The sequence below is a fragment of the Panthera tigris genome, chromosome B4 (assembly GCF_018350195.1).
Source record: "Panthera tigris isolate Pti1 chromosome B4, P.tigris_Pti1_mat1.1, whole genome shotgun sequence".
Classification (NCBI taxonomy): Eukaryota; Metazoa; Chordata; class Mammalia; order Carnivora; family Felidae; genus Panthera; species Panthera tigris.
This window is the reverse complement of record NC_056666.1, coordinates 75,918,580-75,989,449: the sequence shown is the minus strand read 5'-3', so window position 1 is coordinate 75,989,449 and position 70,870 is coordinate 75,918,580. Positions and strand designations below refer to the sequence as shown.

At 50.5% G+C, this 70,870-nt stretch overlaps 1 protein-coding gene across 2 annotated transcripts; it reads left to right on the top strand.

The window, feature by feature from the left end:
* Positions 1-35,461: 35,461 nt before the first annotated feature.
* On the top strand, positions 35,462-66,041 carry FAIM2 (Fas apoptotic inhibitory molecule 2). 2 transcript variants are annotated; one of them, XM_007072992.3, is made up of 12 exons: positions 35,462-35,568; positions 39,141-39,336; positions 42,017-42,117; positions 42,554-42,618; positions 43,045-43,098; positions 48,868-48,918; positions 49,260-49,299; positions 49,809-49,846; positions 50,328-50,415; positions 50,693-50,788; positions 52,482-52,535; positions 65,789-66,041. In XM_007072992.3, the coding sequence occupies exons 1-12, from the start codon at positions 35,554-35,556 to the stop codon at positions 65,936-65,938; spliced, it is 948 nt and encodes a 315-aa protein (XP_007073054.1). In that variant the 5' UTR covers positions 35,462-35,553; the 3' UTR covers positions 65,939-66,041. The 2 variants fall into 2 exon arrangements, with proteins under 2 accessions (XP_007073054.1, XP_007073055.1); XM_007072993.3 differs by lacking the exons at positions 35,462-35,568; positions 39,141-39,336 and adding an exon at positions 40,235-40,338.
* Positions 66,042-70,870: the final 4,829 nt, after the last annotated feature.

Here is a 70,870-nt window from a genome sequence, read left to right as displayed (position 1 = left end):
TTGGGGGTGTACAAAGTGGAGTGGAGCCCCAGAGCCTGAGCTCTGGGAAGCTGGGACCGGAGGAGGAGGCAGTCCCTGAAGGAGGTGGCAAGTCCTGTTCCTGAAAAGAACACTGGAATTCTCTCCCCAGGCTGGCGGAGACGGCCTGGAGCCGCAGAAGGCGATTATCACAGTGCTCCAGGGATTCGAGTTCTATCAGCCCCTTCCAACTAGTCCTCTGGAGCAACATGAGCCCTGGGCCCCTGAGGACCAGCTGTGGGCACAGACTGGGGGTGGGGGTTGAGGCCACCCTGAGGAGGAGGTCCTCACTTCACAACCCTGCAGTCAATTCCAGTGGGAGCTGGGCAACCCCCAGTCCTTTGGCTCATGAGAGCTGGAAAGAAAGTTAGTGGTCGCTTGTCTAGTCGATAGTTCCCGGGCTCAGGGCGGCACGAAGGCTGGGATGGGGGTTCTCAGGCTACTCACTACAATTCATCAGGTGCGCCAGGCTTTGAAGATTTCCCTGACGTGAAGGAAGCTGCAGTCAAGTAACTCAGCCTTAAAGAGCCTCTGCTTTTTCCTGGAATTCTATCGACCTGGGGTGGCACCGCTCGCTATCTGGTACAGATCTGAGTTTGCTCCATACATTGCCCATTAACAGAAAACAAGGAAACAAATTAATCATTACTCACATGCGGTGTGCTCAGTCAGCAACATTTTCCAAAGGTGAAGTCCGTGGCACCAGTCGGGGGTAGGAATAAATAACAGAGGGTGTCTTTGGTGGTGAAAAGATACATATTATTACTCACTCCAGCCCTGCAGAGGATGCAGCTGAGGTCCAGAGAGGGAAAGAGATTTTCCAAGGTTGCACAGCAAGTAATTATCAAATTTGAATGCAAGTTTCTGAGTCCTAGACCAGAGCACTTTGCACCAGACCACCTGCCCTCTCCATCCTCCCAGAGACCACAGAGACTACCCCCCCGCCAATACACATGATTTACTCCATTTTACATTTGTGGGCCCCTATTCCTTATGAGAGTCAGTCTTTCTAACACCTTCTTCAGAGTCTTTGACTAATCTATTTGTTCAAGCATGGTGCCCATAGTCAGCTATATTGTGTCGCATATGTAGAAGTGGCTAAAGCAGTAAATCTTTAAAGTTCTCACCACAAGAAACAAATTGGTAAGTTGGTATGGTGATGGATAGTAAGTAGACTTACTGCGATCATTTCACAGTGTATACGACTCTTGAAGCGTTATGCCGTACGCCTGAAACTAATATAATGTTGGATCGCAATTATACCTCAATAAAAAAAAAAAAGAGTGCCAAGAAAATCCATACTATGGATGGACCTTGAGGGTAATATGCTTAGTAAAAATAAGTCAGAAAAAGACAAATACTGTATGATTTCACTTATATGTGCAATCTAAGAAACAAAACAAAATTCATAGATGCAGGAAATAGATTGGCTGCTGTGGGGAGGGGGTTGGGGGTTGGGTGAAGTGGTTAAAGGGGGTCAAGAGGTACCAACTTCCAGTTATAAAATAGATAAGTCATGGGGCATCATGTACAGCATGGTGACTACAGTCAATACTATTGTATTATATGTACTTGAAAGTTGCTAAGAGAGTAAATCTTAAAAGTTCTCATTATGAGACAAAAACACCTGTCAGTTGGTATGGTGATAGATGGTAACTAGATTGGTGATCATTTCAGTATATATATATATATATATATATATGTACATATATGTATATCTATATATCTATATATCTCAAGTCATTATGTTGTACACCTGGGACTAATATAATGTTATATGTCAATTATCTCAATTAAAAAAAAGAGTAAGTGCCAAGAGAGTTTATACTATACGACTCCATCTATATAAAGTACAAAATCAGACAAAATTGATCTAGGCTGTTATAAGCCAGGACAGTGGTTATCCTTGGGGTAGGCGGTGCCAGGGAGGGAATAAGAGGAGTTCTGTGGTGCTGGTCACGTTCAGCGTCTTGATCCTGGTTCCGGTTACACAGGTGTGTTCAGTTGGTGAAAATGCATCAGGCCGTATACTAATGACCTGTGCGTCTTAATATATGTTTGTAATATGCCAATTAAAAACTTTAAAAGGAGTGTGATCAATAAATACCTGTCATTGATTGGATGGAAGAAAGCACATTGGGACTGTTTCTAACCAAAGCTTGAAAAATTGGACAAAGCCACACCACCCCACCCCCATCAGCTGTCCACGGTGCTATGGAGGCTCTCCCTGCCCCCACAGCTTGGCCAGTCAGCCAATGGCCCCAGCAGGGGCAGATGGAAAAGTCCGCATCTTGCAACACCCAAGCTTCATCAGGACCGGTTTCCTCTGGCCCAGTTCATGCCAGGCCTCCTGGGATTAGTGCCAAAATCTGCAGTGAGTAAGGACCCTAAGGAGAATGTCCAACTGGTGACAGAGAGAGCGCCTGCCTTGATGGGAAGGAAGGCAGGGGATGGCAGACATTGAAAGCCCTCTTGAGGAAAGGACAGCTGGAATCCAGAGCCTGGTAGGAATTTGAGCTGTGTGCTGACTCAGGTGGACATAATAACATCTTTCAGACAATTTCTGACTTGCCCAGTTCTTGGGAGAAGGATGCATTTGAGCGCAAGAGTGTGTATGGGCGCCTGTGTGTGCCTGCCAACATGCCTTTGCTCTCTAGCTGTTCAATCTGCCTGGAACACCTTGCCTACTCTGCCCGAAACCCTCCAGTCCTTGTCTCTACCTGACAACATCCTAGGCAGGCTTCCAGGCTCAGTTCAAAGGTCTGATGTGGTCTGACACCTCCCTGCCTCCCAGCCAGAATTACTCCTGCCCTCCTGCTCTGGGCCCACTCGTGAGCCAGCACTCAGGCCCCTGACTCAGATGAGTAGTGTGTGTGCCTCCTCCACTCCTGAACTGTGTGCTCCCCAAGGGCAGGGACTCAAACCTCAGCTCTCCAAAGAACCATTTGAGGGACAAGCATATGCATATAGCTCTGGGAGCACACATTAGAATTGATCCGGGCTAATCCCTCTAAACAAAGAAAATCATTAGCGGATTAATTAAGAGCCCTGTTTGGAGGGCTAATACAAAGGCTAATAATCTTTTAGTTTAAGCAAGTTCTGATGCTTTGATAAGACCTGTCATTGTTACAGTATTGATTGAAGCCAGGCCCTGTCTGTGGAATGCCTGAGTATGCAATTCGCACATAATTCCTCGGGTAATTTGGGCACATTTTTCTCTTATTGACAAGCATTATAATGACTGTAATAAACTATGGAAACCTCATGTGACATGACTACACTCGTCAATAGAGGTGTAACCGTGAATTTAATGAATACATTTCCTAAGTCCTTCTTCGTAAAGGATGTTTGCCCAGGTTCTGATCAGAGTATGAACTATATATATGACTCAACAGCATTCATTTATTTATTCACTCATTCATTTATGCACACAGCATATACTCAACCCCACCATAGTCCTAGACTCCAAGCCAGGGGCCATGGGACATATTCTCAAGTAAATAAGACACCATCCTTACCCTCAATGAGCTTGTCTTTCAGTGAGATTGGTGATCCCAACAAGCTCCCGAGAGCACAAGATGCTATAAGAGAAGCGCTCTACTAACGAAATGTCCAGAAGAAGGCAGATCCTGAAAGGAGAGTCTGGGAAAAGTTTTTGGGTTGGAACGACTTAAATATGTTTTAAGGATTTTTTTAATAGTAATTTTTTTTCTTTCTATAGAAGTAATTCATGCTTCACAATGGCCAAAACAATCCTGAAAAAGAAGAACAAAGTGGGAGGAGTCACACTTCCTGACTTAAACTTACTACAAAGCTGCAGTACTCCATATCAAGTATCAAGAGTGTGTAGATAGATGCAACAGATCAACAGAATAGACTTGACAGTCGAGAAATAAACCCATTTACTTGAGGGTAAGTGATTTTCAGCAAAGATGTGAGGACAATTCAGTGAGGAAATCATAATCTTTTCAACAAATGACGTCAGGACAACTGGTTATCTAACACACAAAAGAACGAATTTGGACCCCTGGACTAAAATTAAATCAAAATGATCAAAAACCTAATGTAAAAGACTATAAAAGTGTCAGAAGAAAATATATGAGTTAACCTCTTTGAACTTGGAGTGGGTAGTTTCTTAGATACGACGCCTAAAGCACAAGCAATAAATTAAAAAAAAAATCGGGTGTCATCAAAATTTAAAACTTTTGTACTTCAAAGAATACCATCAAGAAAATGAAAAAAATAACTGATGGAATGGAAGACGGTATTTGAAATCATACCTGATTAGGAATCCAGGATTCAAAATATGTAAAGGACATTTACCACTCAAAAATGAAAAGACAAATAACCCAATTTAAAAATGAGCAGCCATTTGCAATGACACGGATGGAGCTAGAGTGTATTATGCTCAGTGAAATAAGTCAGTCAGAGCAAGACAAATACCATATGATTCCACCGTATGTGGAATTTAAGAAACAAAACAGGTGAACATATAGGAAGCGGGGAGAGAAGAGAGGGAAGCAAACCACAAGAGACTCTTAATGATAGAGAACCAACTATGGGTTGATGGAGGGGAGTGGGTGGGGTTGGGCTAGATGGGGGATGGGCACTAAGGAGGGCACTTGCTGTGATGAGCACTGGGTGTTGTACGTATGTGATGAATCACTGAATTCTACTCCCGAAACCAGTATTGCGCTGTATGTTACAACTAAAATTTAAATTTACAAAAGGAAAAAATGAGCAAAGGATTTGAATAAATATTTCTCTAAAAATGTCTATATAGACAGAGAAGAAAAATAAGTATTTCTCTATAAATACATAGAAAAGGGCTGGTAAGCACTTGAAAAGATGCTCAACATCATTAGTCATTAGGAAAATGCCAATAGAAACTACAATGGGATACCACTTCGCACCCACTAGGATGGCTATAATAATAATAATAGTAATAAAAACAGACAAGTGTTAGCAATGCGTGAAGAAATTAGAACCTCCATAAATTGCTTGTGGAAATTTAAAATGGTGCAGCCACTGTAGAAGACAGTGTGGTGGTTCCTCAAAAGTGAAATATAGAATTACCATATGGTCCAGCAATTCCACTGCTATTCCACTGTGTACCCCAAAGAATGGAACATGGGGACTTGAACAGATCATTGTATGCCAGCATTCACAGCAGCATGATACACAATAGCCAAGGTGGAAACAATCCAATGTCCATCAACAGCTGCATGAATAAACACAGTCATATACCCATACAATGAAATATTAGTCAGCCTTAAAAAGGAAGGAAATTCTGACACATGCAACCCGCATGGATGAACCTTTGCGCTATTATGCGAAGTGAAATAAGCCAGCCACGAAAGGCCACCTATGTCATGATTCCATTTATATGAAACATCCCGAGGAGGCAAATCCACAGAGGTAGTAAGTAGGTTAGTGGTCGGCGGGGACCAGGGAGAGGGAGAAGAGGGGGGACTGCTAAAGGGTACAGGGATTCTTTCTGCGGTGATGAAAGTGTTCTGGAATTAGATGGTGGTGATGGTGGTACAATCTTGTGAGTATACTAAAAACCACTCAACGGTACAGTTTAATTTTTTAACGTTTATTTATTATTGAGAGACAGAGGGAGATAGAGCATGAGCAGGGGAGGGGCAGAGAGAGGGAGACACAGAATCCGAAGCAGGCTCCAGGCTCCGAGCTGTTCAGCACAGAGCCCGACGCGGGGCTCGAAATCACAAACCGCGAGATCATGACCTGAGCTGAAGTCGGACGCTTAACTGATTGAGCAACCCAGGTGTCCCAACTGTATACTTTAAAAGGGCGAATTTTATGTTATGTGAATTGTACGTCAATAGAAAAAGGCAGTGGCAGTTCACAACCCTCCTGCAGCTTCCCGGGTGAAACCTGAAATTGGCCCCCATACCTGGAAGCAGGCCACTCCAGGCTGGGAGGTGACAGGATTTTTTTTTTTTTAATGTTCATTTATTTGTTTTGAGAGAGAGAGACAGCAGGGGAGGGACAGACAGAGAGGGAGACTGAATCTCCATGCTGTCAGCTCAGACCCCAACGTGGGGCTCAACTGCGAGATCATGACCCAAACAGAAATTCAGAGTGGGACACTTAACGGACTGAGCCACCCAGGTGCCCCAGGAGGTGGCAGCTTTATTTATTTATTTTTTCTTATTTTTTTGAGAGAGAGAGAGCGCGAGTGAGGGGCAGAGAGAGAGAGAGAATCCCAAGAGGGGCAGAGGGATAGAGGGGGAGAGAGAGAGAAGCAGGGCTCACTAGAAGTGGGGCTCATGTTTTATCCAAAGGGGGCAAGTGTTCACCCAAAGCAGGGCTGGAGCTCACCAGATGTGGGACTCGAACTTACAAACCACGAGATCACGACCTGAGCTGAAGTCAGATGTTTAATGACTGAGCCACCAGGCGCTCAGGAGGTGGTGGTTTTGATACGTAAAGGGAGCTTACATAAAAGGCTTGTCTTGGGTGGCAGCAAGAGAAATGGATCCTCGCACGGTCCACCAAACCTTAAAAGTTTATAAAGAGGCCCTAACTGGGTTCATTCACGTGTACCATGCAGGTGTTTTCAATACCACATCACCATCTCAAGGCTATGTCCTTGGAGTGGCCGCTGGGAGTGGGAAAGGCAAGTACAACCCACATTCCCAGCACAGGGGAAGGGGTAAGGAGCCTCTGATTGCCTGGGTCCAGTTCATGGGTCAGTCGGTGGTCACATCTTTTTGATGACCTTTCCCAACATGCTTATCATAGCAAATTTGGAAACCAATATTTTTCAAAAGAAGAAAAAGCCCTTCCCACATTCTCACCTGGAGGATGTCACGGGCCGGAGGACCATACCAGCAAAGAAATCGGGAAAGGATGGGGTGAGCGCAGCCAGGGTCAGGAGCGGTTGGCACAGACCTTTGGAGGGCTTGAGTGCCAGCTTAGGCCACATGTAGGACAAGGAGGAGCCAGGAAGAGTTCTCTCCAGACTATAGAATTACCATATAGGCTGGCCCTGGCTAGGAGGTCATGCAAGAATCTGGGCAAGAAGTAGGCTCTAATAATGGTCAGCATCCCACTGAATACTGAAAACATGTTCTTACCGTAAGTCAGCAAATGTTCACAATGTGTATGCACAGTAAACATTGAATGGAGAAGGCAGCATTATTTACAATAGAGAGAAAACGGAAACCACGCCAGTGTCCAACAATAGGATCTCTGCAGTTGTAGGAGAGAATGTCACATGGAAAGATATTCAAGGTACACTAAGTGAAAAAAGTAGTCGCAATAAGGACCTGATTTTGAAAAAAAAAAAAAAAAAAAAAAAAAAAAGGTGATTTATAACCCCCATCTTTGTATGTGAGTGGAGACAGGCTAAAATGTAACTGATAGTTTTCCGCTCTGTGGAGTTAGTTTGACTTTCTTTGTCTTGTGTTTTGTGTTAAAAAAAATGTTTTTCTGTGATGAACGTGTATTAATTAAAATAATAAAGATAAACATTAATTTGGATTTAATAGTAGAGAAAAAATCCTATTTTGCCAATTTTCTGGTTATTCATGGGAGAATCCAGTGAAACCAGATATCACAGGTCAGCTAACAATTTGAAAGCAATTTGCTTTTTACTTTCTGCCACAGGGCAGAGCCAGGGGTTCAAAGGACCAAGGCCAAGAACGTGATTCTCAGTATTTGGGAGCCAAAGAAACTAGGCAGGTCCATACTGCCAGTGGGCAAAAGATATAACACTTTTAGCTAAGAAAGAAAATGGGGCATCTGGGTGGCTCAGTCGGTTAAGCCTCCAACTCTTGATTTTGGCTCAGGTCATGATCTCACAGTTCATGAGTTCGTGCCCCACATCAAGCTCCACCCTGACAGGGTGGGGCCTGGGGCCTGCTTGGGATTCTCTCTCTCCCTTTCTCTCTGCCTCTCTCTCTCTCTCAAAATAAATAAATAAACTTAATTTGTTTCTTTAAAAAGAAAGAACATTCATCTATTCCTTTATTCATTCATTCATTCATTCATTCATTCATTCACCTGTTTGGTGAGCACCTGCTATGTGTCAGGCACGGAGCTCAGTTCTAGAGTTCGCTTTTGTACTTGAGAAACTGTGCCTGCCTTTGCCAAGCTAGGAATTGATTTATAATAAATCTGTCTGCCCCATATTGAAATTGCCTACCTAGTAGAGTAGATAGAGTGATTTCTATGTGTCATGTGCCAAGTGCTCTATGTAGTGAACCCATCTGCCCCTCTCCACAACCATACAAGGTAATTGCTAGTATTATTACTCCCTTTTATAGACGACAAAACGGAGGTCTTGAGAAGTTAGCAGCTTACCCAGGTTTCTAGGTTTGGAGACGGTGGGCCTTCCACCTACTAACCTGCCTCACTCCAAAATACACGTCAAGGTAGCCTTTGTCACCAGCCACAAGACATGTGCCCACTTTGACAATGTTTCCTGAGTTCCCGCTCTGGGCCAGGCACTGCCTGGGTCCTGGGGACACAGTAGGGACTAAGGCATGACCTGCCCTCAAGCAATGCACAGAACTAGGTGGGAAGCACGGATGGGTATTATCCTCCTTCTGCAAAAGTAGAAAACAGAAACTCTGAGAGGTTGAGAGGCATTTCTGAATTTTACACAAGGCAAAGCACATAAAAACACGTCCATTTTCTTGCTTCTCCTCAGGTTCCTGTTTCTGGCTTTGTGTATATTCATGAATCAGTGCAATATCCATGAAACTTGCCTGTAGCAGTTGGGGAATGTTTAGTAAGACTAATTCTTTTTTTTTTTTTTAAGTTTATTTTATTTATTTATTTTGAGAGAGGGAGAGAGAGAGAGCAAATGGGGGAGGGGTAGACGGAGAGAGGGGAGGAGAGAGAGTCCCAATGCAGGGCTTGAACTCATGAACCATAAAATCATGACCCCAGCCCAAACCAAGAGTCAGACGCTCGACTGAGCCACCCAGGTGCCCCTGTTAGACTAATTCTTTTTTTTTTTTTTTTAACGTTTATTTATTTTTGAGACAGAGAGAGACAGAGCATGAATGGGGGAGGGTCAGAGAGAGAGGGAGACACAGAATCCGAAACAGGCTCCAGGCTCTGAGCTGTCAGCACAGAGCCTGACGCGGGGCTCGAACTCACGGACCGCGAGATCATGACCTGAGCCGAAGTCAGCCGCTTAACCGACTGAGCCACCCAGGCGCCCCCTGTAAGACTAATTCTTAAAACTCTTACATTTGTATATTTACAGGTCTAGGCATAGCACATGGGGGAGCATGATACCAATTCTTTACATTGTTCAGAGTGTGGTCCAAGGATTTCTAGGGATTCCTGAGCCCTTCCAGACGGTCTGTGAAATCAAAACCATTTTCGCAATAATACTAAAATATTATTTGCCCTTTTTTGTGAATTCTCTCATGTGTACAGTGTTTCCCAGAGGCTGCTTGGTATGATATGTCATCCTGCTCTGATGGCTGATGGAATGTGCGTTTGTGTGTTGTGTTTTAAAAGTTATCAGTTTTAAGGGGCACCTGGGTGACTCCGTCGGTTGAGTGTCCGAACTTTGGCTCAGGTCATGATCTCACGGCTCGTGAGTTTGAGCCCCGTGTCAGGCTCGGATTCTGTGTCTCCCTCTCTCTCTGCCCCTCCCCCACTCATACTCTCTGTCTCCCTCTCTCAAAACTAAACAAAAGTGAAAAACAAAATTTGTTTAAGTTACCAGTTTTAGTGTATAATGATAAATACTGATAGTTATAATTTACACAAACAAAAGTTTTTGGAGTCCTCAATAATTCTTTAAGAGTCTAAAAAAGTTCTGACATGAAAATGCTTATGAACTGCTATCCTATAGATCCAGATATTACTTTTGGAAATATTTACCATAGAAGACATAGCAGTGAATGTAATGAAATAAAAACATTTTGTAATTTTTTATGACAGTGATAACGTGGCATATGACATCCCATTCTTTTGTTTGTACATGATACATCTAATCTGTGGTTTAGTTCTGAATCCAGGTATTGCTTTGAGAATTATACTGGTCATTTCCAGCCTCAGCAGAGTGAAGTGTCTCCAAATCGAACTCAATAAAAAACTAAGAGCTATAATGACTCGGTGAAGGCTGTCTAATTTGGCCTGACTGCCAGTAGAACACAAATTCTGTGAAAATCTTGAGTATAACCATATAATTGGTGATTTTCCTATGACAAAGGCAAGAAAAATAAATTTTATTGAACAAACATGTCATTACTTATGAATTCTGAATAATTATGTATGCAATTTATTACTCCCCCAAACACTGCCAGTCCACCAACGGCACTCCCAGATGAGCACAATAATAACTAAATTTAGTTTTTCAATGTTTTGTCAATTTTCAGCTGCATAATAACCATAGCTTTATACATTTAAAAATTGTGTCGTCATGAAAGTATAGCATCAAGGTAGGCTGATAGAACATGTTTTATTTAACACTTTAACGCTTGATTGGTTAACTTTTCAATATTCAGACACATGGCCGGAGACCTGGCCTGGGTTCTGCAAAAGTTAAGAGCGAGCCTCGTACTACACACTGGGTCATCATTTCTCATAGAAGTTGGCAAGAGTTTCCAGAATGTTCAGATCCCCCACATCGGCCACTTTTCACTAAAGCTGGTAGTTCTGGTAACAAAGAAGAGAAGAAGGTGTGGAATCCACACCTCGTCTTGCTTCATGGTGCTCACTACATTTTCCATGGCCCCGGAATTGCCGGAGCAATGTGACAAGTCACCATCCATAGGCAGGGAGCCTCTTGGAGCGTGCGGTATAAGGCAAATGCTTCATATATGCAAAGACCAGGACAGGGAGAGCACCTGGGACCCTCCTCCTGTCCCCCAGCACTCTCACATGGGCTGTGAGGATGAAGTCCAGAGTGAGGATGAAGGGCAAACATCTCCCTTGAGCAGGATCATCCTTACGTGGGGCTAGGTCTCAGGCTGTGACTGCCTAGGGGAGCTCCAGGCCCGAGGTTCCCTGTGGCTTGCCAGGTGTGGCTACCCAAGCCTGCCCGGACGCGGTTTCTCAACATGGGTTGCCCGTCAGTCCAGGAAATCTGGGTCAGAAGGCCTTGCCCAGGCCCTAGCTGTCTTTTTACACATCTCCACAGAGGTTGCTCAGGGAAAGAGTCAGGTGGGGAGCCAGGGGGACAGGGTGTTGGTCAGGGGGGCGGGGCACCCAATGGGAAACCAGCTCAGTGTCTGGCATTGTAAGAAATGGCATGACAGAGGAAGTCCTGTCCCCTTCACCTCATCTGCATGGTCCAGCTTGACCTCCTTGCGATGTCTCACATTTTTGCCTCCCAGCCCAGAAGGAAGGGTAGGAAGTGGCAGAAAAGCGACTCTGTCAACCTCTGCTGTCCTCTCTGCTCAACATATCAGTTGAGTGTCACAAGGACAGAGAAAGCCATGACCTTGGTCCTCCTCTTCCTCCACCTCCTCCTCCTCATCACCAGTTACCACTACTGGGTGCTACACAAGGTTCAAAAGGTGATGCCATTTCCTACCCCTGAGGCATCTCAGAGCCAGGAGACTAGGAGGTCAGACATGCCAGCCTCCACCCAGGGTGAAACTCGAAAAGATTTGGAAGCTGATTGGCCCAAGCAGAAGGGCTGAGGCAGAAGGGTGGAGATAAAGGCAGAGTTGGGTTGTGAGGCAGACTGACTGTTCTGGGTCCCAGCCTGGAGAGGCCTGAGTGATGCAGGCCCTAGGGTGTGGCAGGGAGAGGTCAGAGGCTGAGGCCATGCCCATTGCTAATTCAGTCCTCATGGGCATCTGCTACCTGCCAGACTTTGTTCCGTGCAAAAGTGGTCTCTTTCCTCACAGCCCTCATGTTCCTTTCAATTAAGAAATACATTTATCGAGCACCTACCATATACCTGGCTCAGAGTGGGCCATCAGGGTCTCAAAGATAAATACAGTTCTAAAGAGCTTACAATAGAGTGTCAGAATCACCTGGGCACAGGGATGCCTGGATGGCTCAGTTGGTTAAGCGTCTGACTTCGGCTCGGGTCATGATCTCGAAGTTTGTGAGTTCGAGCCCTGCATCTGGCTCTGTGCTGACCGCTCAGAGGCTGGAGCCTGCTGGGGTTAAGAAGTCAGATGTCAACCACCCTAGTTATGTTGTTGCTGTAATGGGCCATAAAATATGGCGCTGAGCTTCCCAGTAGCCAAGGCAAAGGGAAACAGAAAGGCTCATAAATTTACCATTATCTCATAAAATAAAACATATCAGGTTTCCAGGAGAGATCATTTTTTTCCTGGTAGTAAATAATAAACATAATTTGCTGTGTGGGTCCTTCCTTCCATCAGTAGTATAGATTACCAAAGTAGATAATGCCTTCAGGGGTAGTTTTTCCAGGACAAAACAATGTAGTGATTTTTATATGGTCCTTTCTTCTGCCAAACATCAACGATGTCAAGAGTGTAACATTAAACTGGAACTGGGCCGAAGACATTTTTGCATATGGTCAGCTATGCTAACATGGTTCAATTGTACAGCTTTCTGCTGCCATGAACTGATACAAAGATAGAGCTCAGACTATGTAGAGGAACGGTTACGGACTAGGACCCTTCCCCACCCCATCAGAGCTTGAGTACTGACAAATGTTGCCAAGCAGAGCAAAAGTGGCATCTAAATTCTCGCTTGACTTTGTATTTCTTCACTTATGAGTGATACCAAGCATCCTTCAAAATGTTTATTGGCTTTATTTATATTAAGTAAGTATACCTATATTCTTACTGATTTTGATACACCTTTTTCTGTAAACTGCTTGTCTATATTGTTTGACTCTCTTTTTGTTTTTTCCTGAAGAAAGCATTTAATGATGAACCAAATATAGAGTCCATATTCTTTATACTTTTAGGAAAGTTGAACTGGTTAGGCCCACTTAAAAAAAGAGCAACAAAAGAATTAGTAAAAACATAAAACTTAATGTGAGTATGTATACTTGTGAATTCATTCAACAAACATATCTGATCATGTATAATCTTCTTCCAAACCATTGCTCACATGATGGGTAAACTCAAGGCAAATAAAAGATCACTTCCCAAGCCCCACATAGAAGAAAATACTCAGGCTCATCTTTCTCTCTATGTAATTTGAGAAAATATTATGGATGTTGTGCATTATGCAATGGCTGTGTTTATTTTTTACTGGCTTCTAGGAACCTGTAGTAGGGAAATTTGCTTTGACTATCTATCATCTTTTTATTTATTTTAATATAATTTACTGTCACATTGGCTTAGAAACAACACCCAATGCTCATCCCAACAAGTGTCCTCCTCAATGCTCATCACCCATTTTCCCTCTCCTCCACCGCCCCCCCCCCATCCACCCTCAGTGTGTTCTCTGTATTTAAGAGTCTCTTGTGGTTTGCCTCCCTTCCTCTCTGTTTGTAACTATTTTTCGCCCTTCCCTTCCTCCATGGTCTTCTGTTAAGTTTCTCAAGATCCACATATGAGTGAAAACATATGATATCTGTCCTTCTCTGACTGACTTATTTCACTCAGCATAATACCTTCTAGTTCCATCCACGTTGCTGCAAATGGCATGATTTCATTCTTTCTCCTTGCCAAGCAGTACTCCATGGTATATACAAACCACATCTTCTTTGTCCACTCATCAATTGATGGACATTTAGGATTTTTCCATAATTTGGCTATCATTTTAATTAATGAATTAATTAATTAATTTATTTATTTTAAATATAATTTATTGTCAAATTGGTTTCCATACAACGCCCAGTAATTTGGCTATTGTTGAAAGCGCTGCTATAAACACTGGGGTACAAGTGCCCCTATGCATCAGCACTCCTGTATCCCTTGGGTAAATTCCTAACAGTGCTATTGCTGGGTCATAGGGTAGATCTATTTTTAATTTTTTGAGGAACCTCCACACTGTTTTCCAGAGGAGCTGCACCAGTTTGCATTTCCACCAACAGTGCAAGAGGATTCCCGTTTCTCCACATCCTCGCCAGCGTCTACAGTCTCCTGATTTGTTCATTTCAGCCACTCTGATGGGTTTGATGTGGTATCTCAGTGTGGCTTTGATTTGTACTTCCCTAATGATGATGAGTGATGTTGAGCATCTTTTCATGCGTCTGTTGGCCATCTGGATGTCTTCTTTAGAAAAGTGTCTATTCACTTTTCCAAAGTCGTCTGCCCATTTCTTCACTGAATTATTTTGTTTTTTGGGTGTTGAGTTTGGTAAGTTCTTTATAGATTTTGGATACTAACCCTCTATCTGATATGTCACTTGCAAATATCTTTTCCCATTCCGTCGGTTGCCTTTTAGTTTTGTTGATTGTTTCCTTTGCAGGGCAGAAGTTTTTTATCTTGATGAGGTCCTAATAGTTATTTTTGCTTTTAATTCCTTTGCCCTTGGAGATGTTTGACTATCTTTTTAAACTGCTTTCGGGATCTCATCTATAAAGTGGAGATAATAATAGCACCTATCTCATAGAGTTACTCCCTTTGAGAGATTTAAATGAAATAATCTATGTACTTAAATGATAGTAAATGATCGGGTATTAGCTATGATGATGATTAGAACAAATGATGATTTGTTCATTCATCAGAGTTTCCTTGTAAATGAAGGAAATATCCCTTTGTTATATGTTTTCTCGGTTATTGGAAAAGTATTTTTTTATGGTGGATTTCCAAATAAAAGATTTATTTATTTATTTATTTATTTTTAAGCGTATTTATTTATTTTGAGACAGAAACAGCATGAGCAGGGGAGGGGCAGAGAGAGAGGTAGAGAGAGAATCCCAAGCAGGCTCCACTCTGTCAGTGGAGAGCCTGATGTGGGGCTAGAACCCACGAACTTTGAGATCATGACCTGAGCTGAAACCAAGAATCGGACGCTTAACCGACTGAGCCACCCAGGCACCCCTAGAAGGTTTATTTATGTATTTATTTATTTATGAGAGAGAGCGCTCATAAGTAGGGGAGGGGCAGAGAGAGAGAGAGAGAGAGAGAGAGAGAGAGAATCTTAAGCAGGCTCTATGCTCAGTGCAGAGACTGACATGGAGCCCAATCCCACGACCCTGGGATCATGACCTGAGCTGAAATCAAGAGTTGGACACTCAACTAACTGAGCCACCCAGGTGCCCCTCTAATATAGAAGTTGTTTTTTTTTTAATTATTATGTGGTCAAATATATCAAATTTTCCTTTGTGACTCCTGGGTATTCCATCTTGATTAGAAAAGCCTTCCCACTCCCAAATTATAAATCGATCCACCCACACTTTCTTGTGGAACATCTATGGTTTTATTTATTGCACTTAAATCTTTGATCCAAGTAGAACTTGTGTGGGCTCCATCTTTATTATCCAGCCCCCACCCCCGACAATAATCCAGGTATCCCAACACTGTTTCTTGAACATTCTCTTTTCCCCATTGATTTCAGTGGAAATGCTTACACCTTTCAGTAGCATTCCCAGCCCTTTCCCTAACCTAAAGTTCCTTTTGGTCCTAATATGGCAGGATGGATGCCACTGGAAGAGACAGGCATGGATACGAGCAGCGGAGAGCACTGGACCAGGAGGTAGACAGCTTGGGTTCTCAGTCTCCGTACCGTTAGCTTGATGAGGAATCCTAACAATTCATTTCTGCCTTCTGGGCTTCCGTTCCTCTCACTATAGAATGAGGAGGTAAGACTAGATGGTTCCTAAAGTCTCCCAGCTACAATACTGTTTGGTTCCAGGGATTACAGAGAAAGTGTGTGCATGAGAGAGTGAGTGAGAGCTGGAGATGGAGGTATCCGCGGTGTGAGTCAGCCTCTTCAGTGCCAACCCTGCCCCCTCTCACCATCCATGCCCCCATCTCCTCTGCCCAAGGCCCAAAAGCCTGGGAACCAACTGTTTGCCATTGCTAGAGATACTAGCATGGAAGGCAAGGCCCAAGAGAAGCTGCCGATCGGGGGTCAGTGGGCAGATGGCACCAGCCCCCGAGAAGGCCAGCCGTGGGTGAGCACCACTGGAGTGTGCCCATCTCTAAGGCCCTGAATCCATCCCAAGAGAGGAAGGCCTGTAGAGAACTGGAAAACCCTCCTCTGAAGGTTAGAAGTGACCATGCACGAGCATGCACACACGTCATTCCACAATGCACACGCACAAAGGAGGGCAAAATTATTTAGCCTTTGAGGTGAGGCAGACCTGGGTTCAAATCCCTGCTCCACTACTTAAACTCTGTGAACTTGGGCAAGGTACTTAGCTTTTAGGGTGTCCTAGAGTATGAACTTCACAAGATTTATTTTTCAGTGTTTATTTATTTTTGAGAGACAGAGCGCAAGCTGGGGAAGGGCAGAGAGAGAAAGAGACAGAGGATCTGAAGTGGGCTCTGTGCTGACAGCAGACAGCCTGATGTGGGGCTTGAACTCACAAACTGTGAGATCATGATCTGAGCAGAAGTGGGACACTTCTGTGGATTGAGCCACAGAATTTCACAAGATTTTTGTGACAACTCAATGAATTCTAACACAGTGCCTGGGACACAGTGGGAGGCCACTTTGGGATACTCCATGCCTACTCCTGCTCCTTCCCTCACCATCCTGGACGCTCAAGTCTTTTGAACAGGCCATAGCATGGTGCAATGAAGAGAGAGCTGGGCTTTGTGAGCTCACATCCCTAGAGCACCAGCATGGCGCCTGGCCCTCAGTGAGCACACAATAAGTGTATTAATGTTACCATTCATTACATCCTCGGTGAGCCAGGGAGCTCACCCAGGGCAGCATCCAGGTAGGCGACAGAAGGACGGGACACCCAGACCTGGGGGGAAGAGAGACTGCCTGGGAACCCCAAGCAGGCCTGAGTCTGAGGGATTCACTGACAGATAATGGCATAAGGCCATCATGCAGCAACCATCCCCAGTGGGAGTCTTGACACACATCCTCACATTTGATTCAGTTCTAGACAGCCTCTGCAGAGCTGATTCCTAGCCCCACATCCCGGTCATCCCCCGCCAGCCAATAAACTGTCATCAATAAGGTTTCCAGATAAAAACCAGGATGCACGGTTACACTCGAATTTCAGATAAACAAGTAATATTTTTTAAATATATTTAAAAATTTTTTTTTAATATTTTTATTTATTTTTGAGACAGAGAGAGACAGAGCATGAGCAGGGGAGGGGCAGAGAGAGAGGGAGACACAGAATCTGAAGCAGGCTCCAGGCTCCGAGCTGTCAGCACAGAGCCCGACGCAGGGCTCGAACTCATGGACTGTGAGATCACGACCTGAGCTGAAGTTAGTTGCTCAACCGACTGAGCCACCCAGGCATCCCTACAAATAATATTTTTGTATAAATACGTCCTGAAGCATGGCAGAATATGCCACTCCAAAAGATGCCACTTTGACATGAAGATTATTTTGAGCTAAAGGCACTTGAAAAACAGCAGATGTAAGAAGAGCAGCCTCATCTGCCTTTTCTTCCTGGAAACAGGAGGCAATAACTCCTGTGTGACAGATGCCCTCCCTGTACCAGGGAAAAAAAGAAACATTCTCTAAACGTGAGCCAAAGCCAAGAGACTTCTGTGCAAACAGACCTCGCTAAAATAAGTTAGTTAACTTAGCTTACTTAGTCCTTAGCTTCCGATATTTTGGTTTGGTCACTTTTCCACATTTGCTTCTCTTTGTTCAACCCAGTACGAGAGCATGTGGTTTCACCATTTCTTCAGGTCTTCATTCCCTTATGAGGGTTCCTGTGTCTTGTAAAACTTAACATAAATGTGTGTGCTTTTCTCCCGCTCATCTGTCTTATGTCAGTTTCATTCTCAGGCCCAGCCAAACAATCCTACGAGGCAAGAGGTAAAATTCTGCCTCCCCTGCAGTCCCAAATATTGTGTGGGACATGCGTAGACTAAAGAAAAAAAGTTGTTCATCTGATATTCAAATTTAACTGGGTGACCTGGATTTTTATTTGCTAAAGTTGGCTGCCCTAGCCATTGATCGGCCACTGCAATGATGTCCATTGTGGCCATTACAACTTAATATTTGTAGAACATTTTAGTGACCATTGCATCAGCTGTGTGCTGCCCTTTGCAGTCAAAGTCATATCCAATAGCTGGTATGATCTTCCTTTCATCAGATATCACCTGGTGGCGCACTGGACACCACAGTAGGGGGACGTGCAGGTGCTGCTGAGGGGAGGGCCAGAGGCTAAGGACAGGAGAGTGAACTTGGAAGTGGGCGGAGGCTGGCTCTGGGTGCCCTCATTCAACAATATTATTATAACTTCCATTTACATGCAAGGAAACTGAAGTGCATGCATTTAAAAATATGGATATGGATAGAGCTCAGGGTGCTTGGGTGGCTCAGTCAGTTAAGTGTCTGACTTCGGCTCGTGTCATGATCTCATGGTCTGTGAGTTCGAGCCCCGCGGCGGACTCTGCGCTGACCGCCAGTCAGCGCAGAGTCTACTTTGGATCCTCCGTCTCCCTCTCTCTCTGCCCCACCCCTGCTCACGCTCTCTCTCTCTCTCAAAAACGAGTAAGTATTTAAAAACTAAATAAATGATATAAAAATTTGGATAGAACTCCGTGCTTTCCAAGCCCTGGGAGGAGAAGTTAACAGATTTGCACGGCTGTTCAGATAACGGCTAACTGAACTCTGCAACCTTGGGGGTCGCCCATCTTTCCTCCCTCTCACAATGCCAGCCACTGGATTCCGCTGTATGTGAATTGGGAGTTTTCTGTGTGTTTGTCTCCCTTACCCAGCGTCACCCCTCCCACCCACCCCAGGCTGGGCCCCCAGAGGGCCCGGACAGTCTTATTCACCTGGAGATTCTCAGTCTGGAGCTAGGAGTTGGTGCTCAGTAAATGTGTATTCCCAGGAAAGGTTACTCACAGGGGTCCTTTCTGTCCTGGATGCTAACTCTGCAACCTTGGGGGTCGCCCATCTTTCCTCCCTCTCACAATGCCAGCCACTGGATTCCGCTGTATGTGAATTGGGAGTTTTCTGTGTGTTTGTCTCCCTTACCCAGCGTCACCCCTCCCACCCACCCCAGGCTGGGCCCCCAGAGGGCCCGGACAGTCTTATTCACCTGGAGATTCTCAGTCTGGAGCTAGGAGTTGGTGCTCAGTAAATGTGTATTCCCAGGAAAGGTTACTCACAGGGGTCCTTTCTGTCCTGGATGCTATCTCTTAAGCCACTGCTTCCTTGGGACAATGAGGATGACACTGGCCACAACTCTCCAGCTACTCTGCTCCCCTACCTCCAGGCCACAAAGACCTGGGGCCCCTTGAAGGAGTCAGGAAAGGAAGGGCAGGTACCCGGGTGGGACAGAAGACTAGGCGAGGTTGAAGACACTCAGGGTTCTGAGGAGGTAAAATACCAAACGCATACCTAGGTACATGACATTGTTTCTGATTTAGCAGTTGTGGCATTTATGGGATGGGTAGGTCCCTTAAATTAAAGTTCAGTGGGGGAGAGGTCAGGGCAGGGATAGGTTCAGGGTCAAGATCAGGATTAATATACTCAGGCAGTGCTGAATGTGTTTTAGCATGTCGGAGCAGCAAACCATGGCTGCCCTCTTCCCCGACGCAGCCCCAACTCTTGCCCCCACCCCCTGGGCCAGACATACTGGCTACCGTTCGTGCATGCTTCCGTGGCAAGGCCTTTGCTCTAGCTGTTGAGTCTTCAGAATGCCCTTCCCCCAGATGTCCACCCAGCTACACCTTGCCTCCTTCAAGCCACCTTCTCAGTGCCGCTGGCCCTTGCTCGTGCTTCCAAATGCTGTAACTTCTCCTCAGACTGGCACCCCTCATCACCCTTACCCGGTTTTGTTCGCTAATGTACCCCAAACCTGCGGAATATCGCCTGGCATCATGGGTGCTCAATAAACGTGTGGGGTACTGAACTTGCTGAACTGGATTTGGAAGGGACCTTGATAATCTAGTTATTTCTATTTCAGAGTGTCTCATGGAGCTCATTAAAATACCCCAACCAGGGGCGCCTGGGTGGCGCAGTCGGTTAAGCGTCCGACTTCAGCCAGGTCACGATCTCGCGGTCCGTGCGTTCGAGCCCCGCGTCGGGCTCTGGGCTGATGGCTCGGAGCCTGGAGCCTGTTTCCGATTCTGTGTCTCCCTCTCTCTGCCCCTCCCCCGTTCATGCTCTGTCTCTCTCTGTCCCAAAAATAAATAAAAAAAAAAAAAACGTTGAAAAAAAAAAAAATTAAAAAAAAAAATAAAATACCCCAACCAGGGGCGCCTGGGTGGCGCAGTCGGTTAAGCGTCCGACTTCAGCCAGGTCACGATCTCGCGGTCCGTGCGTTCGAGCCCCGCGTCGGGCTCTGGGCTGATGGCTCGGAGCCTGGAGCCTGTTTCTGATTCTGTGTCTCCCTCTCTCTCTGCCCCTCCCCCGTTCATGCTCTGTCTCTCTCTGTCCCAAAAAAAAAAAAAAAAAAAAAAATACCCCAACCAGAGTCCCTTCCCTGTACCTTCTGAGTCAGCTTGAGATGTTCCCCAAGACCTCTGATGTAAAAGCTCCTTCTCTGGTGCAGTCCCCTCACTCAGCAAAGCAGGATCCCAGCAGGGCCTGCCTCGGTCAAGGTCAAAGCATAGTTGGGGCCTCAGCCAGCAATCCAGTAATTCTCTCCCACTGAGGCCCTTTCTAACTCTTCAGGCAGATCTGGGGCACCTCCTACTCCTTTGTGGGGACCCTCAGGTCAGAATATTAGTTATCAGAGTCCCTGGGGGTATTGATCTCTGTCTAGATTTCTCCTAACCTAGCTAACCTAGCACATAGTTGGAACTCAGTGAATTGGTTCTTATTACTTACTGCCGTAGTCTTAGTAAACAGCAATGCCTGGGACCTAGGCATCAACCCAGTCGATCTTCATTTTACACTCCCCAACGAGGCTGAGCAGGAGCAGGGCTGGAGGACTCAGGAGCTGAAGGATGCCTCTGCCTCTTTCTTTCATTATGCACTGAGTTTAGGAGCAATGTCTTATGGTGGCTAGAGCACTGGGCTTGGGGTCAGCTGCTAATTGCCTTGTGGCCTGAGCACATACCATAACCATTCTGAGTCTGTTTGTTAATCTGTAAAATGGGCTAACTTCCAGGATTGACATGAAGCTTCCATCTGATAATGTACCTCTGGAAGCTCCTTGTAAACCACAGATCATCACATGAACCCAAATTATTAGGCATCAGCCCTCTTGCTCCATGCCTCCCCTGGCCCCCCAACCTTTCGAGAGCAAAGTTCCGGGGCCTTGTCCAGAAAGCTGAGGTTCTTCTACCCAGCACCCCCCAAACCCCAGCTCCGCGTGTTGCCACTCCTCCTTACACACCCTTCACCCTGGCCAGAGTTAGTCACCACCCTTCCACGCCTACACACCTTTGCACAAACCGTTCTTCCTGCCGGGAATGCCCCCCTCCTTTGCTACTGGGAGAATTCCAGCCTCACCTGCTTCCCTGTCTCCCTATGCCTGATGTGGAGTCAGGCAGTCTGGGTTAGATTGTTGGCTCTGCCACCTACCGGCTGAGTGACCTCGGGCAAAGTTCCTTAACCTCTCCCGTGTCGGTTTGCTCATCTGCAAAATAGAGACAATAACAAGACCCACCTCTTTGGGGCACTGTGAGGATGCACGGAGATAACACAGAGCCTGACCCCGGCCTGGCACACGCCAGGTGCTCAGGAAAGGATAGCTAACATCACTACTCTTAGTGTGATTATCAATAGTTCCCCTGTCCCAGCTGACCCAGGATCTCTGCACTCCCCACCACCCTGGGAGGTCCCGGCCTGTCCTCAAAGAATACCCAAGGGAAGTCTTTGGGAGAGTGAGGGAACTTTCCTGCCCTTACTGATTAACAAGGCAATTAGGATGAGAGCCAAATGACAGTAGAAATAGAACTCGCCAAGAAGAGCTGCGTTCTTAGAGAAGAGAGCTGCATCTCAGCAGGGGAGGGGAGCCCAGGGAGGGAGAGACCACAGCTGCAATAGGAGATTAGCCATGTGACCATCCTCCATTTTGGAGGGGAAGGGCCAAGGGCCAGACAGCTCTGCTTGAACTCTGAGCCCTGCCCAGGCTCTTCCACTTGCCAGGGCCGCCTTTTTTTCTGGTCAGCTCCTCGCCCCATCCCTCATTCTAATGGTGGCTACTTCCACAACCACCGATAATTCTCGCTAATTATGCAAATACAGGCCAGCACTGTGAAAATAGGGTACCAACTAAGAGCGTGGGCTTTGGAGGCAGGCCAAGTATCTGGCATATAATGAATGATCACCATCATCATCTCACATCTTCACAATAACCACTAGATGACAGTGAGCTTTGGAGCCAGACTGCCCCGGGGGTTCAGTCCCTGCTCCACCACTTTCTAGGTGTGTAAAGCCTGATAAACTGCTCAACCACTCTGCTTCAGTTTCTTCCACATCTCTGAAATGGGGATGACAAAAATAGCTCCTACCTCACTGAGCTCATTTGCAGATGAAATGGCATCGTGTCTTTGAAGCACTTAGCACAATGCTTGCAAGATGGGAAGCACTTCATAAATGTTAGTTACTGTGAACCACTTCTCAATTTGGGGCATGACGAAACAGAAGGAGAGAGAAATAAAGTAACTTGACCGAGGTCACCAAGATTGTCAACGGTGAAGCCAAGATTCCACCCTGAGCTGTTTGACTCCAAAGTCAGAGTTCCCTTGGCTCTTCTGTGTTGTCCCATATTTTTATTACCCTCATTAAATACACTTAAGCCAGAAAACAATTTAAAAATATATACTAGCTATAATGACAATGGGTTGAAACCCTCCAAATATACTTAAATCCATGAGTTTATGATTAAAAAAAATTAATCACCTTTGGAGATGCTAAGAAAGTAACTCATTATTGTGAAAACTGTAAATAAAGGGAAAGGAATCAAGCACTGATATGTTTTTCCTGTGTGGCTCGTAAAAGTTCACCCAGGTTAACCATGTAGTGAAGAGAGGGAGGTTTCTGTTAGTAAAGGTGTTTCAGCTGTCAGATGCAGGGAGAATGACAGAATATCACCATTTTGCAACCCCTAATGAAATAATGGATCCAAGCATTGATTATCAACAGCTACTTACGATGTATCTCTCTTGATAGAAGAACACACCCAGGGAGTAATCTTCCCAGATGTTGAACCTGAATCACATCAAGCTTCTACATATAGAGAGAGATGCAACCAAACTCCAGGCTGTGGGAAACTCTACAAGACAAATGACCTTGTTTCTTCAACAAATAAATTGCTAGGTGGGGGGAAAGAGAAAAGGAGGTAATGGTAGTTTAAAAAACGCTTAAGCAACACCAGTCATGTGCATTATAGAGACTGTATCTGGATCCCAATTTAAACAAATTACTTTAGAAATGAGACCATTGGAGAATTCGAACAGATATTTGATATTAACACATTGCTGTTAATTCTATAGGACTATTTTTTAAGTCCTTATCTCTTAGAGATGTGTACTGAAATATTTACAGATGAAATGATGTAATATCTGAGATTTGCTTCAAAAGAACCCCGGGGTAGGGTAGGCCTGCAGATGAAACTCAGTGGGCCATGAGTTGATAATCATTGAAGTGGGGTAATGAGTACATAGGAGTTTGCTATATTATTCTTTCCACTTTTGTATGTTTGAAATCTTCCATAATAAAAACTACAAGGAAAAAACAAATGAGGGGAGGACCAGAGAAAGAAGGAGAAAGAGAAAATCCCAAGCAGGCTTCGCACTGTCAGCTTAGAGCCCGATGTGGGGTTCCATCTCATGAACCGTGAAACTTGACCCGAGCAGAAACCAAGAGTCGGACACTTAACTGAGGCACCCAGGCGCCCCTAGACTATTTCTAACGCTGAATGTCTGCCATGTGCCAGGCACAGTTTTAGGTCCTTGATTTGTTCTCAGTCATTGAACCTCTGAGCCACCATAGGGCAGGGAACCTGCATTGTGCCCATTTTAGAGGTAAGGATGCGAAGGTCTAAAGAGGTTAGTTAACTTGTTCCAGGTCACAAACAGCAAGTGGAGAATCTGAGGTCTGAGCTCAGGCATTCCAGCTCCAGAGCCCTGGTGCTTAATTAAGTTCTACTATAGGCCCAACATGCAGTGCTAATCATCCATCCACCTGAGCCCCTCTGGGGTCCTTTCTGCATTCACAGGCGCTCCCCGACCCTCCTGCATCCCTACCTTGCCCGCTGCCAGGCAGAAGAGGGCGGGGGCTGTGGGAACCTGCCAGGGGTACCCCACCTCAAGAGTTGAGGTGCGTGAGAAGAGCACTCCTGAGAGTCTCTGACCCATGAATTTTGGGCAAGGGCGGAGCCCTGGCTTGAGGTGGGGGCAGAGCTGTGCCAGGCAGGAGCAGCTGAACATTTCCTCCTTGTACTCGCAGCCCTTCCTGTCTTGCACTGAGTGTGGCAAGGCCTGATGGGCCCTCACCCAGGTGTGTGTGCCCAGGGGGAGGACCGGCCGAGCCAGCAGGCTGACTGCAGGAATGGGAAGAATCTTCTCAGAGAGGGGGAAAGAGGCAGGAGGCCGCACATAATGACATCGAGGTGTCCTCATGGCCTGTTCCCAATTGTCTTCCAGCTACCGAGAAGCGATAAGAGTTTGGCCTCCTGGCTCTCTGGAGATTACAATCTAAAGGATTTGAGGATTATAATCTCCAAATATTCTGAGTGCTTGTAGCCACCCCGGCAGGCCGGCACCCTGTCGGCATAGTTTTCTGCTATTTGAATCTTCTCCCCATCCTCTCCCTCACCTCATTCATTTTTTAAAAAATTGTTAATGTTTATTTTTGAGAGAAAGAGACAGAGAGACAGTGTGTGAGTCGGGGAGGGGCAGAGAGAGAGGGAGACACTGAATTCGAAGCAGGCTCCAGGCTCTGAGCTGTCAGCAGGGCCCTATGGCAGGGCTCGAACTCGTGAAGTGTGAGATCATGACCTGAGCCGGATGCTCAACCCACTGAGACACCCCTCCCTCACCTCATTCATTGATTCGGCACTTACTCCATGGCAGGCACTGTGCCTGGCACTGAGGATATAAGGGTGGATAAAACAAGGTTTTATTTATCTCAGGAAGCTCACAGTATGCTAGGGAGGCAGACACAGGAACAGAGAAATCCGAGGGTGAAAGAGAAAATACCTGCTCCTCACTCCCTCTCCCCGGGAGAGGCCTGTGGGGCTTAGCTCCCCATCTCTGGCCTAGTCTGGGTGGGTCACAATCCCTCCGTGAGTCTCCCTTCCCTATACCTTCTTGTGGGCTTTCCTTTAAAAGAGTGGGGAAGATAGAACGGTTCAGTCTAGACCAGCATAGTTGAACAGAAAGAAATCTGTGAGGGGCGCCTGGGTGGCTCAGTCGGTTAAGCGTCTGACTTCAGCTCAGGTCACGATCTCACAGTCTGTGAGTCCGTGAGTTCGAGCCCCGTGTCGGGCTCTGGGCTGATGGCTCGGAGCCTGGAGCCTGCTTCCGGTTCTGTGTCTCCCTCTCTCTCTGCCCCTCCCCCATTCATGCTCTGTCTCTCTCTGTCTCAAAAATAAATAAATGCTAAAAAAAAAAAAATTAAAAAAAAAAAAAAGAAAGAAATCTGTGAGACACAAGTGTGTGTCATGTAAGTAATTTAACTTGTTTTCATATCCACATGAAAAAAAGCGAAAAGAACAAGTAGAACTAATTAAAAAAAAATTGTTTGCATTTATTTCTTTTTGAGAGACAGAGTGAGACAGAGTGTGAGTGGGGGAGGGGCAAAGAGAAGAGACATAGAATCTGAAGCAGGCTCCTGGCTCTGAGCAAGCGGTCAGCACAGATCCCGACATGGGGCTCGAACCCACAAGCCGTGAGATCATGACCTGAGGCAAAGTCATCGTGACCTGAGGCAACGTCGGATGCTCAACAGACTGAGCCACCCAGGCGCCCCACAAGGAGAACAAATTTTAATAATATATCTTATGTAGCCCAACATACCCCAAATATTATCACTTCAACCTGGAGTCAATATAAAAAATGTGAATAAGATATATTACATTAGATTTTCACGCTTGGAAAGGCAGTGTGTGTTTTACACTTACAGTATATCTCAGTTTTGACTCTTCACATATTAAGTGCTTGGCAGCTACCCGCGGCTAGTGGCTACTCCATTGGACAGCACACATCCAGATGATCAGTTTGGGATTTGGTCGGCCCTGGCCAATTTTGGAGCTGGAAACTCAACTCCATCACCCAAGAAACAGGCTGTGTCTACTGTGCCAGGAAGAAGGGTAACCGCAGCCTCATGTTCCTGCCCAGAACACAGCCCCCCTGGGGGGCCAGGCAGGAAAATGAGCTGAGGCTGCGCCTTGGGTGTGGCCCATTAACCAATCAGAGAGCTAAGGGCTAAGGGGTGGGGGGGAAGGGAGCCCCCTTGGTCGGGGCTCTGACAACCCCAATGTGGGCACAGAGAGAGCTCAGAGACACCGTGCCCTTATTCTGTGGTCTCCTCCTTGTCACATGCCTTTCCATTCCTTCCTCCAGCTGCGTCTGCCAAAATGCTACCTTCAAGATGTAGGGACAAAATCAAGGGAAAAAAGAAGGCAGACCAGAAGAAAACACACCAATATTTTAGCCATGATTTTTCTCCAGGTTATGGAAGTAGATAACTATTTTTTTCTTCCCATTTTACCACATTTGCTTAAAATTTTTTAAACTATGAACACACTTTAATTATGTAACCGGAAAAGGAAATCTGTATAGATTTTGAAAATCGTGCTTGGTGTTCAAAGACCGGTTTAAATGCCAACTCCCTTGAAGGATTCCCAGGCCTCCCTCTGTGTCACTGTCCTCTGTTATGGTTCTTACTATACAGCCCTGAGGGTCCTGAGTTTAACCGTGGGCTTGTCTTCTCTCCTCTCCAGCATCTTGAGGGTGGCTTCTGCATCTTGCCATCACCATAAGGCCTGCCTCAGTGTCTTCTAGCCAGTAGGGGCTCTCTACATGTTGTGGAATGGATGACTGAGGCAAGCTGGAGCCTGCAAGGCTCCAATTGGGCTGGATGCCTTAGGGTTCAACAGAGTCCTGCTATTCCTTCTTCTTCCAGCCAAGCTACTCTGCTCCCTGACTTCCATTTCCCAATGTATAAAATCACAAAGTCCACAGGTGGCAAGGGACACACCTTGAGAGTTCACACTGTCCAGTCCGGGTCATACTCTCCCTTCCTCTCCTCTCCCTGTTTCTTGATAGGTTATGTGCTTTATCCACTTGAGCCCAACCTGGTTGTGAACACGTCAGAATTTAAAGTCCCCTAGTGCCAAAAAAAATTGGATGGCTTAGAAGGAATGGATAAATTCCTAGAAACGCACAACTTTCCAAGACTGAATCATGAAGAAATAGAAAATCTGAAGAGACTGTAACTAGTAAGGAGAATGAATCAGTAATCAAAAACCACCCATCGAAGAAAAGCCCAGGACTATATGGCTTCAGTGGTGAATTCTACCAAGCTTTTCAAGAATTCACTCCAATCCTTGTCAAAATCTTCCCAAAAATTGAAAGAAGGGAACACTTCCAAATTCATTTTATCACACCCGCAGTATTCTGATATCAAAGCCAGACGATGCTATCACAAGAAAAGAAAACTACTAGGTGTTTATATCCTGATGAACATAGATGCCAAAGTCCTTAACAAAATACTAGCAAACCGAATTCAACACATGTAAAGGATCACACACCATGTCCAAGGAGGATTTATCCCTGGATGCAAAGACGGTTCAACAAACAGAAATCAATTAATGAGATACATCCATGAACAGAATGAAAGATTTTTTAAAAATCACATTAGCATCTCAGTAGATGCATTTGACAAAATTCAGCATCTTTTCATGATAAAACTCAACGAACCAGGGATAGAAGGAAATTACCTCAACATAATAAAGGCAATATGTGAAAATTTTGTCACTAATAGCATACTGAATGTTGAAAAACCGAGAGCTTTTCCTCTAAAGCTACTTTCTCTCTCGCCACTTCTATTCAACACGGTACTGGAAGTTCCAGCCAGAACAATTAGCAAGAAAAAAGAATAAAAGGCATCCACATTGGAAAGGAAGAAGTAAAAATATCAGCTTGCAGATGATATGACTTCATAGGTAGAAAACCCCCCAAAGATTCCAGAAAACCCCATCAGAATAAATGAATTCAGTAAAGTTATGGGATACAAAATCAACATACAAACCAGTTGGAGGGATGGATAAAGAAGTATAGTGTACACACAATGGAATATTATTCAACCTTAAAAAAGAGGGAAACCCTGCCTTTGGGATAACATGGATGAAACTTGAGGACATTATAAGTAAAATAAGCCAGTCACGAAAGGAGAGAAACGCTGTATGATTCCACTTTCCTGAGGTATCTCAAGGAGACAAACTCATAGAAGCAGAGAGAGTTGAATGGTGGTTTCCAGGGGCGGGGGGAGGAGGAGGAAATGGAGAGTTTTTGTTTAATTAGTATAAAGTTTCAGCTATGCAGGATGAATAAGTCCTAGAGATCTGCTGTACAGCATCGTGCTTGTAGTTAACAATATTGGATTGCACACTTAAAAATATAAAAGGGTATATCTCATGGTAAATGTTCTTATCACAACAAAATATTTCTTTAAAAAAAAAAAAAAAAAAGGAAGAAGAAGAAGAAGAATTCAAAGGCAACAGGCCCGGTCAACTTGTCCTCAATTCTAGCTCCAGTCCTGGCGGTAGAGGCACAGCCACTTTCTCTTGTTTTCTTTCCTGGGCTTCCTTCTGGGACCCCTAGTGTGATAGAGCCCTTGCCCGGCCCAGTTGATGGCTTGGGGCTGTGTTGGGGGTGGAGGAGCTCATGCCTGGTTGTCAGGCCCTGGCCATGGTCTCTTTTGTGAGATGCAACTCTCTGCTGGTTCATGTTCTGGCCTCTTTCCAGAAAAAGTGCAAATCTGTCTTACGCCAGTGACTGTCAACAGTTCCGGGGAAATTTTTTTTTTTTTTTTTTTTTTTTAACATGAGGCTGATCAAACACTTGTAACGGGCCCGAGACATCTCCCAGACCTCACTGTCACGAGTGCTGCAGAGAACAGCCTTCACAGCCTCAACCACACAGACGCCACTGAAATATTTACAAGGTTCCTGGCTCATGAAACGGAGCTTTCCGCTTAGGAGAAAGGGAAGGGACGTGGTGCGTGCGAAGTATCTACAACGTGTCGCACCACTCAGGGAGTTTCACTTTCGTGGTTTGTTTCTGTGAGGGACCTCCTGGAAGCTGACGCTTGCTCAAGGAAATGAACTTCTAATGGTGGCATTCTGAGCCTGGTGTAGTCTTGCTCGAGGGTAGAGGGCTAGGAAAGGGGTCTCTCCAACCCACCTCTTGGAGAGTTGTCTCCTGTGCTTGTGAATTCAGCTGCCTTGCCTAGACCAATCTCCACCCTCACCCTGGGCTAGGTCATCTTGGGATTAGGCACACAATTGGCGCCTCCTGTTTTCCTTCCTCCAAGCACTTATTTTTGTGCCCTTCTGGTCCCTTGAGGGGCCTCCCTTCCTATCTCTGCCACCACTCTCTGTCTGTGGAATCCTACTCTTTTCTTTCAGATGCTGTTCAAAAGCCACCTCCTCCAGATCTTTTCTGTCCCCCAACCAAATATAACCGCTCCTTTTTCTGAACCTCCTGAAAGCACATCAATCATGTGTGACTTAGTCCGTAGGGTACCAGGGGATAAACACCTGTCGTGTCACACCTGACTAGAATTTTATGGCTCTTGGTAGCACGCACTACAGACTGGTGCTTGTTATAAGCTTCTGAACAATGACGAGGGTAGTGCCCATTCAACACACATTAGGGGCATTAAACTGAGTTCCCCGAGGGTGTGGATGGCTGTTCCACATCTTTGTCTCCTCAGCACCTAGCATGGAGCTGGCACACAGTAAGCTCTTGATAAGTGGCCCTGAATGGATGTTCACAACAGCTCTAACCTGTCAGGCCTATCACATCAGGCCCTGTGCGAAGCTTGATCCTAATTAGCTCATCGAGTCCTCCCAATCACTCTTTGAGACAGGCACTAAGGTTCCCCACTAAAAAGCAAGGCCCACAGGGCAGGGATTTGTGTCTTTTGTGTTAGATGCTGTATCTGCGTGATTGCCTGAGATGTAGCAGGCCCTCGGTGAATATTGGTTGAATGAGTGAATTAATGAATGAATATCCATTTTACAGATGAAAAAACTAAGCTTGGAGAGGTTTAATGACTTGCCTAAGTGGTAAGATCAAAATTTGCACCCAGATAGACCTAATCCAAAACCTACCTGTATTCTTTATCAGTGAGCTCTACCCGGTGGAAGAGGAGTGGGGGCTGGAAGGATAGTCTTACTTTTTTTTTTTTTAATGTTTATTTATTTTTTGAGAGAGAGAGGGAGATGGAGCATGAACAAGGGAGGGAGGAGAGAGAGGGAGACAGAATCTGAAGCAGGCTCTAGGCTCTGAGCTGTCAGCATAGAGCCCGATGCGGGGCTCAAACTCACAGACCATGAGATTGTGACCTGAGCTGAAGTTGGATGCTTAACCTACTGAGCCACCCAGGCGTCCCGATCGAGTCCAACCTTTAAGGATCTTCCCATCTGGTAGAGAAGCAGACGTGCACATATAAAAATCCCATAGCACAATGTGTGGTCTCAACGGAACCCGTGGCCATGCTAGGAATCAGGGAGGGCCAGCCCCAACAGTAAGACCCAGGGGACAGAAATGACTTATCAAGGGTCTGGACATTGCTAAGAGCAACAGAGCAGATGGGGCTGGGTGTGAAGAGCCTGGAAACCGCAGCTCCTGCACTTGGCTCCCCCTGCCCCAGCTCCCAGCAAACGCCCAGAAGTTGGGGGGTGGGGAGGAGAGAGGGGGACTGGAATGTGGTTTCACACCTGTAAGCAGTCCCTGCAGCTGGGAAGAGGCTTCATGTCCCTGTGCTGTGGAGACACATCTGGGGAGGCCTCTTGTCACGGGGGAGGGGGTGAGGAGGTAGGAATGGAAACCCTAGCATAGAGAAGTTGTGTCACCAGGCTGTGGCTGGCCAGTCCGGGAGGTCAGGTTCTTTGTGGCAGGGCTGCTGGAGGGGCCTGTAAGGACAGCAGTGAGAGGGGCAGGGGGCCAGGGACCAGGAGGACAATTTGTAGGAAGGCAGCCACTGCTGAAGCCCAGGTAAAGCCAGGAGGGCACATTGGTATGCCTGAGTTCACCTGGACCTCCACCTCTCATAGCCCACCCTGAGAAACCTGCTTGCTGTGAGGACCGGAGCTCTAGCCACTGCCTCGGCCCTTCCCTCTTACTGACTTCAAATGTGCAGGTTCTCTCTTCATCCCTGGGGGACAGGGGCTGTTGCAGGTTGGGGGGGGGGCAGTTATGGGTAAGGATCTGGGAAGAGGTACCCGGAAAGCTCTGCTTTTGCCCATCTAGGGAGCCGGAGAACCCCCAGCTCCCCCCACCACACCCCGACCAAGTGCTGTCACTGAAACACTCTTGGCCTGATGGTCCTGGAGATGGGGTCACATCCACTCTTCTCATCTCAGCTTGACCCCCAACATGTCATGTAACTTTGGGTTTGTCACTCACCCTCTTTGGCCTCTTGCTTCTATGGCTGTAGAAAGAGAAACCTCGCCTCTGTCCACACCTCCGCCCCCCGCCCCCGTCCCACCTCCCAGGCGCTTGCTGCAAAGAGAGCTGGCTGAGAAGCGGAGCAGAACAAGGATGGGGATGGGCTGCCTCGCTTGCGTTGGCCTGAAAGGAGGGGAAAGGAAACGTGGGGGCCCACACCGTCCCCTGCTCTGAAGAGCGGCCCCGGCCACATGGACTGGTGGTCTCTCAGTCTGTCCCTCTTACCTCGGCCTGGTCATTGAAGACAGTGAGGGGGTTCTGGGAGAGAGGGAAGAACTTTCTTCTGACTCTCCACCCCCCTCCAGGTGCTGTTCTGGGCCTCTTCTCCCCCCTCTTCCCTCCTGGGCCTCACTCTGCAGGATGTCGTCATGTATTCCATGATTCAGCCACTGTCCACGTGCTAACGACCAAGGAGCCCCAAACCTCCGAATCCAGCCCAGTCCCAGCTGCCGCACTGCTCGACTTGATGAGGCCCCAGAGCTGGGCTCCAGGGTGGGAAAGGGCATGACATTCGCCTAAAATACAATGCAAGGTGCCCCCTGAGCTATGTAAGGAAGGCACTGCCTAGACATCTCTTCTGGGCACCAGGAGCCTCTAGCTAACTGCCTAGGAGACATCTCTACCTAGATATTCCAGGAGCACCACAAACTCAACCTGACCCCCCCCCCCCCCCCCACCAAACACATCAGCCCCTTCCTCCCTCTTACTAATGGCACCATTCTCCCAGGGTCTCAGCCTGCAAATCCCTCTGTCTTCAGCCTCTTCCCAAGTCCTGTCAATCCTGCCCCAAGCTGTCTGCCTCTCTCCATCTTTTCTGCCCCTGGATCATTTGTCTTATTTTTAAATTAGCAAACATGCATGGGGCACTTGCTATATGCCTGGCTCTGCTCTGAGTGCTTTACTAATACTCAGTGAGGAAACAGAGGCACAGAGAAGCAAAGCATCTTGCCCAGTGCCGGGATTTGAGCCCAGGCAGACCGCTCTGCAGTCTGGACTCCAGGCTGCCACAAGAACTCACAGAGTCTGCATTCTTATCAGCGTTGCCCTCCTTCAGGCCCTCCCCACCGTTCCTCACAGGCTGACCCTTCTTCCCTTCTCGTTCAAGAGATGCTTTAACGACAAATATCACTACAGCAGTTTGGTCTTTCTGAAGCATGATTTCGAACCTATTCCCCTGCTTGAAAACCCTTGGAACTTCCCCCCGCCCCCACTTCTGATGCTAACAGAATAAAGTCCATTCTCTGGGCTAGAGAGTCAGAGATGTGACCCCAACAAGCTCCCGGCTCCCTGGGGAACCTCTCACTGTGCCTGGCTCCCCTCAGGCACCCCTTTCTCTAGCGATCCTGCCCAAGCCTGCTTCCCACCCTGGCAGTGCGCAGGGGTGAGCTCTGAATGGACCTTTTCCCGTCGAAGAAAGGCTGCATGTCTGAGTCCCCTTTGAACCACCAAAGCTTCTACCACAGTGTGTCACATAGAGCTAGGCACGACACACGTGATGAAGGAATAACAGCGGAACTGAGCTGCCTTATGAGGGTGGAAATTATTTCATTAAACAACATTTATGGAATCCTTGAGGCTAATACTAACAGCTGACGCTGAGAGCTTAGAAGAGAAAGAGGGACCAAAAGTCTAAACACAAGATATGTGTCAGAGGTCACAATTGCCAAGGAAATAAAATAAAGCTGGGGCAGGAAAGAGACTGCCCGATGAACTGGGTGGTGGTACATTGGTGGCATTCCTACTTATATAGGATCAGGAAGACCTTCCCAAGAAGGTGATGTGTGAGCAGAGCCGTGAAATGAGTGAGGGAGTGACCCATACAGCAATCTGTAGACATTCCAGGCAGAGGATGTAGCAAGTGCAAGGGCCCTGAGCTAACAGTATACTTAGCCTGTCAAGGAACAGCCAAGAGGCCTGTGTGGCAGGAGTGGAGTAAACAGGGAGAGAAGGAGCAACTGAGATTCGCAAATACATGAAAATGCTGAGGCCTACATAAATTCAGGTTCTGTGTAACACCATATGTCTGGGTAATAGTCACAGCTAGGATTTATCGAGTACATTCCACATGCCTGCCACAGTTCTCAGCCCTGCCAACATGGAAACTGCTAGACAGGTTCTCTTAGAATCTACCAGGGAGACAAAGAAACTCCACAGTGTCATGTGACGGGTGCTAGGAAACTACAGAAAAAAGCATCAATCCCAGACCAGGGGCCAGGGAGGCTTCCTGGAGGAGGTGGCCACTAGAGATGTCACACAGGAGGAGAAAACTGCTCCAGAACACAGATTGGGGGGGGCGGGGAGGGAACGGTGGTGGCGTGCAGGCCAGGCAGACCTTGGGCAGCAGTGGGGGTGGGGGGAACTATGCCAACAGTTTGCAGGAGGAAGGGGTCAGGAGAAGGGCTGGGAAGGACAGCGAGGGCTGAGAGAGCCTCTAGACAGGGACACCCCGGCTTAAGCAAGCATGTAGGCAGTTGGTAGCTAGGGGGCGGGATACAAAGGGCGAACAGAGTTGGAGTCACAACTCAATAATCTAGCTGCACACCAAGCGCCCTGCTCTCTCACCGTCATTAGGTGGGTCTAGCTGAGAGATGACAGAGAAGCAGATGGTAAGGGGCCATCCCTGCATTGGGACTTGGTTTCTCATCTTATCCTACGAAGTTCAGATCCTTTTAGGCAGATCTCAGAGTCCTCACCCTGGAGAGGCCCAAGACACTAATTCCTCAGCTAATAATGACTCACATGCTGGCTGCACTTTGTGGTCTTCAGTGCGCTTCCACCGCCATAACCTGTGTGCCTCACAGTCAGTCTAGGATGGACAGAGCTCTTTCTTTCCATAGGAGACGCTGCAGCTCACAGAGATCAAGGCCTTGCCAAAGTCACAAGGCCAGAGGGTGATCAAGTTGGGAATCCAGCCCAGCTCGTGAGATTGCAAACTCCATAGCAACACTGCAGCAGCTTTGGAAAACTGGGCCTGGCGATGGCCAATTCCCAAGGACAAGTCTGGGAGAGGGGAGGGAACAGGCTCTGGAAGGGGGCAGGGGTGATGGAGGCAGGAGTGGAGGCAGAAAGGAAGCAGCAGCTTGGGAATGGGGATGGGAGTTGGAGACGCTTTGAGACAGAGCTAGAAGCCTCTCCAGAAAGGCCTGGTTAGATGGTCCAGCAGGGCTAAAAAAACAAAAACAAAAACACCAGCACCTGCATCCTCCCACACCAGGCCTCTGCGACAAGGTAGGGAGGGGCCCATTGCTCCCATTTCACAGGTGGGAAAATGGAGGCAAAGGAGAGGTGCCTATATGGCTTGCCAAAGGCCCATAGGAACTGAGGGCCCGGGGGCCCTATTAGAAGCCAGGGAGGGTAGATGAGCCAGCCGTGGGAGACTTTCCCCACTCTGCCGTGGATGATGAAACAGATGAGAGGGGAGGTGGAAATGGAGACAGAAATCTGGGACGCATCCAGAGGCAGGGAAGGGGGAGGCTGAGGCTTGAACAGAACCTGTCAGCGGCAGAGATGGTGGAGAGATAGGGCCCTGACACCCAGCTCCAGTTACAGGCAGGCAGCATCAGCTGGTCGGATGTCACGGAGTCCCCGCGCCTCCTCCCGCCCTGCGGACCCATCCACTTGGGTGGCTCTGCAGCACGCGCTCCCTAGTCCCGGGATGAGGGTTCAGGGTGGAGGGGACGGGGGAGGGGGCGGCGCGCCTCCTCCTCCCCACGGGCTTGTAAATCCGCAGCGGCCTCCGCAGCAGCCTCCCGGCCCGCCCCCGGGCCCCCTCCTCCTCCTGCGCCTGAATGGTACATTCCGGTCCGCCTGGCCCGGCTGCAGTGGATGTTGCTAGAACCCACGCGGAGGAAGGAAGAGACGCAGGCAGGCTGCGGTGACCCAAGCGGCCGCCCCTGCCTCAGGGACCCCTTCCCGGAGAGACGGCACCATGACACAAGGAAAGGTACCGGCATCTCCCCCACCTGCACCATCATCCTTCATCCTTCAGCTCCCCGCTCCCCGTCATCCCGAGCAAACTCTCTGGACCACTATAAGCATCCTTCCCCGGCGCTTGTGCGAAGGTCCTCTGTGGTCCTTGTTGCAGTCAGAGGACCAAAAGGCGCATTTCAAGTGATAGGTCGGGGCCTCTTCCTGCCCAACAGGCCCTCTCACCCCAGGGGCTTTGGCATCTCAGGACCCTTCACAGGTACCCAGTTTCCCTTAAGGAATCAACCTGGGTGTCCAGGGTGTGGTGGGGGGACTAGAGGGGGGCACCTGGGTGAGCCCCAAGGAGTGGTGCCTATCCTGCCCCAACCACATTATGCTCATCTTTCCCACCTCCACAGAAACCCCCACCCCCCACCCCCCAGCCAACTCATTCCACATCTGGACACATGCTTTTGTGGGGGAGGGGATTACTATGGCAACCCTGCATCAGGATGCTTTAATTTTTGTTTTTGTTGTGGCTCGACATGGGACTAGATGGAACCAGATAAAACGTCGTCTCTTTTTTTCTAGTTTTAGGCCTGAAATGGAGGGGAAGGGCTGGGGCAGAGACTTGGCTGGCCTAATGTGGTTACATAACATCAACAGCCTGTGGAATTATACAACAATCAGGGCCTGGGGCAAAGGGGGAGGGTCCTCTGGCCCTCTGTTTTGGGGGTGCCAAGGATTGGGCAGAGAAAACAGAAGAGGAGCCTCCCCTACATTCCCCCTTCCTTTCTCCAAGATGAGCCTCAGAGCCAATGGCATCCTTCCCTGGGCTCTCAGACCCTCCTCTCTGTTTTTAAGCTCCTGAGACCTCAAAATGATGTCACTGGTGATACCACCTCCTGCCATTGGGCAGACCTCACTTGGGAATGAGGGTGTGTGTGTGTGTGTGTGTGTGTGTGTGTGTATGGGGGGGCAGGGCCCAGGAGGCTCTGGGGCTGATCGGCAGGGTGGGGGTTGGGAGGAGGGCCCATTCGTGACAGGGCTGAAGTCAGAGGTGATAATTCTTTTCCTGGGTCTGGTTTCAAAGGACCTTGGTTCTGGTGGGCTGAAATGGGTTTTCCTGGATGTGAGCCTTCTGGTCTGGATGAGGAAGGAGGTTGGGGAGTGGGAGGGCAGCAGGTGAACCAGGGCCCCATTCTCACAGGCCTAGGCTCCTCAAGGCCCTTCCCTAAGGAGGCCTGGGGGGTGTTCACTGTGGTGAAAATGAAAAGCCCCCTCCCCACACCTACTGCTGATTCCACCCCCCCACCCCCACCCCAGTCACTTTGCTGACATCGCCTCCTGTCCTCAATGAATGTAGCACATTGCCCCTGCCTCCTCTGCCTCTCACCCCCAGCTGGCTCACAGGCTTTCTGAGGATGGAAAAGAACTTTCCAGTTCACCGGTCCTTAGGGCTGAGTGGAGACAGAGATGTTCTGGTGCTCGCTTCCCTCTGGGCTGCCTCAGCTGGACGCAACCTGCAAAGAATGAACTCAGCGGCCTTCCTCTGCGGCCCTTCGGGTTTAACACATTCTTTCTGAAGCCAGAACTAAATCCCATTCATTTTCTGAGGCTTAGTCTTTTTGTTGCCCGGTCAGTTTTCATACACCCCCTCCCCCACAGTCTTCCCTTCCCTGGTGGCAGCACTCAGGCCCTTCCAGCTCACATCCTCTCCCCTAAAGCTTAAGTGGACCCTCTGGGGCCTGGGGCAGAGCTGAGTGTAAATGGGCTTGAGTTTTCAACCTGCCATGGCACAATTCCCTCTGGGCCTCAGTTTCCTCATCTGTCAAATGAAGGAAAGGGCTGAGCTAGATACCTTCTGAGATCCCTTCCAACAGTGAAGGTCTGCGATTCTGTTCTGGTTTGGGAGAGAGGCTGAGGTTCACAACAGGATGAGGCCAAAACAGGACCCTTCACCAGGGACCTCTTGCCCTTTCCCCACTCTATGGTCCCCTTTCTTCCTCATATCTCCCCTCACCCCTCTCTGTTTCCCTGCTCGCCCATCCCCACCTTCCTAGTGTCATCTCCAGCCCAACAGAAGGAGGCCAGTCCCAGTGGATGGGGCCTGGGCTCTTCAGTCCAATGGGTTATGTGTGGCTCTGTGACCTTGGACAAGTCATCCTTCCTCTCTGAGCCTCAGTTCCCTCATTTTAAAAGAGGGATCAGGGGTGCCTGGGTGGCTCAGTCGGTTGGGCATCCAACTTCAACTTAGGTCATGATTTCATGGTTTGTGAGTTCAAGTCCCTCATTGGGTTCTCTGCTGTCAGCACAGAGCCCACTTCAGATCCTCTCTCCTCCCCCCTCTCTCTCTGCTCCACCCCTGCTCTCTCTCTCTCTCTTTCAAAAATAAATAAACATTAAAAAAAAAAAAAAACAGGGGTCAAAATATAACCACCAAGGTAGCAGGGAGATTAAATGAAAGAATCTTTCATTCAATAATATTCTTGAGGGCCTACTCTGTGCCAGGCCCTTCCCTGAACCCCGGGGAGACAGTGGAACTATACACACCCCTTCTCTGCCCCAGGGACAGCCCCATGGTGGCCTCTCCTAAGAATTTCTCCTTCCTCAGTTATTTTTTAAACTTTTTTTTAAAGTTTATTTATTTTGAGAGAGAGAGGGCATGCATGTGCATGCAGGAAGGCAGAGAGAGAGAGAGAAAGAGAGAGAGGGAGAGGGAGAATCCCAAGCAGGCTCGGCACCTGAGCCCAACACAGAGCTTGATGTCACAATTTGTGAGATCATGACGTGAGCCAAAATCACGAGCCGGACGCTTAACCGACCGAGTCACTCAGTTTTTTTCCCCTCTCCTTCCTCAGTTTTTATTCCAGCTTCAGTGTGTGCCTCTGGCCAGCCCTGACCCTCCTGGAGCTCAGTTCTCCCATCTATAAAAAAAAGGGGGGGAGGGGGGAGAGTCTTCCTCCGCCACCATCTTTATTGGGGTATAATTGACAAATGGTAATTGTATATATTTAAGGTACACGGACCTGAATGTTTTGATATACATGTATATTGTGAAATGATCACAATCAAGTCAGTTAACATCACTTCACATAGTTACCTTTCTTTGTGTGTGATGAGAACACTTAAGATCCACCCTCTCAGCAGATTTCGAGTATACAATACAGTATTGTTAACTATAATCACCATGCTGTACGTTAGATCTCCAGAACTTATTCATCTAGCACAATGGAAACTTTGTGCCCTTTGACCAACACCTTCCCATTTCCCCCACCCCCCAACCCCTGGCAACCACCATTCTACTCTGTGCTTCTATGAGTTTGGCTATTTTCGATTCCCAATATAACTGGTATCACGCAGTTTTTGTCTTTCTGTGTCTGGCTTATTTCCCTGAGCCTTGTTGCAAATGGAAGGATCTCCTTCTTTCTTAAGGCTGAATAATATTCCATATCCCGTGTCAAATAGGGAAATTATTGTCTGCACCCCCACCCTTCCTAGTGCAGGTGAGAAAGTACCCATGGAAGTTCCAGATATTGGGGGCTGGTGGGGAGGACTTGGAAGGCACCCTTTCTCTGGTGACTGTCTCTCTTCGCCTCTATTCCACAGATCTCCGTGGCTAACAAGGCCCCCGGGACAGAGGGGCAGCAGCAGGCCAATGGTGAGAAGAAGGAGACTCCAGCAGTGCCCTCGGCCCCGCCCTCCTATGAGGAGGCCACCTCTGGAGAGGGGTTGAAGGCAGGGGCCTTCCCCCCAGCCCCGTCGGCTGTGCCTCTCCATCCCAGCTGGGCCTATGTGGATCCTAGTAAGTCTCTCAGCTCCTGGAGGCTGGAACATCATGGGGAGTGGTAGGCCCAGAGGAAAAACTTGGGTAGGAGGAAGTTGCCCATAAATAGATGCATTGTATGGTTGTTATATGAGGCTCTGTTGTCAAAGGCTTGGGATTTGGAGGGCTATTCCAAGGGTAGGTCAAGGAGGACTCCATGAAAAGGGAGAGACACGATATTTTCTGTCATAGTACTCTTGGATGGGGAAGAGGGGATTCTTTTCAAGTCACCAAGCTAGGGCAAATACAGAGAGTAAATAGGGGGAGGGGGTGGATCAGGGGCTATTCTAGAAAGGCTTTCCTCAAAGGGGTACATTAAAAGGGTGGAGAGAGGTCAGAGTAGACGCAGGAAAGGGCAGCATTAAGCTGTGGCTGGCTCCCTGTGAGTGGAGGTGTCGTGTTTACATACAGGCTGATTCAAAACTTCCCCCTGAAGGCCCCAGGGATGTTGGGGGCCAGGGGTCTGAGGATCACTTCACCCTCACTTTCCTTACCTCTCTTCCCTTCTCCAGGCCTTTGTTGGGGACAGGAGGACATAACATGGGGAAGGTATATGGATGCCAGCCTTAGTGCCCCTCATGGCCAGGCATAATTCATAGGCACGCTTACCCAGGCGAATGCCAGCTCCCTGTAGACCAAAAATCACAGCCCGTGGGAGCCCCTCTGTTAGATTGAGCAGCTTGTGGGAGCTTTGCCTTGGGGCTGGGAACATACAGCTCCCCACGTGCTAAGGAAGGGCCCCTTCTCAAATCTTCCTCAGCCCCGGCAGCCTCCCTAAGCAGCCCCTCAAACCCCCCCCCCCATCTTATATACTCTCACCCTCCCCAGCAGAATTCTAGAAGGAATCCCAGGAACAATGCCTCAGACAGAGCTTCTACTCACCGGGAGTGGCCACCATGGTCCACACCCCTTATCACAAACCCTCTCGGCCCAGAGCCAAGCAGACCTACCACACCATGAGCTACTGGAGAGCCAATGAAGGTCTGGTGTTTGTGTGAGCCCTTCTCACTGCCCCAGACACCCACAGGACTTTCTCTGTCCTCATCGCCTGCTCAGTGGTCTGGCCATTTGGGTTTTGGCAGGAGATGTAGACCGCACATGAAAGTGGAAGACAAAAGGGTGAGGGCCTCCAGGCCTCAGGTTTGCAGTGGGTTCCCCTCTCTCCCCCTTCTTCATTTTCCATATCCAGGTTGCCAGGGCTAGCTGCCTTAAATAGTGTTTTCCAGGGAACTGTCAGGGCAGGAAGGAAGCTCATTTTAGTCAACATGCGACAAACATTTCTAAGTGTGTGTCAAGCACTGTGACCAGTGATGCTAAATTTCTAGCGATTCATGGATTTGCAAGACTTGTTGCCCCCACAGGCCTGACTATATAGACAAGTAAACAGACACTACCACACAATGAAAGAGATGCAGTGATAGAGGCCTAGGCAGCTTACCTAATCCGTGTGGCAGTCAGGGAAGACTTCCTGGACAAAGGGGTATCCACATTGAGTCCTGAAGACTCAATGAGTTAGCCTGGTGACGAGGCGGGGAAATGAGTGTTCAGGCTGAAAGAATACAATGTGCAGAGGCAAGAAAGCACGTGGCCGAAAAAATATAGTCAGGCTGGAGAAAAGTAGGAGGGAACAGTGTGCATTGGGGCTGAGAGCTCGGGGGAGGCTGTGGAAGCTTTGTTAAAGAACTTGAACTTGAGTAAAAGGCAGTGGGGAGCCATCAAAGAGCTTGATGCAGGGTCAGCTTTGAAAGACCAAGACTGATGCTTTTGCTGTGGAGGGAGGGTAAGATCGTGGAGAAATGGCAAGAATTAAAAGGACAGTGGAAGAGAACAGAGCAGAGGCCTCAGGAATGGCCCAGATGAGGGGTGCAAAGGAGACGGCAGCATAGTCCCCACCAGGCACAGAGCCATCGGCTTTTGCTTTCATCTAGTTTTGTCCCCAGGAGGTGAGTGTCACAGACCCATATCACAGAAGACACTCCAAGATGGCTGATAGTCAGTCTGAGAAGAGGGAGCCACATGTGGGTCTGTTTGACTGTGGATCCTATGCTCTTTCACAGGCCTGATATCTGGTTTCTCAGTTCTGGGACCAGGCCCCCAAACTTCGTCCCCAGCCATACCCCACTCCTTGCCCTTGTCCCGGCTTTACTTCCCCCTCCAGTCTTCCCCCTGCCCTGCTTCCCAGCTGGAGCACCAGAAGGTTCTCCCATCCAACTAGTCCCTGGTTCTCACCCCAAGGGCCTCAGAGCAGGCAGGGGTAGGACCTTAGACCCTGAGATGTGCTAGGTGGCCTTGGGAGAGTGGCTGTCTCTCTCTGATTCTTAGCCACTAAAGGGAGCCAGCGTGTTTAGGGAGGAGAGTGGGGGACACAAGAGAAAAGGGTCACATTTGTATGGCAGGGATTGGCCCCCAGGGAGCCCCAGTCAGCATGCAAGGAAGGGGTAGGGAAATGACAGTGTATTCTCAGGACTCAGGAGAAGCAGCTGGGGAAAAAGATCTGAGGGTGGGATGGGGTGGGTGGGAGGTTTGAGAACGGAACTAGAGAAAAAAGCTTCCCCAGTCCAGAGAGCCAGTTTGACAAAAGTCAGCTCTGAACAGGTGGCCATTGGGGGCAGCATTTATATACATGGGAGCCCTCATGGCCCTCCCCATGTCCATACAGGCAGCTCCAGCTATGAGAACGGATTCCCCGCCGGAGACCATGAGCTCTTCACCACCTTCAGTTGGGACGACCAGAAAGTTCGCCGAGTCTTCATCAGAAAGGTAACCACCTCCTCCCAACTCTCCAGGACTGGGGGACTGGGGGGAGGACAGGGTGTCCCTTGAGAAGGCCCTGGCCCAGCCCTCTGTCTACAGAGGCCATCCCTGTGTGCCCTTCTCTAGTGACCCCAGCTGATAGCACCTGCTGGGAAGTGCTTCACCCCACTGCCCCCTGCTATACCCAAACTCATTGTCTCAACCTGTCTCCAGATACATGGGGCCCCTTGTCCTGTGGGGGTGGGCTCTGGAGCAAAGTTGCTTGTCTTTCACCTTGTCCTGGGTCCATTCTAGTGAAAGAAAGGGGAGGGTATAGGATGTAGGTCTGGAGAGTAAAGTCACTGGGAAGCTGGGGTACTCGCTGAGCCTCACTGGGGGCCTGAGCCTCCCTAGCCTCCAGTGGGGGCTCCCCAAGCTGACCGGAACTCCCTCCCAAACCTAGGTCTATACAATCCTACTGATCCAGCTGCTGGTGACGTTGGGTGTCGTGGCTCTCTTTACCTTCTGGTGAGTTGGTTGTGTGAACCAGCACCTTCTAGGGGCAGCCATGGCAAGGCCTGGGGCGGGGGTCCCTGAATCAGACTGCTCTTGGAATGTTTGCCTGAAAAGATTTGTGTGGGGCAGTGGAGGCCGTCATACTGGGGAGGAATCTTAGGGAGTGCCCACGGAGGAGTCCTCTATCCATCAGGGGTGGACCCGGTACCTTCTGGGCCTGCTGGTGCCTGCGAAGTGGTCATTCCTCTCAGATCTTCCAGCCCCACAGCCGGGTACCTCCATGTCCCAGCCGGGGACTGTGGCTGGGGCTCCCTATGCCACCAGGATCCCTTCTTCCTTTCTTCTTCGCAAGTCCTGGGAACCGTGGTGGGGCAGGTGCAGACATGGAAATGGAGACATAGGGGAGATTCTGATTCTCTCCCCCTCCTTTCTCTGCAGTGACCCTGTTAAGGACTATGTCCAGGCCAACCCAGGATGGTACTGGGCATCCTAGTGAGTATACCCCAGGCCTCCAGGCCCCTTCCCAGAGAACCCTCAGTGGCACAGGGTGGGAAGTTTCCACGGACAGAATCCAAGCCCATGGCTCCCTCCACCCCAAAGGAAGACTGTCCTCACAAGAGCATGACCAGACAGGCCCTTTGGATCTGAGGGGGAGGGAAGAAGACAGACATAGGTTCTGGTGCTTGCACAAAGAGGGGAGGTGGGCTGGGGCCCTGGCTGGAGAGACCCAGACCTTGGCCCTGAGGGGAAGGGGGGGGGGCTGGAACACCTTGGCCCACACTAATGATAATGTTGCTACTCTTATTAACATTGTTGTTATTAATGCCTATAAATTATTAATCATAGTAACTACCACTTACAGAATGCCTAATAAGGGCTGGGCCTTGTTCTGTGCTCTGGATATACAGTATTGCATTCGATCCTCGAGTCTACTGGGTATGATTATCTCAGAAAACTAAGGCTCAGAGAGGTTGAGTAATTTGCCCAAGGTCACACAGCTAGTCTGTGGCGGAGCTGGGATTCAAATCCAGGATTCAGGTTGAGGCTTGTGCTCTTAATCACTCCACTTGGCAGGCTCCCTTCTTCTCAAGGCACTTGGCTCCTGCTTGCCCTCTATTCTTTAAAGAACATGGCAGGTAACTTAAGAGAAGAAGTTGGGTGGCGTAGGTGATCCTTGACCCTCTTATCCGAGCAATTAGGGGTCATTTGGGGGTAATTCCAGGCCAGAACTACCCTGGGCTCAGAGCAATACCGCTCTAACCGCTCTCTCCTCCAACGCTGTACTGGGCACTGGGGCTACTGGGGAGGAGACCTCTGTAGGGAAAGGTAGTGAGTGGCACAAAGCAGCACGGGAGAGAGCAGCACTCAGAGGAGGGGAGCAGGAGGGCTGAGCCTGAGACATCCAAGACCTCAGTCCACTTGAGAGGGTGCACCTCAACAGATGCAGACTGAAGTGGCTCAAGCAAAAGCACGGGAGTGGGGCTGCACGTGGTACATGTAGTAAATACGGGACAAGACCGGCAGGGGGCTGGAAGGCTCCATGTAAGGGAGTCTGCACATGTAAGGCACATCCCAGAGAGCAGGGGGACCTTCCGGGGTGGGAGCTCTGAATGCCCGGCAAGGAGCTTGCGCACTCCAGCTGTCCCAGGCCCGCTCCTGGGTAGAGGTATGGTGGAGATGTGGGCTCAGCCCAAAGCCTCCTGAACCATCCCGAGCCCAGAACAGTCCGGGTGGGCCTTGAATTAATACAAGCCAACCATAGGCTGACAGGAAGGAGGCCCATCCTGGCCTCGGTGGCTCCTCGGAGGAGCAGAGGAGTGGAGGGGAGGCTCCGTCAAGTTGGGAGTCCCAGGGGAGGAGACATTCACGCCTAGAGCCTTTCTTAGGGCATAGAACAGAGGACCCGTCTGCAGACCAGGCAAGGAGGCATGCATCTTGGGGAACTGGAGGCACTGTATGATAAAGCTAATGAGGCCCCAGGGACGGCCACCCCGGCCAACACACATGGCAGGTTGGCATGGCTCCCAGTACGTCAGCACCCCCTGGCAGACTCAGGTGCCCTGAGGACTCTGGAATGGAGTCCCCAGGCCCCTCACCAGGACTTCTGTGGGAGGGTCTGCAAGACTCCAGGTCCTGAGCAGATGGCGACAGGGAGACAGCCCCGGAATGAGCAGGCTCAGAAGTAGGGCAGAGTCCACCCCACTGAGGGCAGGCATGAGACTCTGGCCTGTGAATGGTGAGGTTTAACAACGCTCCTCCTCAACATCTCCAGACAGAAAGCAGAGATGCTCTCCCTGGCTCAGGGGTGGGGGTGGGGGAGGAGGAGAGAAATCAGGAGTGGGCCTGGACCCTGTGCTTTTAAGGGGCATCACAGAGCCTTAGAGGTGCTTGGGAATCCCAGCACCAAGATGCTGCTTTTTTCAACAGAAAGCCACCCTGTGGCTCTGTCCTGCCCGGTCCCCTCCCCATCCCTCAACTCTATCCACTTTGCCCCCTGAATTTGCTTCTGGGTCTGAGACCGAGTGGGTCTCATCTCCTTCAACGTACCAAGCCCTTAACAGCAATAAGAACGAAACCACTCTTTTTCTATGTGTGAGACACGGTGCTGAGTGCTTTACAGGTATTTGTCATTTGATCCTTATAAACAACCCTACCAGGCAGACACTATGATTATCCCCATTTTACGGATGAGGAAATGAGGCTCAGAGAGAAGTTATCACTTGCTAAGCAGCACAGTCTTGTGCACTTCCCCTACATGTTCTGCTGCTTCCCCTGCTGGTCCAGGATCGGCCCTAGAATGGGATACGTTGCGGGAGGACACTGGGTTTAGACCAGCTTCCACCTGAGCCTCCCTCCCCTGTTCTGACACTCTGTAAACAGACCAGGGCTCCAGCCCAGGCCTGGGGCCCAGGCTCTGACATGCAAGTGAGTCTCTCCTTCAAGTCTGTGATTCATTCTCTGCCCCCTGGGATGGCAGCCTGCCAGCCCCCGCCTTCCACTCACCGCTGTCTCAAGGCCCCCGTCATCTCCCTCGGTGGGCTCTTACCTTATTGTCTGATTGCTCCCTCGGAGCCCTGGCGGGGGGTGGGGGGGGGGGTTGGGGGGGGGAGGAGTCAGGGCTGTGGGGCGGGGGTGGGGAAGCAGGCGGAGGAGGAAACTGTGAGGCCCAGAGCTGGGAGAGGTGGGTTGGAGCCTCTCTAGGAGGCTGCCAGTCCCATTATACTAACAACTCCCATTCTCAAGTCCTTACCCTGTACCAGGGCCTGTCCACGCTTGACCTGTGCGCCCTCAAGTCAATCCTGCTACAGCCCCTGTGAGCCGGTACCAGTGCTCCTGTTTCACAAAGGAGGGGAAACGGCGCTCTGCAATTAAGTAACTTATTTAAGCTCACACAATAGGAGTGCAGAGCTGGGCTATGAATGCGAATGTCAGGCTCCAAAGCTGCCCTGTAACCCCCAGGTCATGTCCCTCTGCCCTTCCTGTGACCTCTGGTCTTGAGGGTTGAGGAGCTGTGGACCAGAGAGGAAAGGAGACAGGGCCCTTGCCCTTTGGAAGCTCCCAGTCTGGCGGGGAGACAGGACCCACACCCAGGACACACATAGACAAGGCTATTATCATTATTATTATTGCCCAAGTGACTGACCAATGACTCAAGTGAGACCAGAAGAGAGCAGATGCTGGAGTGTTTCTCAACTAGGGCAGGATGTTTCCACTGTCCTTCGCTGGCCCCCGATACTAAGAACCCCTCAATCACTGTGACAACTGTTCCACATCACTCGAGAGCCACTGAAGAATAGGAGAAGGTGAAAATGGAGGCGTCCTATTTGCCAAAGCCAGTAGGCTTGTCTCCACCTCTCCATCCCTTATTCTTTTGCCTTTCATCCAGAAGTATTTAAAGGCCACCTAACCATTGCCAGGCTCCCGCTTAGTGGTAGGAATGCAAAATGAGTAGGTCGCTCCAGATGCTATATCCGGGTGGGGGTTCAGATGAACAGGCCTGGAGGGTGTGAGGGTGCAGGCCTTGGTTGAGGAATGTCCGGGGTGCGTGGAGGGAGCCCCTCTAACCCAGGCCTCAGGCTTCCCTGCCAGTCGGTCCTTCCCAGCAGGAGCAGAGTGTGGCAGGCACATTGTGAGGGTGCAGAGAGGAGGAGGAGCGGAGTGCAGGGAAGGGTGGGCCAGGGAGGTAGGTTCAGGGAGGCACATGAAGCAGGGCCTTGCCAGGTCTTTGGTAATTTTAAACAAGGAAGTCTCACGGTTGGATCTGCCTGTAGCTTGGAGGGTGGAAGGCAGGGGTGGCAGCAGGACCAGATGGAGAGAGGTGGCCCCACCTAAAAGGGTGGTATTGGGCATGGAGAGAAGGTGACAGATCTGAGAGCTGCCTGGGTAGGAGGATTGGCAGGTCCAGGTGATTAATCGGGCGAGGCTGGGTGAGAGTCAAGGATGCTGAGCTCTCTGTTTGGGCGACTTGGACGTGCATGATGTCCTCTGCACTAGGAGACACAGGAGCAGGGGCAGGGAGAAGGGCAAGTTCACTCCTAACCTGTTGGGTTTGGAGCATTTCTGAATGGCCATGTCTGCTCAGTAGGCAGTTGCATATTCAGGTCTGGGGTTGAGAAGGAACACGTAGATCAGAAACGAGGGTGTGGGAGCCATGAGCATTTGCCTGCTAGAGGGAGTCCTGTGGATGAGCGAGCCCCCAGCGAGAGCATGAAGGGAGACAGCCTGATGAGACTCTGTGTCAAAGGGACTGGGCAAATTTAGATACTCTGAAGGAGATTGGGAAGGAGTGGCCAAGGAGGTAGGAGGGGACCCAAGAGTGTCATCTTGGAACCGGGGGAATAATGGGAGGGATCCGATGTTGAAAAGTTAGGCAAGACAGGGACTGACAAGTATCACTTGGACTCAACAAGGCAATGGGGATGTGGCAAAGCCAGCTGTCATTAAGTGGGGCTGGGGCTGAGTTTGTGGGGTTGGGGAGCAATGAGGAGATGAAGAAGGAGACAGTGAGTGAGGACAACTTTTTCAAGCAGCTTGTCTGTGAGGGCGGATAAAGTGGAAGTAGCTGGAACTGGGGAAGACATTGGTTGAAGATGGAGAGCGGTTAAGGAGGTTCGTGTAGGAGGAGAGGTGCAGGTAGATACTAAAGGTGATGCTATAGAGATAGACACGGCGGGGCGGTTGAGGGTGTGGGGCCCAGAGTCCAGGCTGGGGCGATTGGCCTGGAATGGCAGGACAGAAGAAAGGGATACTACGTTTGCCAGTGGCAGGCAGGGGGCCAAGGGAGCTCCACGCCATCTCAAATCTTTCTGGAACACACCAGGCCAGACCTTGCAGGAGCGAGGCAGCCCGGGAGGTTTGCAAATGAGGGAGGATGGTTGGAATTGCTGCTCTGGGGGATAGGTGACAAACTGAGAAGGGAGATGGGTGAGGATGGCAGGTGCCATGTTCAGGGTCCACCGGGGGCTGGATACCATGCATTGGTGGTGGCATCCATGTAGGTAGGCGTGAGCATGCCCCTTGGGTCCTCAGCCCCTCATCTTCTACCTCCCGGACTGGCCGTCACTTCCACTGCTCTCTGGAAAATCCTCAATCTTCAATCTCCGTCTCTGGGGTTGTGCCTGAGTTCCCTTCCAGTCTTCCACTGGACATGGCCATCTGATCCAGAAATTCATACCACAGGTACCTCCTGCCTGTGCCAGGCGCTGGCAGGACAGATGAGGGCCCTTCACCTGATTCACTTGCAGCCTAGTAGGGTAGACCACCAATAAAGTAACAAGATTATTACATGTAGTGAGAAAGGTGGGAGGGGACTGAAGGAGGCAGCATGGGGCAGTGGTGATAAATTAGGACTCTGGAGCAAGAAGGTATGAGGATTATATTAGTCTTCATAAAGCACCTGGAACTCTGCCTGGCACCTAGAAAACACCGTATACGAGCTTTCTGTATGAAGTATTGGGAGTGTCTGGGAAGGCCACTTTGGATTGGGTGGTCAGCCGTCCATGACACCCAAGACTCCATGTTTCCAGGAGCAGGCTCACCCAATTCCCATTCCTGGCTTTTGGAATTGTACCACCATCCTGCCCGTTGCCAGGTTCTAGGACGACCAAGGTCTTAAACACCGTTCCCCTGACCCAATCATACTACCTGGTGCCTGTGGACGGCGGGGGGGGGGGGGGGGGGGGGGCAGAGAGTGGAATGAGCAGGGGACTGGGTGGAGGGGCCTCAGGGGGCACGGGCTGACTGCCCATCTGTTTCTCACAGTGCTGTGTTCTTCGCCACCTATCTGACCCTGGCCTGCTGTTCTGGACCTAGGTATGTGATGGCTTGAGGAACAACTTGTGGGAACATGAGAAGGATCTCGAAAGCTCTGGCCCCAGTCCTGCCTGCTGCCAGTGTGCTGTGAACTTCTGAGAGGGCTCTACCCTCTGGGCTCCATCAAGCCTGCCCCTCCCTCCTTCCCTTGGTGCCTCTCAGGTGGCAACAGGGTGGTGTGGACCGACAGATGGGGGCACCTGGGGGTGTGGCTGAAGGAGGAGGCTCCAAGGAGTGGGGATGGGGTTAGGCAGAGGCCCCCCCCTTCCCAGCTGCAGTGACCTAGCCCGTGGCTGCCAGCACCCCCCCATCTCCTCTGAACTCGGTGGTTTGCCTTACAGGAGGCATTTCCCCTGGAACCTGATTCTCCTGACCATCTTCGTAAGTGACCTGGGGGTGGCTGGGGACAGATGCTGAGTGCACATAGTGGGAGGAGGAAGCGGGGGGTGCTTCCAGGGCCAGGAAGTCTGGGCTGCGGATGTCCAATGGGAGGTGACCGGTGGAGGCCGGGGTATTTTCACCTCCCTTCTACCACAAAGACATCCCACCCTCTCTTTCCAAATAGGCTTAGTCTCCCCACCCTTTACTCCAGCCATTGTCTCTTTTCTTTGTGATGTTGTTTTTAAGAGGTTTGAATGTGGCATCCTAGAGCAATGGATAAAGAAGAGTAGGTCATAGAGAGGAGGGAAGAGCAGGGCTGCAAAAGGAAGAAGGGAACACAGCTAGTGCAGGCCCGTCCGGATGCTCCTCACCAGGCCTGAGTTGTGGAAGTGAATGTGTGGGGGCAAGGCCGATGCAGAGTTGAGGGGTGTGCCCAAGGAGTGGAGGCCCAGACTGGGCCCCCAAAGGCTGGATTCTGGAGCATTCCCTCATCCTGCTTCTCCTTCCAGACCCTGTCCATGGCCTACCTCACTGGGATGCTGTCCAGGTAAAGGGGACAGGTGGAAGGGGATGGGCCACTCTCGGAGGGGAGCTGCCCCTGAACACACCCCTTCAGAGAGCGTTCAGGGAGGGTGGAGGTCCAGGCAGGCAGGAAACACTGGCCTGGAGCCCTCTTCTCGCACACTCCGTTGAACAGTGATGGCAGGACCTGGCCAGGTCAGGGGGTGGAGGTGGGGAATGGAGGAGAGCAAGATGACCTCTCTCTCAAACTGCAGCTTGAGAGACCCCAGCCTGGGTGGTCACACTACTCCCTGTAAACCTCCCTGGCACCAGCACAAACCCCTCTCCATCTTCTGCAAAGAGGAGTTTGAGTCTAAGCATGCTGGGGAGGGCAGAACCCAGGAGAGAGGCTGGGGGCCAGAGGTTGAGGGATCAGGTCCCCGCAGAAGGCGGTGGGCCTGGGAGGAGGGCCGGGGGAAACCAGGACCCCTGCCTGAAGCTGAGCCCCCCGGCCCTGTGTCCCGCAGCTACTACAACACGACATCTGTGCTGCTGTGTCTGGGCATCACGGCTCTCGTCTGCCTCTCAGTCACCGTCTTTAGCTTCCAGACTAAGGTCAGCTCTGTGGCTTATGGGCGGGACAAGGCCTATGGGATGCGGGGCTCCAAGCTTGGGTCCCTGGCTAAGGAGAGGGAAAGGGGTGTGTAGAGTCTGGGAGGCCACTTGAAGGAGGGGAGGAGGGGGGACGCCAGGTTCTAGGTAGGGAGCATAAGACAGCAGCCTGCTGTTTAGGGCTCAGCCTTCTGGCCAGCACACCGCCCAGCAGGGGTCCCCAGGAGTGCCAAGACACTCTGTGCCGGCCCAATGGCTCACACCTGTCCCATCCCTGCAGTTTGACTTCACCTCCTGCCAGGGTGTGATCTTCGTGCTGCTCATGACTCTTTTCTTCAGTGGACTCATCCTGGCCATCCTCCTGCCCTTCCAATACGTGAGTCCCCGGGTCTCCCAGTGGGGCCCCTGGGGAGGGAGGGAGAGCCCCACCTCGCCCAAGGGTGCCGTTTCCTCCCCACCTTCCAGGGAAGGCCCAGAGCCAAAGGCCCACAGCTTGTCATCCTGTCCAGCCCTCCTGGCACCTGCCCTGAGCTGGTTGGCAGTGTAAGCAAACAAACAAGGAGGCTTTTCTTGGCAGGCGTGGGCATCTGCTCACACCATGAGCCACATCCGGCTTCACCTTTCTCATCCTCCCCTCTAAGGGGGAGGTGAGGCCGAGGGAGAAGCCACAGCACATTTAAACCCTGGGCCGGGACCGGAGCGCAGGAGCTCCATGGCACCACCAAGCCCAGAAGGGCCCTGAAGAAGGACCTCCTGGGGCCCGTGGGGGATCTGCCAAGTCCAGGGGGCCAGAATCTGGCTGGCCAGGCAGGCAGGAGGTGGGGCAGTGGGGGTCTGAGCATACCCCCACCCCATTACGGTGTCCATGGGGCCAGCCAAATCTCAGCTGTCCAGCCTGCCCTGGGAAATGCAGCTTGGACAGCACAGGGCTCAGGGGTGACTGAGGCAGTCAGCGTGCTGCAGGTGGAGAAGGGGCAGACCGAGGGCATCACAGGAGGGGCTTGAGGTTTAATCCTGGGAACCCAGGGGATGAAGCTATTAGACTCCTGCTAAGGGCTCAGTGCTTGTACCCCCGCCCAGGACTCCTCTTAACCACCTTTGGTGCATGGTCCCCCCACTGCCCCTTTTCTGCCAGGCTAGAAGCGGCATTCCCCACTCCCCCTTCCCCCCACCCCATCCTGCCCAGCCCCAGTCCGCAGGGTATTGGCTCCAAGTCCAGGACATCAGGATTGGTTCTGGCATTTCCTTGGCAATTCCCAGGATCCTGTTGACGAAGGGAGGGGCCGGAGCTGGTCTGGGGGCCCTCTGTGTATCTAGGATGGGGGAGAGGCAGTTACAGGAAGTGGCTTCCAAACTTCAAAGAACCGTTTATTGATCCAGGTCAGGCTACTGGGATGCCTTTGTTTCCAAGAATCTTCTGGGGGAAGGCCCCGTGGAGGGAGGCATGGCTGAAACCTGCAGGGTTTCCACACCCAGCTGGGTGCCCCGGAGACCTAGGGGTGGCCAAGGTTGGGAAGGGGGACACTGCAAGCAATCGCATCATGAACGGCTGGCAGGAATTCCATAGGATCCCCCCATCCCCCCACCACACACACACAGACCTCTGAGCCCCTTACGCCTCCAGGCAAAGCTAGGGAATTCCCCTACAGAGGAACAGACAGACCCCACGCAGGACAGGGATGAGTGTGTCTGCGGGGAGGGGGAGGTAGCGGCCTGAGGCCAGACTCAGGCAGGGAGGACGGCAGGGGTTCAATAGGTTGAGTCTCCCTCGACCAGCCTGAGTCCGGGGCTGTGTATGGAGGGAACACCAAGTACATGTCAGCTGGGAACTCCCCTGCCAGTCCCTCCCTGATCACTGTTCTCCTGGGGCTCCCCAGACGCACCCTGAGCACACAGAGAATCAAGGATCCCTCTCTGTCCTGGGGTGTCTTCCGGACTGCTGGGGAGGGTTGGGGGTTGCTATGAGAGAGGGAACCCACCAGGGAGGTCTGTGCTACCTCCCCCGGTCTCTGGACTGAGCCCTCCTTTGCCGCCTGTCACCCTATACCCATTTTGTGTCTGTTCCACAGGTGCCCTGGCTCCACGCTGTGTATGCCGCTCTGGGAGCAGGCGTGTTTACGTTGGTGAGTGTGGCTCCCTGGGGGCCCCGCCTTCTCAGCCTCTGATCACCTCCCCAAGCCCCTCCACTATCCCCGTCTTCCTCATGGACCTCCTCCCTGACACCTTGTAAAGCTCCTGTGGGCAGGTCAAGGCTCAGTGCTGCTTTCAGGGAATGCTCTCTGGTTTCTGAGATACACCAGCTTATCTGGGCAGGGGAGGAAGAAGGTGGTAACAGGATTGGAGCTTTAGACAGAGCTGGGAAGAGGCACCCCTAGCTCCTGGGGAGGGCCAGTGCTGCTTGCAGGGGTGAGAGAATGAGGGTGCCCTGGCCACGGGGACTAAGCTAGTCATTGCTCTCCTAGGGAAAATCTGGGAAGGCTTCTTGGAGCAAGGGAGATCCCCAGTGGTCTTGGTTGTTGTCACCAAACTGAGAGTGTTGATGGTGATGATGATGACGGTATTTATTGAACGCCTCCCCCCACCAACAAGCTCTCCATGTGCATTTAACCCTCACCATGACTCTGTGAAATAGCTTCTGCTGTGATCAGGTTAAGATGAGGAACCCGAAGCTCAGAGCCTAAACGACTTGCCCGAGTTCACACAGCATCCTAGGAAGCAGGGGACCAGAGTCACAACCTGGATGGTCTGGCTGCAGAGCCCCGTTCTGGGTATGAGGCTACGTGGGGAGGAGCTCGGGACGGCCCCAGGGAGATGCCCAGGAGATAGGAGGTAGCCAGGGACAGACATCTGCCTGGAAGAGCCCAATACAGGCCCTTTGCTCAGGTGAGCACCTGAATGTGATGGTGCTCCGGGACCCGCCCAGGTGGGCAAGCTCATCTCAGTGACCTCTTCTCAGGGGGCACACAAGGTAAACACCAACACCAGCAGGAGGAGTGACCAGACCCTCCTGTCCCTCCTTGGAATGTTTTAGTGCTGAAGGCACTAAAAAGGGATCTAGTGAAACTCCAAGCCCTTCCTCTCGTAGATGAGAAAACTGGACCACAAAGAAGTTAAATGGTTTGTCCCGTTTCCTGGCAAGATGATGGCATATCAACTAAGTGTGGCCTTGGTCAAGGCTAGGCTGACCAGTTTCTCCCAGTTTACCCAGAACTTTGCCAGTGTGAACACTGAAAGTCCCACTGCTTGAGGGAACCCCTAAATCTCGGGCAAACCGGAAAGGTCACCATGCAGCACTAACTTCTCTTGGCTCCTGCACCAATACTCTCTTTCCTCCAGGCAGGACCTACTTAAAATAAGTTCCAATGAGGGGCACCTGGGTGGTTCAGTCAGTTGCACCATGGACTCTTGGTTTTGGTTTAGGCCATGATCTCGCGGTTTGTGGGTTTGAGCCCCGCGTCGGGCTCCGTGCTGACAGTGCAGAGTCTGCTTGGTATTCTCTCTCTCTCCCTCTGCCCCTCCCCCTGCTCTCTCTCTCTCTCTCTCTCAAAATAAATAAATAAACATTAAAAAGTTCTTTCAATGGAAAGGAAGGGGTGGGGAATAAGACCAAGAGGAAAGAGAAATGCAGGGTCACATGGGGGGAAGTGAACCCGGGAGGCTTCAGAGGACAGTGTTTGCCAGGGACAAATGGAAGAAGAGGGGTCAATGTGCAGGGCAGAGGGGGAGCACGGCGAGCATCAGTGGAGAGTAGGGGAGTTTACTTGGCTTCCTGTGGATCAGATCACAGCCAGTATGTCAGCTAAGCAGGAAGGCTGTACATACAAGGAAGGCTGGTGAATAGTAATCCCTTAAATTTGTTTAATAATCCCTTGTGTTGTTAGAATAGTAAAAATAATCCCAGCCATCTGTTCCACCCTTTACATTTTAGAAAACACTTTCACACCTATTACCTCATTGGATCTCCACCACAACCCAGGGAAGGAGGCAGCACTGATGTTATAAGACCTGCTTTCCCCATCCGAAGCCCTGGGTGTTAAGAGTTGGCAGATGTGGGATAGGACCCAGGTGTCCTGTGCCCAGCCTGGTGCCACTTCCAGCACCCCTGTGGTCCCCCTCAAAGAAGACAACTCCTATTAGCTTGGATTTGGGAAGAGGCTGGAAGTTCTTTCCAGCAAACCCCCTGTTCCACCCCCGCCCCGCCCCCATCAGTATTGGCCTTTCTACTGGACTATTCCCATTAGCATGGAAACAGGCTATAATTTCTTCTATCTGGAAACACACACACACACACACACACACACACACCACTCTTGACCCACATCCCTTTGCAGCACCCCCATTTAGAGCAAAAATCCTTATAAGGGAATCTACACTGATGATAAGCTTCCCCCAAAAGTAATGCATTCTTATGAAACCTTTGTAAGCTAAAATGGTATAAGCGAAGAAGCAACTAATGTCTATGAACAAATTTTTGAGTATCCCAGCCCCCCTCCAAAATAGCCTCTCTTAGGTTTTTCTGCTACCTTAGGACATATCTTGCTGACATGATGCACAAAATAAATAGAGATAAAACACAGATGCTCACAGACACCGCTCAAAACTGTGGCGGCTTGATGCCCAGATGCTGGGTGTAGTTCCCAGGGAAGGAGCTCGGGGGTGCCACTCGTTGTCTGGGGTGCATGCTGCCTCTATCATTGGGTGTGCCGCCTCTATATAACAGCTCACTGCAAAGCAAATACTGGATGCTACCCACCCCCCCGCCATTTTTTTTGTAAAAGTGAAAATCCTCTTTGGATTTCTTTTGGCTAGCGAAATCAGGTACTACCAGGTCTTTGGTAAAAATGAAACAATGTAACTCAAACTTTCAGAAAGCAAGGGATACCTGTATTTCCAATTTGTCTCCTCCTTTCTCTCCTCCCAATCCTTCTCGAATTCTCTCAACCCTGTTAATGCTCTCAGCAGGATCAGCAGTGGTCATTTCTCAGCCCTCATCTTGCCAGACCCTCAGCCTGTTTGATACAGTTGCTCATTCCTCCACCCAGAAGCACCTTCTTCCCTGGGCATCTTGGCCACCAGCTGTCCTGTCTTTCTCCTGTCCCCCTGCTCACACTGAGGGCCATAGGGCCAACTCCTCTCTTTCTACGCTCACTCTCTACAGGATCTTTCAAGTCAGGATCCTCTCAAGACTTTGAATACCATCATTTATGCTGATGGCCCTACAGTTGATCTCCAGCCCAGAATTCCAGATTCGAATTTCCTATTGTCCGCTCAGTATCCGCATTTGGAAACCTAATAGGCACCCCAAACCTGATATGTCTGAAACTGAGCGCCTGCTCTCGCTGAACCCCTGCTTCTCCCACAGCCTTTTCTCCATCTCTGTAAATGGCAACTCTGTCCTTCCAGTCATTCAAGTCAAACGCCCTGCTGACATCCTCCACTCCTCCGCTCTCCTCACACCCCACTTCTGGCCCTATAGCAAATTCTATCGGCCCCACCTTCTAGGCAGAATTTGACCACTTGTCTCCACCTTCATGGCTACTCCCTGGTCCCCCTCTTGAATTGCCACCGTGGCCTCCCACTGGCGTGGCCCCCACAGTGTGTGCTCAGTGCAGCAGCTCGGGTTGATCCTGTTAAGTGTGAATGAGGTCACATGTTTCCTGTGCTGGGCCTCCAGGGATGACTTCCTGGGCCTGCAGATCCCCCCTGACCTCACCTCCTCCCATGCCCCCCACCGCCCGCTCTGGTGCAGCCATGTGCAACTCCTTGCTGCCCCTGAGCACGGCAGGCTCACTCCCAGCCCGGGGCCTCTCCACCTGCAGATGCCTCCATCTGTCCCCTCGGATCCACTCACAGCTCCCTGTGTCCCCTCCTTCAAGTGTTCGCTTGATTTACAATCCTGTGTGACTGAGCACACACGCACGCACACACTGCCTACTCCTCCTCCCTGCTTTATTTCTCGCCACAGCACTGTTCATCCTTTTTTTCTGATTTGTTTGTTGATTGTCTCCCTCCAGCAGAATGTAAGTTCCTTGAGGGCAGGGGTTTTTGTCTACTTGTTACTTCACTGCATCCCCAGTGCCTGGCACCCCTTTGATGTTTATGGAACGAATAGGTGCCTGAGAGGCATGTCTGAGGGGCCAGGACTGGCAGAGATGCTGGTCAGAGCAGGGAAAGAAAGCCTCAGTTGCTCGGTGAGTCACAGGGGAGGAGGAACCACAGTGCCTAATTAGCTGTTAATGTCTCATTAGGGCTCCTCCTCCAGATTATGTAAACAATGGCCAGGAGCACGTGGTCTGAATCCCCAGCTCCACCTCCTGACCTTGTTCACCTGGGCCAAAGGAGGGAAGACATGCACAGGTTCCCTGGGGCCCCTGGGGTAGGGGAGAGCCGAGGAGGGCCCTGGATTCACTGCCCTCCCTCCTCTGAGTTTTAGGTGGACAGAGGCCATCAGAGGCCCAGCCCCACAAGAACAGTCTCCGGGCCTTTCCATGAACCCCAACTCAGAAGGCCATTGACCTCAATCTGACCCTGCTTCCTGCATCAGTTCTGTCCTGTGGAAGCTGTGGTCCCCTAGCTCCAACCCATCCCCAGCACCCAGCACGCCCAGTCTCTTCATCTGTCCATCCCGGCATCTCCCACCCTAGCCTGTGGAGAATTCTCAGCACCACGAGGGGCCCTCCCAGCGACACACTCAGAGCATCCCTGCCCAGCTGCCACAAGGAGGGTGGGTGAGAAAGGGGAGAAGCCTCAGAGGAGACCCCAGACCTCCAGCGAGGACCCACCCAATGCTCCCAGCCTGGGCCTTGGAAGGGCTGTTAGAATTCAAATGGTTTTTCTCTCCTAGATACCTTAGCCCCTCTCTGACAGTCTCTACCATCTGTGAGGGCAGGGCCACTGAGCTGGACTAGGCCGAGATCAGGGGTGGGGAGCCCAGGCTTCTTAGGGCCGAGGTCCAGCCTTGAGGAAGAGGCCCCTCCTAGGCCTCACCCATCCAGCCTTGGTGCATTCTCAAGAGGCTTTGGGTTTTCTGCCTCACCCCTATCTCATACCCCTCACTGGGCACCAGACCCAAATGCCAGTAGAAGTGGGTGAGTCAGCCCGCAGGTACCTCAGGGCTTATCCTCCTGACCCCACTAGTGCCCTCTCCTTCGGTGCTTTTTTTATAGTGGCTCATGGAAAGTCAGGCGGGGGAGTATGAGGGCTTGGCTGGGTGAGATGATGGGGCAAAGTGGAGGGGCTGGGACAGAGCAGGAGGGTTGGGGCAGGGAGAGAGAGCGGGTTGGGCCAAGGGCTTGGCCAGCAGGTTTCCCGCTGTGGCTGAGCCTCAGTACTTGTGTGGCTCTACCTCAGAGCTAGTCCTTCTTTGGGGAAGCTAGGATCTCCCAGCCGCCTAAACCGGGAAGCCAAGCCAGGAGACTTAGGAAAGAAACTAAGCATGGGACTTTGGAAATTAGGCGACAAGCCCAATACAAACAGAACTGTCCCCTGCCTGGCCTGGATGGATTGGAGACCTGAGAAAACGTCACAGTCTGTGTGTTTTAATGTTTATTTGTTTTTGAGAGACTAAGCATGAGCGGGTGAGGGGCAGAGAGAGAGGGAGACACAGAATCCGAAGCAGGCTGCAGGCTCCAAGCTGTCAGCACGCTCCGAGCTGTCAGCACAGAGTCCAACGCAGGGCTCGAACTCACGAACTGTGAGATCATGACCTGAGCCGAAGTCAGACGCTTAACCGAATGAGCCACCCAGGGGCCCCTCACAGTCTCTGTGTTTTAAGGAAGATTAGCCAGAAGCTGTGTGGGTAGGCCAGAGCCTGAGAGACCAGTTAAAAGACCACTGCAGGCAGAGTGCCAGAGTTGGGGACAGGGTGGCAGGAAGAACAGGTATGTTGGTCAGTACTGGATGCTTCAGGGCCTGATGGTGTTTGGATGAGTGAAGCTGAGGTAGGAAGATGCTTTGTAGGTGTTGGCCCTGCCCATGGGGAAGATACATACAGCCCTCTGTCCTCAGTCCCTGCAAGAAAGGAGGGTTGAGGTGAGTCCTTAGTGCTGACAGGGACCTATTTGTGCTGAGGCCCTGAGACAGCATGCTCCCCACCCCACACGCACCCTCGTAAACCACACACACACACACACACACAGTGTTAGCTGCCAAGCTGGATGAAAGCCCCATTTTCCTGACTCTCAGTCCAGCTATTCTTTCGACTCTATCTCCTTGTCCCATTTCACAGGTAGGAAAATAGAGGCCAGAGATTTCCTGCTGCTTGACTCCCTCCACAGCAGAAGAACCCAGGGAGGCTTTCTCAACCTTTGAGATCAGGCTTTCAGCAGTTACTTCCATCCAACCCCAGCAGAGAATCTGTGTCCCTGATGTTCCCCTGATTGGCCTAGGCCAGCCGCACAGCATCTGGAGGATTCTGGAAAGAGACTCCTGTTTGCCCCTGCCCCTGCTTTTTTACTCAGGGCTGTGATATATGCCCTACCTTCTTCACAATTAGAGAAACACTTTGAAAAGCAAAAATGGCTACCCAAACCCAAGGCAGGGGTATCATTTTATTTTAGGCTTACCTTTATTTCATTCAGAGCTCAGAGGCTCTTTCACCTCAGTTTTTTACGTGAGCCTGAAAGATCTAGTGAGAACCTTCTCTGTTCTGCTAACCACCACTAAAACAGCCCTGACACCTCACCTGCGGCCTCATCTGAACCCTCCGAAGTTGAGCGCTCTCCTCTGAGGGCAGCAGCGGGGAGCGTGGATTGACGGGTAATTGCTCCTTCAGGGGGAAAGTGCACTAGGTGTCCCCCTCCCAGGACCTACCTCGGTTTCACTTCCTGAGGCAGTCCTCCTCAGGAACCCATGCCCTGCCCAAACCAAGCCCTTCAAACCAATACCTTAACCTGGAGACAGTGAAAGGAGTCCTCCTCCCAGCTCCACCCCCCCACCACCAGGGGTGGGGGACGAGGGAGGGGCGGTTCAGAGTCCCTGTAAGGAGCTGGGCAGAGGAGTGTCTAACTGGCATGCTGGGGCAGGGAGGGCAGGAGTCACTGCTCTCAGATGCAGAGCAGAACCAGGAAGAGGTGCTATGAGAAGGGCCAGGGGAGCCCTCCAGGTGGCCACATGCACCCCACCCAAATGACTTTCAAGATCTAGCTCATCCTCTTACCACTGTGACCTTGGGCAGGTTACTTGACTCCTCTGTGCCTCACCTGCTTCGTCTTTAAAATGGGCCTAATATGAACTATTCCACAAAGTCGTGGTCGTAATTAAATAATACATGAAAGGAAAAAAGAAAACAGCCTGGCACTTGGAACTTGATAGTTTCTCAACTACCATGGTAACTTTTACCCTTATCGTAAATGTTAACCTTGTAACTCAGAGCACCAAATTTTGGAGCAGAGTACTTGGGTTCAAATCCATGCTCTGCCGTATTCTAGCTGTGTGAACTGATAAAATCGTATAACCTCCCTGTGCTTCCGTTTCCTCATCTCTAAAATGCAGGTAATGATAGTACCCAACATGTAGGTTATTGAAAGTGAATTAACATATGCAAAGCACTTAACAAAGTGACTGGTGCATCATTAGTAACCGATGATATTACCTGTTAGTGATAGTCAGTTGCAAGATTTGAACCCAGGTCTGTGTGACTCCCCAATCTATGTTCTTTTTTTTTAATATTTATTTATTTTTTTTTTTAATTTTTTTTTTTCAACGATTTTTATTTACTTTTGGGACAGAGAGAGACAGAGCATAAACGGGGGAGGGGCAGAGAGAGAGGGAGACACAGAATCGGAAACAGGCTCCAGGCTCCGAGCCATCAGCCCAGAGCCTGACGCGGGGCTCGAACTCACGGACCGCGAGATCGTGACCTGGCTGAAGTCGGACGCTTAACCGACTGCGCCACCCAGGCGCCCCATTAATATTTATTTATTTTTGAGAGAGAGAGAGAGAGAGAGAGGGAGGGAGAATGAGTGGGGGGGGGGGGAGCAGAGAGAGAGGGAGACACAGAATCTGAAGCAGGCTCCAGGCTCTGAGCTGTCAGCACAGAGCCCGACGCGGGGCTCGAACCCACGAACCATGAGATCATGACCTGAGCCAAAGTTGGATGTTTAACCAACTGAGCCACCCAGGTGCCCCTCCCCAGTCCATGTTCTTAAGCACCGTATTACATTCATGCCCTACCTCAGAGGACCACACATGGGCTCTTCCACATACTTCCATACACTGCTCCCCTTTTATCCTGGGGTAGGCCATCCGGCTCACACACCTGCCAGACCCTGTTCCTTCAGTGGCTGCCTAGAGGTGCTCCCGAAGATGTAAGATTTAAACTTTTGACACTCAGGTCAGTGAAGACAAGAGAAATAACTTCTGTTGGTACCAGGCCACAAATGGACCCAGGTCTCCACTCAGTGCCTCTCCTCCGCTCCCCTACTCCCTCACCCTGTCCTGCATCCCAGCCTTTAAAGGCACAGGGCTTGAGGCTGGCATCCTCTTCCTGCAGAATCCTCGAAGTCCAGGCTCACCCTTTAGCCCAGAAAGTGGTGGCAGGGCCAGATGGGTCCAGTGCTCCCTGTAGCCCCCCAGGAAGCCTCAGCTAGCCTTGAGCTCTGTGCTTCTCTTTCCACCTCTTCCAGCCTTCTACACACACACACACACACACACACACACACACACACACACCCCGGATCCCAGAGCAGTGTCACATGCTGGAAGGAGAACAGGATTTGAGGTCAGAAGATCTGAGCTGTCCTCTTGGCTGTGTGAGGTGGGCAAGTCCCTCACACTCTTTGTGCCCCAGATTCCTCAGAAGGTTCAGCAACTTTTTTGTATGTTACTGTAATCTTTCTTTTAAAAATTTCTTATTAGGGGCGCCTGGGTGGCTCAGTAGTTTGAGCATCCGACTCCTGATTTCGGCTCAGGTCATGATCCCAGGATTGTGGGATCGAGCCCTGTGTCGGGCTCCCATGCTGAGCAGGGAGCCTGCTTGAAACTCTCTCTCTCCTTCTGCCCCTCTTCCCCTGCTCATGCTTTCTCTTTCCCTAAAAATAGAAAATGAAATAAAAATAAAACTTTTTAATTAAATAAAATATGAAGACATTTGTTCACATATTTCAGTTTTTAAAATCTTACAGTATGTAGATAAAGCAAATGCTATTTGCATGTCCTTCGCTGCCTTGCCCAGTGGTAAGTGCTGCGATCAGTTGTCTCCTTCTGGACCTTTCTACATGCATTTTATAGGTATTTGCTATATAGGCTTGTATGATATATAGTTTTGTGAGTTTTTGGGTTGTTGTTATTACAGAAAGGGGATCGTATGAGGCAGATTTTTGTGCATCTTGTTCTTTTCTAATAATAGCGTATATCAGAGATGTTTCTGCCTTGGTGCTGCTGCCCGTAGTTTATTTAACCATTCCCTAGTTGAGAGTTTAGGGTTTCCAGTATTTCACTGTTAGAACCGGCGCTGCTGTAAATGGCCTTGGGCGTGCTGTTTTGCACACTCATGCTGGCATTTCTGTAGGATGGACATGGTCCACGAGCTATTTTTTTTATGCTGACTCAACACATTGTAAGGCCAGCGTTTTGCATCTGGTGCCTGTTTGTTGCTGACTCTGAGCTGGCCTCTCCATGGCGTGGCTCCCCCAGCCTCACCTCTGGGAGGACAAGAGACATAAGCCCAGGTCCTGGACACAGCAGGGTCAGGCCAAGTGTGTGGCCAGGGGGCCCAGCCAACAGGGTGAGCCAGGAAAGTTTGCCTTTGGCTCTTCTGCCCTCTGTGCATGCCCCCTCCCCCGGCAAGCCCACTCTGCCTGCTTCTCTATCAGAATAGGAGACAGATGGTCACTACCTTGCCCAGCGTCCCAGAGCTAGTGATGAGCGGAGTTGAGGCTGCAATCCAGGTCAGGCGGACTTCCAAGCCCGTGCCCATAATCACCCCCGTCTCTCCACCTTTGGGGGGTCATGGCTTGATGTCCCCCGGCACGGAAGAAAAATGACCATCAGCAAGCCACTCACTGGCTCTGAGACTCCTTTCCTTGTATGTAAAATAGTGATAGTAATTCCCACCTCCCAGGGCATATTGGGCGACAGAAATGAGATAAAGGATTAGTGTGTGAAAGGGCAACTCAGATGTAAATTAATAGCCTCCTAGACCCACTCCTGCCTCTTGCCCCTAACCCATGCTCCTCCTCCCACATGCTCCTCCTCTTGTGTTCAGCTGGCCACCAACTCTAGGAAGTACCCATGTCCTTTCAGATGTCAGCAGTCAAACCAGCTGAGATCTTAGCTGCCAGATGTTAACTATAACCAAGATATCCACTCCCAACCAAAACATTAGTTAACGATGCTTACCAACACCCAAGATTATCGGGCTACTTGCCCCTGTAATGAATGCAAGCTCATAATGTAATCTCTGATAATTTGCTTTCATTAGACTGTCAATTCTCTGAAGGCAAGCTCCTTGGAACATAGTAGGTGCTCAATAAATATTGGTGGGACTAAATGAGGGAAAGCCTGCAGCTGACTCGCAGGCATGAAGTTGCAGCGACAGGTGCAATGGTATTGGAATCTGGGGCAGGCTATCCCAGAGAGCACCACGTAGATAAGCATCCGTGGCTATAGGCCAAGGGCAGGGGCGGAAATCACTTCATTCCTCTTCCTTCCAAGAGCAAAGCCTGCTGGCTGCTGTAGGAGGCCTCCTGGGTGGGTGCTCCTTGGAGGAGCCACCCCCAGACCTGGTTGGGTCTGAGCCTTCTAGGTTGAGAGAGTCAATTTCATTAGCTCACCCAGGGGTGACCAGGCTCTGAGAAATCAACCAAGCAAGCCACTGATTGATAAGCCAGATCAGCAATTTATTAACTTATGCTGGCAGCATGACTGCTAAGCAGCCTGTAGCATTCAAGTCGGTCCCTCTCCTTGCGCATTCTCTCTTTAGAGGGCAAATTTACGTGAGAATCCGAATCCTATTCAGAAGGAGCCGAGTAGAACGAGGTGACAGGATGCGAAAGAACAATAAGCGTTGAGGCCGCATACATCTACTTACCCTCAAAACCATGCCATAGTGTGGTCATTATTACTGTCCCACTTGGTAGAGGAGGACACTGAGGTCAAGTGGGTGATGGTTACTGAGGGGTGGAACCGGCACTCAAACCCCAGCGGTCCGACTCCAGTCCTGCGTTCTCATGCACCGTTCCCTCAACGCTGCTGAGCTCAGGGAGCCTGACGTGCCTGGCACAACCCCCCTCAGCCCTGGCTGTGGCTCTCCGCGTTCCTTCTGTCAAGGCTGCGTAGCGTCCCCTAGTAACATTTCCGCCTCCTGGATGAGCTGTTGGAGACACCTGGCTCTCAGCAGCAGCATACACGTGTTCTCAAGGGGGCACCCCTCCTTCTGCATGTAACAACTATAAAGCCACATTAATAGCTCATGTCCATTAAGTTCGTACCACGTGTCAGGCACCGTGCCAGCCACTTGGTGTGCATTATCTTATTCTCACGGCCTCAGGAGGCAAGCACACTCATCTCCCTTTTACAGACCTGGGCTCAGGGAGGCTGCCTTGCCCAGGGTCCCAGAGCTAGTGAGGAGCAGAGTTGAGGCTGCAGTCCAGGTCGGTCAGACTTCCAAGCCCGTGCTCATAATCACCCCCCCCTTCCCACCTTTGAGGGGGTCATGCCTTGATGTCCCCCCATGCTGGAGCTGTTCCATATTGGAGCCTCTGGCCCTTGAGCTCTAGTCCCTTTCTCTCTGTCCCTTTGCCCCACTGCTTCTGCCACACCGAATTCCTCACTTTTCATACCATGGCCCGTGCCTCCCCATGCCTTCTCTGTGTAGCAAACTCCTACTCATCCTTTGAGGCCCAGGCAAAATGTCACCTCTCCTGGGCTACCTTCCTCCTGCTCAAGCAGCCCTAATAATGGAATTTACCAAGGTTTCTTTTTTTTTTTTTTTAATGTTTATGAATTTAGTTAGAGAGTAAGGGGGGGTGCAGAGAGAGAGAGAGAGAGAGCATCCCTGTACTGACAGCACAGAGATGGATGCGGGGCTCGATCCCACAAGCCATGAGATTATGACCTGTGCTGAAATCAAGAGTCTGACGCTCAACTGACTGAGCCACCCCAGGTGGCCTCTGAGTTTTGCTGCAAGCGTCTGGAAGTGTTCCCCCCTAAGCGGTGAGCCCGGAAGGCAGACATGGTGTCTCTGCCAGCAAATCGCTTGCACCAACTCTTGCCCTACACGTATTTATTGCCTAATGAACGTTCCAGAGGACCCAAGGAACACAGGTCTTCCACACACAAGTTACGGAAGAGCCGGGCACAGCCCGGTTAACAAGAATGTGAATGCATTTTAAGAATCCCAATCCCGGGTCGACCAGTGACTCATAACCTTTGGGTCGCTAGTGGAACTTTTTGGCTTCATTCTCCCAGAAAACTACACCATGCCTGGGAAGTGTCATATGCCATTTCTTGCAGCTGTTCTGCTTCCTATTCTTGGACCCCAGAGAATAGCTAAGTGGGAGGAGTAGGATTCAGTGTCGACAGTAGGAAGGTCTGGTAAGGGGGCAGCAGGGTGGCAGAGAGGAGCTGCCTCTAAGGGAATAACTGTTCCTGGTCCATGAGGCCAAGAAGGTGCCCTGGGGAGAAAGTGTTTCCTGGCAGAAAACACATTAACCCCTGGTGCTGCCCATGAACAGTGGAACAGAATGGCTAAGCGTGGGGGGCCCTGGTGCCGGCCTGCTCAGGTTCAAATCCTCACTTTGCTACTTCCCAGCTGTGTAACCTCAGGCGAGAACTTAATATCTTTGGGCCTCGATTTCCTCTGGGAATAATCCCTACTCGAGGAATGTTATTAGGACTAAGTGGGCTAATTTCTGCAAAACACAGAAGTACCTGTTTTCTCCTCACTGTTACATGAAGCATTCACTCATCTTCTAAGGGCAGGGCTCTGAGGCAATGGTGAGAAGAGTAGGCCTCAGCTTGAAGGTCCCCTCCTCCAGGAAGCCTTCCCAAGCTCACTGTCAAACTCACATGGGTCGGGTTCCTTATTACCGGCCACCCCCCTGTGGCACTTCGCATTTCTCTTTGGTTACACTCATACTAAGAACTAGTTCCCCTCTAGACTCTAAGCTCTATGAGGTCGGGGATCTTGTCTGTCTTGTTCTTTACTATTTCCCCGTGCTTGGCACATAGTAGGTGCTTGGGAAACAGGTGTTAATTAGAGATGGAAGGTGTTGGGAAAGTTCCAGATTCGGGCTGTTCCAGGAGGGTCACTGAGTGGCCAAACCGTATATGATGGTAACAAAATCGGAGAGGGCCTGGGTGGGGACACTGGGCCCCCTTGGTCAGTGTCAGAGTGATGGACTTTCTGACTTCTCTCTTTTCCCCCTTCCCTCAGTTCCTGGCATTTGACACCCAGTTGCTGATGGGTAACCGACGCCACTCACTGAGCCCTGAGGAGTATATTTTTGGAGCCCTCAACATTTACCTAGACATCATCTACATCTTCACCTTCTTCCTGCAGCTTTTTGGCACCAACCGGGAATGAGGAGCCCTTCCTTCCTTCCTTCCTTCAAAGAATGTCCCCTTGCTGGTCCTCTGACCTTCCCTGTGCTCCTGCAAGCCCAGATATAAAACTAGCTGCCAGCCCATCCTGTGGCCTCCCCTCAGCCCGACACTCACACCCTCACCCTCTGCAGCTTGTACCCAACCACCAGGGGCCCTGTGGAACTGAGGTCACACCATCCCCTGTGCTGCCCCTTCCCCCCAGTTACATCTCCCAAAGTGGACAGTCAAGGCTGGAGGCTCCCCTGGGTTTGAGGACCCACAGAACAAGTGGGAGGAGCCCGACAGGATTCCAGATGTGGGAAAGGGACCCCAGGAAGCCTGGCTGAGGCCTGCACCCCACCAGAGTTCCTCCTAAGACTGCCACAGCTGTGTGACCTTGGGGCACACTGTCCTGTGTCCAATCCACTCCTCCCTTCTTTCCTTCCAGATCAGGCACTGACCCTTGTAAGGAAGGGGGTGGGAGGACAGCTGGGCAATGAGGTGAGGCTGCTCTGCAGGGTGGGGGGATGTGGGGGGACCAAATGGTTGTCCCAGACTGCCAGTCCTCTCTGAGCTTTGGGACTAGCAGCTTGTTCTCGGCACTTGAGCCCTGGGGCCAAGGGCAATGGGAGAGGGACAGTATACCAGAGCCATCTGCACTTGCCTTGGTTTAGCTTCCTGGGCCATGATGGAGCACTGTTGGGGCAGGAGGTGGGGACAGGGGGCTCTGCTCCTAAGTGGGGACCTACCTGTCCTGGGGCTGTAAGGGAGGTGGGAGTCGGCAGCCTGCCGAGAGGCATGGGCTCTGTAGTAGCACCCATTCACCCGGACCTTCATCTCCCTGGGGGTGTTTGAGGTTGGCAGGACTGAGACCCATATTCCCACATCCTCTTCTCTTGATCCCCTGGGCTGCCCCCGACCCCACGCCTGAGGCTGAGTGGAGTGCTTGGGCCCTAGAGGATCGGATGTTCCTGGAGAGAGAGGGTTATTCTAGCTGCTGAACAAGCCCCCGTGGGAGGGAATCCTGCCCTGCCCCACGGCCTTTGTGCGCTTCTTATTTCCTAAACTCTCCCCCATCTGCTGCCAGGCCTCCTGAGGCCTCAGCTGGCAGTGCCCCCATGTCCCTCCCCCTGGCTTCTCCGGCCATTCAGCCCGGAGTCCTAAGCCCGCTCCATTCCTTATCTCCTTATCTCTCCAATCTGGAAGCTGTTCAGCTGATGCTAACAGCCAGGGCCAGTCCCTCCAGCTGGTCCCATGTGATGAAGTCGGGTCTCCTTATCAGCCTCCAGGCGGCTGAGATCTCCGGCAGGGTGTGCGTCAGCCACCCGGCCCCCTGCAGGCCCTGCTGGGGAGGGGACCAGGGGGCCACACCTGGGGGAAGTGTGTAGCCGGCACCCAGCAGCGGACTCTGGGCCAGTGGAAAGTTACTGGGTGGAGTCAGGGAGGCTCAGATACCTGCACCTTCCCTTGGCCTCTCCCTCTAGGGCTCGCCTCTCTCCCCTGTGCTGGGGGCTCTGTTTGCTCTTGGAGGGAGTGACTAGGTATGTTACCTGTCTGTTTTGACTCTTCCCTCTCCACCCTTCCTGTTGCCAGCTTCCAAAACACACAGCAGAAGCATTTGAAATTTTGTTCCACCTTGGGTATTTGAGGACAGAGGGAACCAAGAACAGATGGTGGTGTTGGTGGATGAGACAAAGGCAACTGGGAGCATGGCTGGGATGCCTACTCTGTGCTGGTCTAAGTCAGTCCGTGAAAACAATCCTATAAAGGGAATAGCCTGCATATACCGACTGCAGAGGGAAAAGCTGAGGCGATTGTGAGGACTGGTAACGAGTCCAAGGTCATACAGCTGATAGACAAGGTTGGGGCTGGAATGAGACTGGGCAGTCAGGCCCTGACAGCTCTGGAGATTTGTTGGCCTCAGTGCCACCCCTGGCCTCCCCCTCCCCCCACTACCACCACCAAATTTTGTACTTTGTAGTTGCCACCTTCTGGGCACAAGATGGGAAACCGGAATCTGGTTTCTGATTCGCGGCCTCACTGCCGATGGGCTCATGGTATTAAGCTGTGATTAGTTTCGTATCAGCAAGATGGAAGACCATGGCCAGAGAGGTGCCAGAACACTTACTTGCACTGACTTCCTTATGCAGTTGCTACCTTTCTTCACTTCCTCTCCTGAGCTCTGGTCCTAGCTCCAGAGGCATCACTCCCCCACTCCTTGGCTGCTATTCTCAGCCTGGGCCTTGGTCATGTTTCCCAGAATCCTCCTGTCCAAGTCCTCCTCTTCCTGGGACAGTTTTTGCAGAAATAGGATTGAGAAGCTTATCCAAGGCTGGGCTCCAAAAGCTTGGGGGAGGAGGTAAGCCCTCAGCAACAAACAACATGACTGGGCAACTTGGCATTCTCAAAGCAGCGTGTGCTGTCCAGTCTCCCGCTCTGGGTCCTGGGAGGGATCCGGGACACAATGAGCTGGCAGCAGAGTCAGGGCTCGGTGCCCTCGTCCCCGCTGCATCAAGGCCAGAAGGAGCCCCAAGAACACCTGGATGGTCCTTGGAAGGAGGAAGGGGGTGGGGGAAGGTGTTACAGGAATGTGGGATTAGGAGAAACCTGAGCTGACCAGGTGTCACAAGCTGCAGAGAGGAGAGACCGCTGGCCCCATACATTTTTGGCAGGGGTGGGGCTGGGCCCAGGAAGGGGTAGTTGGATTTTACAGAGCTGGAGGCAGCCAGGAATCTGACCATCTGTGATGAGGTCGGAGGAAGACAGATCAAGAGATCCTCTCCTGGGATTGTAGCTGGGCGCCTGGGAGGCACAGGGAATTCCCCGGACTCCTGCCCCAATTCCCAGGTGCATGTGTGGCTCCTGTGTTGCCCGTGGAAGCCCAGGAATCTCAGGGGAGTCAAGATCCAACAGATACCCGTATGTTAAAAGCTTCTGCCTCTCGCTCCCTCAGCCTCCAAGGGACAAGTCCAGGAGCTATCAGCTCGCCCGGTGTGGGGCGGGGGGGGGGGGGGGGGGGGGGGGGGGGGGGGCTGGATTTCACACAAGCCCTTTGCTGCCCCTCGGTGGCCGCCTGAGGAAAAGCAGGGTCTGGTTCTGCAGGGAAGAAGCAGAAGGGCTGTGTGGCCTGAGGTTTCAGGCAGGATTTGGTTTTCACTCTCGGCTCTTCTCAGACCTCTCTCCTCATCGGCCTCCGACTGATCCCTTTAGTCCAAGCATCATCACGTCTCTGGGACACTGTTCACCTGTCTGCTGGAAACCACCCTGCACCACCCGGCAGCCAGAGCTTTCTCCCAAGTGACTGAGGGCAGACATACCACCAGACACAGTCCTTTTGGCCTCAGCTCCTCCAAGTTTCCCAGGGTCCGCACCTGTTCCCTTCCCTGGCCTCACCTTCCTGGTCCGTGACTGACAGGAGATAAGAATAAAATTATGACACCTGAACCATTTCCTCGGCCTGCCTTTTGCTTGTCGCCTCAGATGGCCGGGGAGTCTGTGTGTGAGGTTTAACTCAGATTCAATGTGAAAAGTTCACACCAGAGCTGTTTCTCCCAGCATAGCTAAGTGTGAATTAAATCTCCACATTTATCTTGATGTGGAAAAAGAAACACTGATCTTCCTGTCCGTATATACCCTTTGCAGAGGCTCTTGGGATCCCTGGACCTGTCACAGCCCTACCAGAGGTGCCTCCAGATAGGGAAACTTCCAGGGAAGCCTTTGTGCATCGTTCTGTTAGAAGATCCTTCCTTATTTTGACCCAAAATCTGTTCCTCTAGAAGGAGGGCCTATGTTGTAGCTGGAAGGATCCCCAGGAGCAGTAGCTTTAAGAGTCACCCCTCCTGTGGAGCCTTTCTCAGTCCTTCCCCCAGGAACCCTCACTCACCCCTCCTAGGAGCCCCCCTGCCCTGTACCACCATGGTTACATTTTAGTCGCTCTTTCTATCTCCTTCTATGACACTTGAGCTCCTTGAAGGCATGAACTGTGTCTTGTTCACCCTTGAATCCACAGGACTTACGGCAAATAGTCTCAATAATGCCTTTTGGATGAACGGAGGGATGAATGAATCTGCGCCAACCCGTTGGTTTTACTGAGGAGGAAACTAAGGAGCAGAAGGTGCAGTGATTTGTCCAAGTTTATACACGAGTTAGTGACTGCGAGTGGGACCAGAAGGCACATGGGGTGGAGATTACATTGCCGAGTTCCTTCAGGGAACTTGGGGCCGAGGGTGCCGTGTGGGAGGGGGACACACCACACTGAAGCAGTGGGAGACAGTCTCCTCCTCTGTGACAAGGTTTTGGTATAAATTCAGCTCTAGCAGGGAAACGAGCAGGACAACATTGAGGGGACCCTGAAGAGAGAATGAACAACACGTATTAAGCACCCGCTGTGTACTAAGCACTTCCATAGACAACAAAGATAGGAGAGGGAGAAAACAGTGTTGCAGAACAGAAGACGTAGACGACAGCTCCTGACTACTCAGCTGATAGTCCCAAGTAAACGCTCTTTACAGCATCCCTGGCAGGGAAGCAGGTGCTGAGATGTGGAACAGTGAGGGGAGTGAGGTTGAGTCGGGGTCTAGAGCGTATGAAAGGCTGAGCCTTGCAGACTGGTGGAAAGGGAGGGAGGGCTGGCTACATAGGCGGGGTCGGCAACACGGGGCTCCCTCAGCTCTTCCAGCTTCCAGCCAGCCCTTCAGCCCCACTGGGTCTGTCTTCGGCCCACTCATTCTTCTTCCTTCGTTTCCTAGGGCTGCAGTAACAGATGACCACAAACTGGTCGCTGAAAACAACAGAAGTGAGTTATCCTCACACAGTTGTGGAGGCTAGAAGCCTGAAATCAAGGGATCAGTAGGGTTGGTTCCTTTTGGAGGCCCTGGGGGAGAACACATTGCATGCCTCTCTTCTAGCTTCGGGCGACTCCTAGCAATCATTT

Coding starts and splice junctions, on each gene's coding strand:
- FAIM2 (XM_007072992.3), top strand. Junction 39,337..42,016: donor CTGGGCCTATGTGGATCCTA/GTAAGTCTCTCA, acceptor ATGTCCATACAG/GCAGCTCCAGCTATGAGAAC. Junction 42,118..42,553: donor GCCGAGTCTTCATCAGAAAG/GTAACCACCTCC, acceptor TCCCAAACCTAG/GTCTATACAATCCTACTGAT.